A 72089-nucleotide genomic window follows, 5' to 3' on the forward strand; every position below is an offset into this window, starting at 1 on the left:
ACAATAAAAGCTTTATTCATATTGCTCGCAACTATGTTTTTCATGAGTGAACCAAGCATATTGAAACAAATTGTCATTTTACTTGTCATTATCTTCAAATTGGCATTATATTTTTAGTGTTTGTTCCTTTGACTCTACAAATTGCATATATGTTTACTAAGTCACACTCTGTTTTACAATTTTGTTTTTCATTTGACAAACTCCCAATGCATTTCCACTATTATTGTGAGTTTAAGGGGGATGTTAGCATAAGCCCATGTTTTAGATCCATTTACTTATGACTTCTAGGGTTAGCTTTGTGTGTATTATATAACATATCTCTTGTAACATATTCTAGACAATCAATAATACACAATCCTCTTCTTCATATACTTCTTTGATTTCTACAACTATTACCACTTAGAGTGTTTCTAAAGAGATAATTTGGCGCTCAAGCAACTTATACAAAACTAAAAAGGACAATGATACTTAACTCTTCACAAAGTCAATTTTTTTTTTTAATTTTTATAACTTTAAGGCTTAATTACTTAGATGGTCCCCACTTTGGTAGGAGTGCATCAAGTTGGTCCTTATTTTTAAAAAAGTTCCAATTGCATCCCAATTTTTGAAAAAATGTCTCGATTATGTCTCTTTCTGAAAAAATTACTAACGACGTTAACAACATGTCATATGCTAGTCTGTAGTTTTTTAAATTTTTTTTCAATTTTTAAAATTTTATTTTGCGACAAATTTTGTTGCCACGTGTCAGGTCCCTGGTGTGACATGTGACATTGTTAATGCCACTTGGTAGGACAATGTCACTACCAAGTGTTGATTTCAATTAGTCTCTAAATATGTCTCTTTGATTTAATTTAGTCCCTACTTATATCTCTTTGATTCAATTTTGTCCCAATTTTTTTTAATAATATTAATATGTTTCTTTAATCAATTTTTTTTTATAAGATTAAAAACTAATTAAGTATAAATATTTTACAAAATTAAGTATTGATATTTATATTAAAATTTAGTGGTAAAAGAAATTATTAACAAAATATGGGTTAATAGTATACAATAATGTAATATGTTAAAAAGTCATTTTTAATAAAAAAATATCATTATAATATTTATACAAATAATAAATTTGGTTTCAAATTCGATAGAGACACTATTGTTAAATTTTGAATAAAATTAATGATAAATAAAACACGAGTTAATAATATACAATAATGTAATATGTTAAAAAGTCATTTTTAATAAAAAAATGTTAGAATAATATTTATACAAATAATAAATTTGGTCTCAATTTGGAGAGAGACAATATTGCTCTATTTTGAAAACATACTTGGACAAAACTGAATCAAAGAGACATAAGTAGGGACTAAATTGAATCAAAGAGATATATATAGGTACTAAATTGAAATCAAGAAAATGACATTTGATAATGACACTAACACGTGACACTGACAGTGCCACGTGTCACACCAGAGAACTGACATGTGGTAACATAATTTTTTTTGTAAACAGATCAAAAATTTAAAAATTTTAAAAAAATAAAAATAATTAAAAAACCATAAATTGACATGTGGCTTGTCATTAGTAATTTTTTTCTGAATGTGACCTGATTGAGAAATTTTTTCAAAAGTTGAGACGCAATTGAAATTTTTTAAAAAACGGGGACGAATTTCTAAAATGGAAACCATCCAGATAATTAAACCTAACTTAACATCAGTTCCTCATTATTTTATCTTCTTAACTCAACCAAGATTGCTTAAAAACTAAATTACGTCAACATAATCATAATCTCATAATATTAATACTTCAGCTTCTTGCACATATACAATTTAATTTCTATAATATTTCATACCATTCTATACATGTGAATTGAACTTAAATAAGTAAATGTTGTTGGAAATATTTTAATATAATTTAAAAAATAAATAATTAAAATAAAAACAAACTTGTTGTTACTCATGTTTTTATAGAGCTTTAATTTATGGGTTAATGTTTTATATAGATAACAACTATATTCTTATTACAGTTTACTCCTTTGTCTCCTTTTGCTACCTATTAATACCACCTAGGTGCATGGGGAAAGACACAACAAGACAACAACAAAGAATAACAAACACTAGAATTTTCTCAAAAGTGTTCTTCTTGTCTTCTCTATATTATCTTTAAGATAGTAGTGTTCATAAGGTTCGGAGATCTTCGCTGCACTCGATCGATCTGACGGGTTGTTAGATCTTGGGAGAGAAACACATATGATTGTGTATTTGTTTAGCCCTGTGCAGTAGGGGCATTTTCTCTCTAAGGATAGCGTTATGCATGCCTCAACCCAAGCTATTTCTACTCCTTACCTTCTATCTTTTATCTATTCTTTATTATTTATTTATTTATTATTGTTATAAGAATTATTAAGTCTCTAATTAATATTCTTTGATTCATACACATGTCAGTATTATTATTGCTCTAATTATAATTATTATTATGTTATTTCATATTTTTATTATTATTACTATTATTTGAGTAATCATTTTTCTAACATTCTTAGAGAGAAAAATTATCTTGTTATTTCTATTTTTGATTACTCATGTGTATTCATTTCTAAAAGTAAAAACAATATAGAACTGAAGACTGAAAACACATCTTATGAACTAATGTGTTTCTTATGGTTATAATTAAATCAGTTTCAACTAAGCCTAAAAATTGATGTGTATAATTATTTCTATTTCTGTTGGTAACAATAAATGAAATTATGGATAAATGAAATTTCTGCTCATTGAATAATTTTTTGTGATGTTTAAAACTAATGTTTTTGTTGTTATATTAATTTATGCTTTAATATTGTCTACTCTTATCATTGATAAAGATGTTTCATATCATGAATATAATTTAATTGTTTTGTATGAAAACAATTATAAAATAATTTATCATACTAAAACTACTAGTGTGTTATGGAAAACACTTGAACTAAACTTTGCATTTGCAAAGAAAAAAAAATAGCTTGATATTTATATGAAAAAAAATATGACTAATAATAAATATAATCTTTATCAAATTTATGAATTTAAAATTATTTTTTATGACATAAAAATAAAATAAATTATTTTATTTGATATCATGTTTAAAGTCATGTAAATGCTAATAAAAGAAAAAAATCTTCATATAAAAAATTGAAGGGATGGTCAAGTAAAAATTAAACTTGTCTTCCAACAATTATTTCAAAAAAAAAAAAAGCTTTTCATGTTTCTGAATTTAGAAACTTCCTTGCTGCTCAACATAGTTATGAAGTGTTTCTTGAGTGCAATAAGATTATTATTTCTAGACATGTGTTTTGGTTGGTAAATGATATATTTGTGATGATTTGTTTGGTTTACATACCTTTATCTTGTAATAAAATATTTATAAGTTTTTTTTATTATTACAAAATGTTAAGTTGTGATTTATGACATGCTATTATTATAATTGTTCAAAATTTTGGTTAGAGACTATTCAAATTATAAAATTAATTAAAGAAGTGATGATACATGTCTTTATAAATGAGTGTTTTGTGTAAAATTCATGATATTATTCATTAAGTAACATCTTCATATAGTGTATGGTGTTAATATAATGGTGCAATGAAAAAAAAATGCTTTGATATGGTAAATGTTATTCTACAAGTTCTAGCTTGCCTAACATTATATTAGTGAAATTTTATATCCTGCTTACCATATTTACCTCATTGTTTTGCCATCTAGTGTAATATTATTTGTGTTTTTTCTAGTTATGGCAATATGTCCAATTTCTTGAGATAATTTAATGATATTTTAATGTAAATTGGATATTGATTCTGTTGGCACAATATCAACTATTGGTTATGGTTATGTTTTAACCTTGGATGAAGATGTCTTATCATGGAAGTATGTTAAAAAAGTTGCTGTCATGATCTACTATGCAAGCATAAATTATTTCTTTTTCCAATGCATCCTGACAATTAAATTGTTATATTTAAAGTTTTTAGTAAAAATGTCAATGAAGTTGACATATGAGAATGAGAGGAAAATATATTAGAAACTAAATTACTATTGGTATTGTCTCTCTTGACTTTGTCAGGTCGGAAAGAAATATTGTAGATCTAGTTATCAAAGGGTTGATGCATCAACAACAAGTATTTGAGTCGTCGAGGGGAATGAGATTATAGCCCATAAATTAGTTGCAATAATGGACACCCATCTCCACATGAATGACGATCCCATGGAATGGAGTTCAATGGGTAACAACGAAGTTGTTGTTGACTAAAGTACACCAAATAATTTGATTAAATTTTGTCTCATTCCTATAACGAGGTGTACTATAAATTGTGTTAATAATAAGGTTGAGGTATGTGCATTATTATGCTTATTTTATAAAATACCTCTTAATAAACCCAATGGTTGAGGTATGTGTATTATTTTATAAAATACCTCTTAATAAACCCAATGATAATTGTTGTAGGGGTGTGAGTCACAAACCACCCTTTGAGGGTTTACCTAGTGAGTGTGATGGTGGGGCCACCATTGTGAGACATGGGCAAGTCTCTAAGTGACACTCATGAAACAAGATACATGCACAAGGTCGTAACGTGCACCCACTGATTAGAACCTATAATGAACACCGATATTGTATGTGTTATTTACTAAAATCCGGTCATAAGGGATGTAGTTCAAGACAATCAAGTCTTTGCATTTTCTTGGGTGGAAGTTCATAAGCACTAGGTGTAAGGGTCAGACCTAGAAGGTTCCTTACACTGAACTACAATATTTTGTTTTAAAAGATAATATATTTTGTTTTATTTTAGTTTTTAAATTATGTGGGGATAGTTGGAAATATTTTAATATAATTTAAAAAATAAATAATTAAAATAAAAACAAACTTGTTGTTACTCATGTTTTTATAGAGCTTTAATTTATGGGTTAATGTTTTATATAGCTAACAACTATATTCTTATTACAGTTTACTCATTTGTCTCCTTTTACTACCTATTAATACCACCTAGGTGCATGGGAAAAGACACAATAAGACAACAACAAAGAATAACAAACACTAGAGTTTTCTCAAGATTGTTCTTCTTGTCTTTAAGATAGTAGTGTTCATAAGGTTCGGAGATCCTTTGCTGCATTCGGTCGATCTTACAGGTTGTTGTATCTTGGGAGAGAAACGCATATGATTTGAAACACATATGATTGTGTATTTGTTTAGCCCTGTGCAATAAAAATATTTTCTCTCTAAGAATAGCGTTATGTGTGCCTCAACCCAGGCTATTTTTACTTTTTACCTTTTATCTTTTATCTATTATTTATTATTTTTATAAGAATTATCAAGTCTCTAATTAATATTCTTTTATTCATACACATGTCAGTATTATTATTGCTCTAATTATAATTATTATTATGTTATTTCATATTTTTATTATTATTACTATTATTTAAGTAATATTTTTCTAACAAATATAATTAATTAACTCCCCTAAGTAGTATGACTTGTAAGAAAAGTAACTTCAATATTCATAAATTTCCAAAGTGAGGTGAAATTTTTTCCAAAACTTCAACCTATACTATCAATATTTCCATCAATTTAGATTAGTATAAATTCTTATTCCTTAGTTGATTTTAACGCATGGAGTATAAAATTCTCATATATTAAAAAAAATAGAGAAGATATATAATCAATTATAGAAGAAACAAAAACTTTAATAAAGATTTTGATTGTCCTATTTCAACTATCCACCATCACTATTTCAGTAGTATAACCTCATGGTAGAAAAGATAACTAATAATTAACTATAAATCATATAAAGAATATAAGGAGAGTTTAAATACATTAGATAAATGAAATCTTAGTTAAATGCTTTAGATGAATGAAATCTTGGGTAAAAAAATAATAAATTATTTTAGATCTATTTATAAACATTTCAAAAGGCTTTTTCATATTCTGTCTTTTTTTAAATTGTATCTTTGACATTAAAAAGTAATATTACAATAATTATTAATTAATTGGGTATATCATTATTTCTATAAGATAACGGTATTTTTTTATATAAAATAAGTGATACTAGAAAAAAGAGACATTTAAAAGTGTTAATTAAAACAATATTTTTAACACTGTAGGAAAGAGAAACAATTTATATAGGTTATTAAATAATGATGTAAAAAACTTTAAACAACCTCCAATATTCACAAATTTGGAAAGACTGGAGGTAGAAAAATGTTCAAATCTACATTGATCACATAAATCTAAATTACTAAAAAACACATATGAAATTAGAAATAAAATAAGACCCAACTCAATTTAGGTTGTAGTGGTAGAAAAGTAAAGTGGTTCGTGATTTTGACTGTTCCAAATAACGAACAAAAGAGCGAAAGAGTATACTTCAAGGAAAAAGAAATTATCTTTAATTATAACATTTTGTTCTTTGTTGTATTGTCCTAGACTCTTTTGATTAGTGACTTAAAAATGTTTATAACTTTTTTTTTAGATTTAAAATTTGAAGACAATATGTTTATAATTTATATATATTATTTATTTTATATTTATACAATTTATTAGTTCACAACTACACCGTTACTCTTTAAGGGGATGTTTTATAAATAATCATTTTTTATAATTTAATAGTTTTTAAAATGTAAATATTACCTTTAACAACAATAAATTTCATTTTTAATGTAAAGATAGGATAGTTTGTAACTAGATTTTCAATGGGAATAACAAAAAGAAAATATGATTTTAAAATAAATTTAAGGTTAAAAACCAAGTGCACCCACCAATGGCATTACCAATCATAAAAAACCAAGTGTCTCAACACTTTTTTTTTTCTCTCCCTTCACTCTTTCTTTTATGCCTTCCCTCTACCAAATTTAAGTGCAATCAAACCAAACATAATGTCCTGTTTTTGGAGCACAGTTAATTAAGTGCAATCAAACCAAACATGATTTAAGTAATAATAATAATAAATAAATATTTATTTTCTTTTTTGATAAAGACTGAATCACAATATTGTTCTTCTTTTACGAAATGCTGCACTTAATCACGTGCTGATGTCCAATTGGGCCACTCTTCCAGAGGCTACGCGCTTGCTTCTTGTCAATCTTGCTACCCACAACAGCTTCAAAACGCAAACATAAGATTATGTAATGATGAGTGATGAAAACATGATTATACAGGATTCAACAACGTTTAACTCCCAAAACGTAACATAACACACTTTTCTAACCTTAATCCTCTCCAAAAACCTTTTAAATTTAATTTCTTCCATCATTTCACTCTCCTTTCACAGTTATGAAATGGGACCAGCCATTGCATTATTATGCAACAAAATGAGGACATCCTGGTACAACACACGTCAAGGGAAAAAAAAAATTAAATCAGATAAGCCCAAAAATTAAAACGGATCACTGTAACGGGACTAGTTTAGTGTCACCATCAAAACCTAGCTCCATGCCGAAACAGTTAGCTTGTGGGCCTTCTAAATATGCATCCAATGTTCTCCTGATCGTATTATCCTTTGACGTCCCCAAAACGCACACAACAAAATTCCATGCCAAATTTTAAATTATATAATTTTCGTGCATTATCTATATTTGTGCCCCAAATCTATTCCAAGTACAACTCATATGCGTGGGAATGGTTTTTTTATACATATTAAACCCTTTCTAATTACTTTAAACGTCTTCTCTAATTAATTCAGTTACAGTTTCTAATACATACATTTTCAAACATCTTAATGCTTCTGGAGTTTTGTAAGTTTTACTTCCTATTCATTAATCAGTTTCGTTCGTAATAACGTGTGTGGTTTCCATATACAAAAGGGTTGAATATTCTTCTGATTCTGATTAAATTCTTAAAATATCCATAACCATCATTATTAGAAACTTTACCACAAATTGACCCCTCTCACTCTCACTCCATCTCGCTCACATCACATACTCACTCACTCCTATTATTTAAATCCAAACAATGATTAATTACTCCAAAACCTTTTCGTAACCCAACCGCACCTGTTACGAGTTTCAGATCCCGAATACATTAAAACCCTTACCACGTGGCAGAACTGGATTGGGTGGGGGAAATCAACGGTTGAGATCTTGGATAGGACGAGGCAGGGTAGTTTGATCGTACGGCAGGGAAGAGAGAACCGCTCAAACCTCAGTGGAAACGACTTCGTACGCTGCCACCGAGGTCTGTGTCCGTGGAACAGTGTGAGTGAAGAGAGAGATATAATATAAACCCACAGCGCGCACCATTCTCCACTGTCCAAGGAGATCAAGCACCAAAGCCAAGACCTTTCTCTCTCTCTCTCTCTCTCCCTCTCTCTCTCTCTCTTCGTCTTTCTCTTTCTCTCACTCTTTTTTTTGTTGCGGTTTGGTTATTCCGTTAGTGAATGTTAAACTGAGTTTGCGGTTCGGGTTTTCATTTATGGATCCGGGTGGGATGATGAACGAGGGTTCCTTTGCGAATAATGGGAGCGGCAATACGGCGCCGTATAGCTTGGCGGAGATCTGGCAGTTTCCGCAAGCGATTAATGGCGGCGGAGGATTGGGTCTCCGGAGCCCGCAGTTCGGACATGGGCCGGGGCAGTTTGGGGATTTTCCTCCCGGGCCCAACAATGGGCTTGGGACGAGTAACACCAGAAAGCGGCGAGACTCGGAGGATGATTCGGCTAAGGCCGTGTCCACCAGCAATGCCGTGGTACATAATCGCTCACTAGCGTTTGTTATTTTGTTTTGTTTACTTGAATTGATTGAGGATGTGGTTAAGGGTTGTTTGGATTGCGCAGAATGAGGGTGATGGAAAACGTGTTAAAGCAACAGCGAATGGTGATGGTAATGGTAAAGGTGAAGGAGAAGTCAGTTCAGGAAAGCCTGCGGAGCAAAGCGCAAAGCCTCCTTCGGAAGCTCCCAAGCAAGATTACATTCACGTCCGAGCCAGAAGGGGTCAAGCCACTGATAGTCACAGTCTTGCAGAACGAGTAAAATTTTGTTCTTTTGTTTCTTTTCTTAATGGGTTGTTCTGTTAAAAATGTAAAGTGAATATATGGAAGTATGGGTTTACCTTTTTTATGTTAATTTAAAGGGGAAATTGAGTTTAAGGTGTGTTTGGATGAAGGAAAGTTCTTGATTGTGATTTCTAATTGGGACTTTGGTGGATGCTGCACAGGCTCGAAGGGAAAAGATTAGTGAAAGGATGAAAATTCTTCAGGATTTGGTCCCTGGTTGTAATAAGGTATTGTTTTTGTACTGGTGTAGTTTTGTTTCTGCTCACGAATGTGTGCGCATAATTAAAAAAAAAAAAAAAGTTTATGGGTTGGAAAAGAACAACGTTATCTTTTGGATGTTTATATGTGCACGTCTCTGTCAAGATGGCCATATACATATTGATAACACAATGGAAAATTATTTGTGATTATTGGTATGGTTATGAATTTATAATTCATGGAAAGTGTGAATTGAGATGCTTTCTCTGATTTAGGTTATCGGGAAAGCGTTGGTCCTTGATGAAATAATAAATTATATCCAATCTCTTCAGCGCCAAGTTGAGGTAGATATCATTGCTTTTTTATTATTTTCTTATTTTTGCTCAATTAAAATCTTTCTTAAATTTATGTCTGTCCTGAATCTCTGTTATTGGATGGATGTCACAGTTTTTGTCAATGAAGCTTGAAGCAGTGAATTCGAGACTGAACTCCGGTATTGAAGCCTTTCCTCCTAAGGATGTAAGTCTTAAAACACTCTTGCTTTTTATATTGAATTTCTGAATATTAAATTCTTCTTTTTGACAATACATCTGTGCAATTCTACCTGTTGCTATGTTTCTAGGATTTCTGTTAGGGTTGAACTATCTCTTTTAGAGAGATACTGTGTGTGTCTTAAGAGTTTGTTTTATTTGCAAACTTGTTTATTGGGATGTTTGGAAATTTTTTGGGTGGAATGTTGAGTTGAATGTTGGTAGAGTATTGTTGAAAGATCATGAGTCTTAAAAGCCATGAATTTTGATTCCAGTTTGGTCAGCATGCGTTTGATCCCGCGGGCATGCCGTTCGGTTCACAAGCTCCAAGAGAGTATAGCAGAGGATCTTCACCTGAATGGTTACATATGCAGGTAGGAGGAGGTTTTGAAAGAACAACGTAGTGTATGAGATTCCATGGTAATAAATACAGAAACCAGAGGTATTTGGTCCTTCATTAGCTCCCAGAAAACATGAATGATAGACTCAAGAAGCAAGTCCAATGGGTACCTCATTCCCATTTTCTACACTAGGCATGGAGCTGTTACTGTTTTTCACAGGACTGCTTCAGTTTTTATTTAAGCATCTCCATATGTTTGGTGTGTTGGAAAATGAATTCATTTACTCAATATGTAGTATAGTGGACTTTTTAGGCTTTGTATTCTGTACTCAACATAGCCCTTAAAATGATCATTTTTCTTGTAAAAGAATGCTGCTTCATCTTAATACATGATGCTTACATATTGTGTAATAGTCTCAATAATGTTGGCAAAGCAATGTTGAATAAAGTAACCTAGTCACTTTTCTTTCTGACTTTTAGTGTGTTTAGTGCACAAGATCTTCAAAACTTAAAACACTTTAATCTAATCTAAGGTGAAGTTCAGGATAGGGACCTAATAGGGAAAATAATTGTTGAGTTGTTAGATTTAGTTTCGGTGTAGTCGCTACCACCGTAAGCGATAACTTTAGTGTTTGATGTTACAATTGCAACAGAAGTTGCACCATTGATGTCAGAGAAGATATGGCCAAAGAGAAATCGGGATAGTGAAAGATGAAAAAAAAATTAGGACACTTCATTTAGTAACTATTAAATCTAACAGTGCTACTTTTTTTTCTTCAATAAAACCCTAATCTAATAATAGATTCCTAGCAGGAGTTGATGTAGCAACTCTTTATTTTCAACACATTATTAAATGTTACAAAATCGCGAGTGAAATACACATAATTAAGAAACAAGTGTGACACATAAGATTTTGTACATGTGGAAGCTGTGCCCTTTTTTCTCCTCCTTTACTTAAAATTTGATGGCCAATAGCAAACATAGAAAGCATAACTACATGATGAAAAAAACAATTTTAAAACATAAAGAAACATCAAAAGAAAGTGGTATTTTTTTAAATTATGAGTAAAACTATGTTAAAAAAATTAATTAAAAGCATTGACTACAAAATGGGGTGTGCATGAATGAGAGAATATTTTGGTTTTGATCACGCCTCGTAGAGCTTTTTAAAAGAAGCTAGTGGATATAATGTATAGAGAGATTAAACTTTTCTATGGCATATGGTTATAGATTCTCTTGATGGAAAATCTCCAATTTTAAAAATTTAGAAGATTATATTTTGTTTAAGTATGCCAAGCATGTCATGTGAGAACCGATTTGTGAAGAAAATGTGGTCTTGTTAAGGTGGATTACGCTACAATTTTGCAAGTTACAAATGAATAGATTTGCAACATTATGTTTTTACTATTTTTCCACATTTTACATGATGCACAATAAGACATGAGATATTTGTTAAGCTTGGAAACCCATAACTTCATTTTTCTCTATGTGATTAAATGAAGTTTTCTCTCTAGTCATCTAGTGGTTGCTCCCATCAATCGACCCATTTAAGATGATTTTTTATGGTATTGTGACAAAGAAAGGCCAAAGAGAAGAGTTGCATCTGATTCATTTTTTGTTAAATATGTTTTTGTCCCTTAACTTTCAGTAAATTTTGAAATTAGTCCATTTTGAAATTTTAGACAAATTTAGTTATTCATCTATCAAAATACGTGGATTTAGTTCTTTTAATAAAATTTTGTTAAGTTTATTTGACATTTTAAGCGTGTTTCATAATAGTATTTGACTTAACATTAAAGCAAAGATGTGTCAAACAGAACAAAGAACTCAAATACAATCCTGAAATGCGTACGAGACATTAAATAAATCTAACAAAATTTGATTAAAAAGACTAAATTCACATATTTTGAAAGATGAATGACTAAATTAGTCCAAATTTTTGAAATGAACTAATTCTGACTGAAAATTATGGGACTACAAATATATTTAACCCTTCATTTCTTAGAGATCATTTCTTTACTTATGAAAAATGATTCATGAACACCAAAAAGGTACATTAACACCTAATATACACTTATAGAGAGAGAGAACAAAAAAGATAAATTTATTAGTTATATGATGTAATAAAAAGAGAGAAATAAAAAGAAAAAACAAGTGTATAATAAGTGTAGATAAAATTAAGGTGTACATGTAAGGCCTAGTTTTTCTGTTGCCTTAGTTTTCAAAGGTTATCCCACTTTAATGGGCTCGAGGGTTGGCCCAAAACGAAATCAGACCTAATGTGCCCTAACCCTAAACATTTGTTCACTTTCGTAAAAACAGATCCCCTTCTCTTAGAGCTGCTGCCGCCTCTGCTAGGGTTCCAAAGCATACCTTCAGTTCACGTTCCCTTTGACTCCGTTCTTGACTCACGTAAGTATTCCCAACCCATACTTCTAAATCTCTGGTCCTATTTCCGGGTAGTGTTAGAGCTTCAGTAGTAAACGCCCTCTGTTCACTGGTTCCAGCTCTGTGATCTTCTCCTAGGGTTGTGGTACTCCGCTGTTCGGTGTCGAGGCATTAAAACTAGCTCGTTCCAGGTACGGGAAGCTAGAACCTCTTTGTCTGGTGTGATTTTGACCTGTACCATTGTAATTTCATTGTCTTCTTGAGTTTGTGTGCCGCCATGAATGCCTGGACTGTCTGGAGTTTCTGTTTGGTATGTGTGTATGTGTTATGCAGGTGCGAGTAGTGGCGAACATTGATAATCTCGCCCAAGCGAGCTGGTCTCGCCTAGGTGAGATGAGCAGAGGCTCGCCTAGGGTTTTCTACGCGAGTTGCCGCTCAGGCGACCAAACCCTTGTTTTGAGCGAGCGAATGTCTCGCTTAGGCGGAGAGGGTCTCGCCTAAGCGAGATTGCGGAAGGGCTACTGTCCTCCTTGTTGAGCTCTCGCCTAGGCTGAGGGGAGCTCGCCTGAGCGAGAGTCCTTCTCGCTTGAGCAAGACCCTCCAGCCTGAGCGAAGAGCTGGGCGAGGATGCGTCCCGAGTTGTTTTTCCCTCTGTGCTTGGATGTTTAACTTCTGCTTATATGAGTTATTGTATGATGGTTTAATGGGAAGGAATATGCATGATTGGGAGAGGATTATATGTGGGGAATTGTGAGCCTGACATGATTTCTATATGAGTTGTACATGAGATGTTGGATACATATATATGTGTGTGTGGTCACGAATATGGCATGAGCAACAATGGACCTTGATGATTGGTAACCCAGTGACATGGTATTGGTATGAGAGGAAGCATTTTCACTCATGGTTGGAAATGACGAGTTGGTATTGATTTAACCTGTGATAAATGAGGGTTGGTTATGGATGTAGTATGAAGTTTCTATGCATGATGTATGTGTTTATTTCTTAGTTGTTTATATATGTTGGTGAGTGGTCAATACGTAATCCCTTGGAGTCTCTGGGTGAGGCTTCAGGGTCGTGCTTTAGTGGTCGGGACGTAATTCCATGGCCCATGTTAGTGGGTGTCTATGGTGGTGCCCCATCTGTATGGTCTGGTAAGGATTCAAGGTAAGGTTGCATCTTGACACTCTAAAGGGTCAGTTAGTCTCACTTAGAGCGGATTGACTTCTGTGGTGAGAGTAGCAGGAGGCCTGTAATTCATTAAGGGCTAACCTTGTGGTGAGGGAAATTGATTCATTGTAACACTTGTAACACATAGCTCAGGGGTGAGCAACTTGGGGGTGAGCAGAGGTATCCACCACAAGTGCAAGCATCCGCTGAATCCGACCAGATTATATGTATCCGGATGAGTCGAGTCGTGTCTTAGTGTATTGTTTGAGAAGTCATAACATGCTTGGTTGATATGTGTATATGGGATTGTGAAAATATATTTGATTGTATGGATGAAATCTTTTGTGCTCTAACTTACCCTACTTTTATTGTTATGTGTTCTGTTTGCTGTGTGGTACTCTCTTTTGCGATGATCATCAGCTTGTTGGTGTGAGTAGATGCGAGGAACACCCGTGGGCAACAGGGAGGTGATGGTTCCGCTGCATAGTCCATGTGGAATGGACTTTAATTTCTTTATGGGCTTTTCTTTAGGGCTATGGCCCATGTACTTGTTCCTCCTTGGATTTATATACTTTTTGTTAAACTTTTTATCCAGTTTTCTTTTGGGCATCGTGGTGTGCCTTGGGTTGTAAGGGTTGCGTTTTAAACTCTAGGACTGAGCTAGTATGTTATCTTTATGTGACGCTTACTTTAATTTCGCATATTAAATTAAAGGGTTAAGTATGTTTTTAGTCCCTGAACTTTGACTCAAAATTGGAATTTGTCCCTGGTCAAAACTTTGATAAATTTTGATCCCTAAACTTTAAAAATGAATGAATATAGTCCTTTTAATCCAATTTTGTTAACTTTCTTTTATGTTTCGAACGCATTTCTCAGTAAATATTAAGTCGAGAATGTGTCAAACGGCGTAAACAACTCCAGTATTTACTAAGAAATGCATTCAAAACTTAAAAAACAGTTAACAAAATTGGGTTAAAAGGACTATATTCATTCATTTTTAAAGTTTAAGGACCAAAATTTATCAAAGTTTCGACCAGGGATGAATTCCAATTTTAGACCAAAGTTCAGAGACTAAAAACATACTTAACCTTAAATTAAATGGGGTGTTACAGTACATATATCATTCCACTTTTATCTATATTTGTCTATACTGAACATTCTACATGACCTCTAAACAATTAGATAGAAATGGTTTTGTAATGTACATATTAGAATAAACATATATTTGTTATACAAATTTTCTATTAGGAATGACTAATAATCGTTTATTGTAATTCATTTGGGATGCAATTCAAGTTTGTCAAGAGAAGGATTAAAGAATTTTTAACATTAAAAAATATGATAGGTGATTTAGCTTTCGTTAATTTCTTTTTTGAGTTCTAATTGGTTTCTTAGTCTTCTATATTAGAAGACTAAAAATGTATTGTTGATTTTATTGTATCTCTTAAATTTTATTTATTGTTTATAACAACTTTGGAAATAAGAGAGTTTCAAGAGTCTTCTCAAATTAATATATATATATATATATATATATATATATATATATATATATATATATATATATATATATATATATATATATATATATATATATATATATATATATATATATTAAGTATTAAATCTAGAAACGTTTTTGGTAGAAAATAAACGAGAATAAAAATATTGGTTATATTTTCTTCCTATTGTGCATAATGAAAAAAATCTTTGTATCAAAGAAGGAATGTAGTTTTCAAGTGGTTCAAGAAATAATTAGGATAAATCCTTTGTATGGTCCCCCAATCTTTACCACTTACTTATTTTAATAAGATTAACTAAGGGTTGCCTTGTGAAAAAAAAGGAGTTATCATCTGTTTTATTTGAAAAAAAATGGTTCAAAACTACTGGCTGAACATAAATAATAAATTTAAAATCTCAAACAAGTATTCTATTTTAAACATTATTAGCTTTGATTTCAATGTCATCTTATATATTATATTTATGCATGTAATAAATATCATGCATTATTTATGATAAATTCTTTATTAAATTTAATCATATTTTCATATACGTTCTAAAGCATCATTTGAATAGTTGTGTCCATTTCAATATTATATTCTATTTACGCATATAATAAATTTTATGTAATTATCGAACTTTACTATTTTAACTACTTTATTACTATTATTCTTATCATTATCATTATTATTATTATTATTATTATTATTATTATTATTATTATTATTATTACTATTATTATTATTATTACTATTATTATTATTATTATTTATCTCTTATTTCTTTCCCTTACACATAGGAATAAATATATTTATTACAGTCAATTTTTTTTCACACATTACTTTATCGTAAAAAAATTATTATAGAAATTAAACTTCCTAAAAAGGTAAAAATTCCTTTTTACAATCAATTATTAAAATTAAATAATTTTAAAAAAAAATGCATACAGGTTTTCTTCTTAAAGCAACCAAAAAAATATAATACATATATTATTTAACAACCAAAATAAAATAGACATAAGAAAAAATATTATTTACCTTGACAAGCACACTAAATCAAGTTTCCAATTTAATAATGATTTTTCAATTTAAATGGTAAACTTATTGAACAAAATATTATTTACAAAGTTTTTTTAAAAAAAAATTTGAAGTACCAGAAAATATTATTTCGAATTTTACTATAGGATTTAGGAATTGAATAAAGTCCATTCGGTTTAACGATTTTTGGAAGTTAAATATTGAGTTTGAACACTAACATTGTGTTTGGATGAAACATTTCAACATTGCTGAGAAATTGAAATGTATTGTATTTGAATTGCTTACAATTAAATTCTCTTTAGTTTTTAAATAACTTGTTTGGATAAAAAAATTAAAATACCTTACATTTCAATTTCTTGTTTGGATAAAATAATTGAATTTCTTGTGAGATAAAATTTCATTTTATCAATATTTATTTTAGGTTTAATTATATTTTGAGTTCATGATAAATTTGGAAACGGGTCGGTCAGGCTTGTCGGGTCAACGAGTCGGTCGGATCGTTGGGCCTGTCCGACACCTCTAGGACGTTTGGCTCGCCAAACCCGTGTGGGTCATCGGACTCGCCTGTCTTGCTTGGGCCCATCCGTTTGGATCATCTGGCCAACCCAACCTAGGGATGTCAAAAATATTCGTACCCGCAGGTATCCGCAGATAAAACCCGCAATGGGTAGGAAACATATATTAAAAATGGATATTCGCTACCCGTGGGTACGGGTATTTTTGATACCCGCATGTTAACAGGGCGGGTACGGGTATCATAGTATCTGTACCTGTGGATACCCGTACCCGCTAAACTTTAATTCACAAAAATACCCTTATATATATATTTATTAGTAAAAAATATTCTTATGTAATTTTTTCTAAGCTGCACATCTTGTTTTGTCTTCTGTCTTCATTCTTCCAAGTATATCCCTCGACATTTTTCTCTTACCCTACTTTAAAATTGGACATATACATCAAACCCTATACAGACAGTGATGTTTATGGTGCTTGTTGTCAAATGATAGAATCAAAATAAAAATACTTGGCACACATATGTTTATTATTCAATTATTTTTCAGGAATCAATCGGAGAAAGTGGACTTATTGATCAAAGCACTAATTAAAGAATTTTCATTATGTTGAAGATCATTTTATATTTATTTTTATAATTATTTGAACTTGTATGAACTTGAGTTTGTTTGAACTTTATTTAAAATTTATGACAGTGATGTATTTTATTTTATTTTATTTGAATTTATGATTAAATATTTATTTTTAAAATAATTTTGTAAATACCTGCGGGTACCCGCATAACAGATACCCGACATATATGGGTACGGATACGGGGCAAATATTTATCTAGCGGGTAGGGTACGGGGGAGCTACTACTCGTACCCTACTCGCCTCGTTGACATTCCTAACCCAACCTGTCATGGTTGTTGAGTTTGTCAGGTCTATTTGGGGTTGAATCCAGAGTGAGGTTGAGTGAGAAAAATTTCAAATTTCACCTTTTTTTAGGGTATTTGAATTTCTTCTAATTTAGTTAATTGAAATACTTCAAAAAAATGCATGTATTTTAAATTCTTTTTAATTTCTTTATCCAAACAAAACATTTCATTGCAAAGAATTTTAAATTCTTCAAATAAATGAATCACCCTCTTAATTGCCTCATCATTCACACCATAAAGATTAACGCTTGAATGAATCAAAATTTACCTACTCAAACTATCTCACAAGAAATTATGATAACTCATTGCATGTACTATACTAAGTAACAACGTAAGAATCTTCATCGGTTTCTCCCTTTCATAAGATTTCATATTAATGAAGTATGTTTATCTCCACATTATATTATACCTGAATCAACTCAATTGCCATCTAGATAATTACGTTCACATAATCATGTAACATATCCCGTTTAAACATTTCATAACACTCGTTTTTTTCACTTCAAAAAGAAAATAAAATCGTACAATAAAATAATTATAAACATGTTTGTAATATCATAAATGAAAATTAAAAACTTACACTAATTATCCTTTTAAACTACAAGACAAAATTTTAAAGTAAATTTATTTTATACAAAATCTAATTTAGCGAATTCAAATTTGCTAGGTGAATTTTTACAGATTTCATTTTAGGAAGACTTGACGTATGAAATTGATTATACTGAACGATCTTTGTTTATCCAATTTTGTTGAGTAATTCACAAATTTGTTTGAGTGCAATCTTCTACATTAGTGAATGAAGTCATGTAATAGTTTAAAAAATGTTGACAAATATTTTTGTAAAACATTTATGGTGGCAACTAATTCTTCTTCATAAAATGAGAAGGTTACTAATCAAATAGATTATTACTATGTTTACTCCATCACTTCTAATTCACTAAAGTATACGAAATTACTCATAACTATCACTTTATTTCCACCTGAAATAAAGTACTAATACAATGTCATTTTTTACTAAGTACGTAATATTGTTCCTAAAAGTACAATGAAATATGTTTGAAGGTTTCAAATATGATAAATACCCATTTTAAGACTTAGTATTATATGGTGTTATTATGTTTAAGCAAGGACAAGAAAAATTCCCCATTGAACATTAAGATAACAATGTTATCTAAATGTAAAAATGTACTTCCAAGACTCAAAGAGTAGAAGATAAATTCAATTACTCAAGAACATAAAAACAAAAAACAAAACAGACGATGTCAAACTAAAAAAGACGTAAATGAGATTGCTATAAGTGTATCTTGTGATAGAGTTTTAGAAGTGATAAAATATTTTGTAGGGTTAAATATCTTGTTGTATATATTGTATTTTCTTCTTTTCTTAAGAAGATTTTGTAAAACTTTAAAATATAGTAGATTAGCCTAACCAAGGTGATTAAGATATGCAACTAAATCTAGTTCTTACAATATATAGTGAGCAATCTTGATGAAAACTATTTTGAGTTAAAAAGAGAAGAACAAAATATAATTTAATAATTATGAATTGAAACTCTAATTATAGTGTGAGATTTCTTTGGACCACTTCGTTTTCATTCATATGTTTGACAACAAAAATATATAATTCAAGGTCATGATTTTGATACACTATAAAGTTGCTCTTGTATTGAAAAGTAGTGAGTAGAAGGTAGAAATTATCGTTATGCTTATTTTTTCTATATTTTTGTGTATATAAACCTTTTGGATGAAACATTACATTTGTTTCATTAATATATTTTTTATTGCCGATAAAAAAAAGTTTAGTATTTCATAAATATTTTCACGTAAGACAAATTAACATATAATAACAAGAAATAAAAGAGAGAAAAAAGAAGAAGAAAACTTATAGCTTATAAGAAAACTTGACTTTCTTATAGTATAATTTAGGATTTATCTATAAGAGATAAATGATAGTTATTTCTTATCAGCTCTTAAAGCGTAACCTATGAAGAACATCATATAAGCTCTTAATGCAACACCAGTGACTCTGCAAGGGAAATTTTTTATTAGGGGTGCAGAACGAAAAAATAGAGGTGTAGGAAGAAGGAACCTTCTTTTTCTTGGATTGGGTTGAGCCCACTTGTTTATTGTGATTCCATTCTATAGATTTTGGCCCTTTCTTTTTGCACCCCCATAATTTTGGAAATTCTAATTTTACCCTTTCTGTGATAAATTTTAGGCATTGAATGTGTTTGAGCTTTTGTATTTGGTGGTAGTTGTAGGTGGCTGGTGGTGGTTGGCCTTGTAATGCATTTTCAATGAGTCTCTTTGGTTTTTGTTTTTCGGTTTCAGTTTTGAACTGTACAATCTAAAACATTAAATTTGATTTTTTATTCTAAAATTTACAATTTGAAATATATTATATCTTTTAAATTATTTAAAATGTAATTTACAATTTATAAATATATTTTAGCTTGTACAATTCAAAATATAGATAAATTTCAAAAATAAATTTCACAACATTATGTAATCTATAAAAAGTTTTGGAATACCGAATCTGAAACACACATACATATTAGCGAAAATGGAAAAGGTTTAAAAAACCAACCTTTTCAAGTTTTTTCTGCTGACCATAGATTAAACCTATATAGATAACTCTACTACCGTGACATAATTAAAAATAGGTTTTCTAAACCAAAATTATGCTCTGATTATTTAACAAATATCATTGAAGTGAATTTTTATCTTTTTCAATAAAGTTTTCTTTACCGTTGATAATATATTAAAAAAAAGAGACTCAATTTACATGGTGTAGCTAAAATAGCTTTATAAGACATCTTGGCTTAATTTGATTATGGGTTCGAATATGAAATCACAATTAAAGATGTCATCTTATTTAAAACTGGACCAACCATGACTATAGCAAAAACACATTTAAATATTAAATTATATATATTTTGGCGTGTATCGAAAGGATGACGAGAAAAAAGAAGGAAGCATCCTTTCTTCCTTCGTAAATGAGAGGTACTACTTGATCCAAATAAACCTAGCAAAATAGCGTTGGTTAAGTAAAATAATAATCAACCACCCTCCATGTTTGAATTTTTAAACCTTGAAGGAACGGGTCACGGAACCTTGGAAAAGCGTATGAAAACTACGTCTTTGACATATCGTGTCTTATGAAATTGTAAAGGGTATGAAGTTATTACTTAGTCTTCATAAATTTTAAAATGTCCCAAAACATTTAATTAAACCAAGTCAAATATTAGGAATACAATGATATATTTTGTTAAGGTGCGAAGGGGAATTTAGCAGGACCCGGGGAGAATTTAGCGCTAAAAGAAAAACAAAATAGAACAAAAGGGTAAAACCGTCAAAAGGGGAATTTGAGGGTTGAATCTCTTGGCTTCTGCGTCGTTTGGAAGAAGCACCAAGTAGCGTTTGCGCCCGAGAGAAATTTTCATTGGTTCGTTTATTCGTGTTTAAAAGCAATTGGTTCGCAGAGAAAGAGAGGAAGAGGAAGAGGAAGCGATCGCATGAAAAATTGAAGGATGAAGGGATGGGATGGGATTCAATCTTCTTTATCTTCTCGATCGAGTTCCACGTTGGGTCATCAAGCTTCCTCTCGATCTGTTCGACTCGGCCGAGTTCAGCCTCAGGCTCCGACTCACCGCACCATCTTCTGCAACGATCGCGAGGCCAATTTTCCTATCCGATTCAAGGTTCAACCGTTTCCCTCTCCGATTTCGTATTTATTGTTTCATTTCGTGTTTGTGTTTTTGTGGTTGGTTCATGCTTTTGCCTGATTGTGTAGTGGTTGAGGATGCTTGTTCAGTGTTTGTTTGAGTGAGTTTCTTGATTTCTGTTTGAGTGATAGGGTAATTGCTGTTTTGTTGATGTTTAGTTTAGTCAAATATCGAGGGTTGGTTCAGCTTGAGCTTGGGGGGAATTAGACTAGTGAGTCTTGTTTGATCTTTGAAATGGTTTTAAGAGTTTATCCGTGTAAGTACGTTTTGGACTTCGAAACTCTCAGATTAACTTATATGTTGTTTTTACGGGATCTATCCCACGAAAGAAGAGGGTCTAATAAAACCTTTAGGTTTGCTTGAGGATGCCTATTCAGTCAGTAATAGTCAGTGAAATGAAATACATCCACATTGGCGTTTGAACATTTCAAATTTCAATCAAATGGAATCACAGGAAACAGAAATGGGGACTACTTGGTCTTGGCATTTTACTTTTCTTTGAATGAGATGTTTAGTTGAATGTTTCGATTATGAGTTGATGTGAGATTCTAGTGGCTGCATCAATGTTCGAGAGAAATTTGTGGTAGCTCCTACTGTAAAATTGAGATGATGGTAGGACCTTGCCTTAGGTGGTTTGAGCATGTATAGAGAATACCTGTGGAAGCCCGGGTTAAGAAACAGATTAGGTGAAGGTTATCCATAATTCTAGAAGCTAAATATAAGTGAAACAATTAAGACAGATTCAGAGGTCAATATTCATTTATAGACATGATTTGCATCTGAACTCTTTGGTGTCTTTTGATTCACATACTATATTAGACACCCAATCAGGATCACAAAAGGCTATCAGTGACAAAGGTTGTGCAATTGACACATGCTGAAAATGTAGTCCTTGGAACAGAGTACCTTTGAGATACTGTAGTTTGTGTTTAACCAAAACCCATTGAGAGTCTAGTGGTTTGGACATAAATTGCCAGACGTTGTTAACAGCAAGCTGATTTCTTGTGTAGTAAGAGTGACATATTGCAAAGCACCTATCACTGAACGATAAAAAGTAGAATTTAAAAATAGTTCCGCCCCGAGCTTGTATAATTTGCAATTATAAACCTTAGGGGAAAAATTGGAATGAGCTTCTGCCATATGTGTTTTGTGAAGCAAGTCTCAAATATATTTGCTTTGAGTCTTAAGAACAGATTTATCAGTAAATATTTAATTTCAAGGTCAAGAAAATAATCTAGATGACCAAACTATTTAAGAGAAAACCTCTAGGAGATTTTGTTTGAAGACCAAAGTATTCATGAATCTTCCCTGAACCTCTAGGTGTGACTCGTGACAAACCAACATATAGGGAGTAGATTGAAACCAAACAAGTAATGTTTGGTCTTGAATTTCCCAGGCTTGATACTTCAGATTAATGCGATGAACTGTACAATCATCTCCAGTGAGATAGCATGGCTGAAACTACAGGATTCACGTCAAAAAATTGGCTCTAGATACCATGTCGAAAGAACTGCATGCAAGCAAATTTTATAATAAAACTGTATCCATTCCTTACTGCTGAAATTAAAAGCTTACAACAGACTCATAGGGAACCACTTGCAATAAAAGATATGTCCTATAAAACAGCAATAGCTAACAGCTCTAACAGAGTACATACAAAACAAGAGATATAGCTGCATAATAGGTAACAGCTCTCAGACAACATGTATAAATTTTTCATACACAATATAAGTATACCCTTTTATAGGAGGGGAGGTAAAGATGGGAAGTTGTAGAAGTTGTAAATCAAATAGTTCAACTTTACAAATTTCATAATTCATATTAATGATCCATATAAATGTCAAGTGATCTTTTATTGAGCCGACCTATAATGCTGTAAGAAACTTAACAATTTCAAAATTAGCACATACATTTCATTATAAGGCATAAAACATAAACGCCAAAATCTAATTTTGCCAATCTTAGAATGTATATGTCTAATCCAAAACATGTGCAAATTTGTGAAGATTGGTGTGTGACTGTCGGTTCAAACAAGAATGGTGAGTTGGCTTGGACTTCAAACAAGCAATAAAACAAAGCCAAAAAGTGAAAATACCCACCCCTTGTAAAGCAAATTGAGGTTCAGATAGAGGAAGAATGGAAGAAGACAGACCAAAGTTTTCAAATTGACACTCAAATCGTGAATCATCAAATTATTTTTGAGTCTTAAATTGTGATTTTGTATTGAATCATATGATTCAGGTACAATGAAAAATTACTTCAAATATACCATATAGAAGGTATATAATTCTCAATGCAAACAATTCAAAGTAGAAATAGATAGAATAGCTCAAGCATAAGCCTAAACAAAATTGTTAGTCATATCTAAGTTTACGAAGTCTTTATTTTAGAAGAATGAAAAGACAAAAACTAAATACTTAAGTAGAGTACATGCATGGAATAAGTAAGCAGTTAAATAGCTAAATAGAGTACATCCATTGAATAAGTGAGTGACAAATAATGGTGGAATAATCAAATAGGATAAGTTGACAAGTGTTTTTGGAATTTTCTTTTCATCTACAAATTTTTGCTTGACTTTATTATTTGTTGGGAATTGGTTACAAAGTAAAAACCTATTGTGAATCATATTGGGGATACGAATTTTCATAGATTCATTCATGTATAGTAAGCCAACATGTATTGTATCAAATATTCAAATTGTGAATCATATAATATTTTGATAACTATAAGACACATTAATTGATCTAGCATGGGTTTATACACCAATTGATTGTAATATTCCATTTTTCTTGACGTTTAACATTGAACTAGGGTGCGAATAGCGGCTGACAGCAGTTTAGAAAATTTTGTAGTGCTTTTTCTGAATAATAGGCATGATTTTTTTTTTTTTGACTATGGAAAAGAGTAATGTAATCTCATTTATAGGAAATAAAATGAAAAAAAATGTATGTTGAATCAAAAGGTGGTTAGGACTGGTAGTATAGTCATTGAATTGTATAATTAGATATGCAATATGGTGGTTATATTCATTTGAAATCTCTTTAATTGATATGAAAGAAGTCAAACTGTTTTGAAGCATAAAATAGGATATTGGTAAGTAGATTTTTATTTCTAAGGCTATATTGTTTCTACCAGTTTGGGACTTTCAGATTATCTGGGATGGAAGAATTCACATAAAAAGCTTGTGATGTATAAGATTGCCCATTATTATGGGCTAATAGTTCTATGAAATTTTCCTACTTTTTTCTAGTTTTCTTTAAGCATATATATCAATTGAAATTCAGTCAAGAAAGTCAGCGCAGTTTGCCTATTTAATTGATCAGTGTGAAATCAAATCGATTCTAGTTTCTGTTTCTTGTAATTTCAACTGTTTCTTGTTTGTATTATAATGTATATTTCACATACCCATTTTTAGTAATTTTGATTAGTTAATTTCCATTGTGACAGGGGAATTCTATATCAACCACCAAATATAACTTCTTCACCTTTTTGCCAAAAGGATTATTTGAGCAGGTAAGTTACTCCAAGCTTCTGATTTTAAGGAGCGTGTTAGACGCAATTGATTTCCAGTGTTCAAACAATGAAATTTTTCTTACGTACATGATGAGTTGTTAGTTACATTTTCTGGAAACTATATTCTTTAGTATTTTCTGAAAGTATATATTGTGACTCGTTTAGTTGGCACATTTTTGCAAATATGATTTATTATATTTATAGCATATAAATTTTTTACATCTTTTATACATTCGTTTTTTTTTAATAAACTATAGGTATCAAAAGATAACAAGACCAGTACTGATACTTCACTGTCAAAGATCTGATCTGTTTCAAAGAGATACGAAATCTGATAAAAAGAAAAATGCAGATGAAATTACAAAAGGAAAAATATAATACTGGACAAAGAGTGTCTAATCACTCTTGAAAATCCTTGCCCACCTTTTTCCTCCTTTTTCTGGCAGTTTCCCAAACATCTTCATAATCTGCTAGAACAACTTAGTCTGGTTGCAGAGGGGCTGACTTCTGCTCTGAAAAGTGCAGCTGCTTCACTAGTACCCCATTCCATCATTTGATAGAGCCTTCCATGCTGTGTTCCAAGAAGTGTGAGTTTTACAAGGGATGGATTATGACCTTCTCATCTCTTTCCATCCATTTTCAGATTGAGATTTATTTTAAATTTGCTTCTATATACTCCAGACTGGCCAGCCAATCCGTTCTTAAATCCACTTCTGTTCCTCCAAGATTGAATGAGAAGTTTTGCAGCATAGTAATTGGTTGTACTTCAAGTTTAATTTCTTTTATATGAATTTCTCTCATGAAAACATTGAGTTTTCATAAGAAATTAGCTTTAAGAAAGAAGAAAACAAAGCACAAACCCTTGGGGGACGCCACCTAACCCATGAAATCAAGCAAACGTAAACTATGGTAGCCTTTTATCAAATTAGAAAAATGAAAAAACTTTCCTTTTGATTTATTTGCTCATAAAGAAAAATGAGATGGTTCTTGTGCTCTACAATATGTGTGAAGGCAACTTTTGCTCAAATTAATATGCCATTATCATGTGTAATTTTGTATATCTTTGACTGATGTTAAATGACGCTTGTAAGTGTGTATGTATCCTTCGTCACATTATCAATATTTTTATGTTACATAGAAGATAACAATTCCTGTTTGTCCTGCAGTTCAGACGAGTGGCTAATCTCTACTTTCTTACAATCTCAATTTTGTCAACCACACCTATTAGGTATGTAATTGCTAGTCAACTTAATAGGTATGTAATTGCTAGTCAACTTAACAGTGAGGTAATGTTACAACTTCTGAGCATTATTGAGATAAGTGAGCTATCCGTACTCACTGGAGTAGCACAGTTCCATCTTAATTTTTCATGAAAATGTTTTCAGTTGTTCTATTTGTATGGTGAAGTTGGTAGTTGCTCCTAAATACTTCGGTACATTTTAGTATTTCATGAATAAGTTATCTTAATCTTCCTCATTGATCTTGATATGGGAATTTGTATTTTGTTTGGCATGTGTGGTTGATATGATTGGACATTTAGTATTTGTAAAATAAGATGAAAAAGGGTTTGGGATTTAATCTACCTTGTGTAAACCCTACACAAAGGATAGTTTATTTACAATTCAATGATTTTGTTAATTGACTTAAAGAAATGAGACTAAAGGGACAATAGGAATGAAAAAAACAAATTTATGTTTAAAGGAGATAAAGAAACTTGACCAATTCCTTGGAAAGTTACTTTAGATCCGTTGGCAAGGCTTGTGAAATGAGATGTTTTAGGAAAGGAGAGAGAAGAGACCAAAGAGATATTACCATAAATATGATCATATGTGCTTGAGTCAACAATTCATGGATGACTCTCCATAGATTGTGAAATGTATGTTGTTGACAAATTAGAAATGCAAATGATTGGGCTAGGCGTTTGGGTTTCAACCTTAAGTATTCTTGATATTCTCCGTTAGAACGTTGGCACAAATCCTTTCGATTTGGAAATATTGGTTGTCTCATCAAGAAAGTCATGTAATGAGTAACAGTTTTCTTGATTGTGGTCCTTTCATTTACATTATATGCATTGAGGACAACCTCTACCATCATGCCCTCCTCTAGTGTCATGACTTCCTTTTCCATGACAGAAGAATCAACAATATATTTCTATTCTTAAGGGATGGAACACGAAGAAGGTGTGCTATCAAGTTTTGCATAGAATGGAGTTCTTAACCAGTTAAAATTTGATCTCTAACATGATCAAATTCTGGATTCATTTCTCTAAGGATCATAACTACATAAAACTTATCCAACTTCCTTTTTATTTCTTCTGATGAGTTCCTCAACTGCTGATTGAGCTTCAGCTAAAAAAGTCATCATGTCATTGTAAGACAGCCTTAGAGAAGCCAATCGATTAGCTAAATCATAAAGGCATTGTCATTTGCAAATATATTATGGGCCTTTTTCCAAAAGGAATTACATGTTTTGAAAGACCTAAGTGTACTCAATATCTAGCTCTATTGATTGCCAAAGTTGAGTACAAAGCTAAAAATTAGTTTTCTTCTACTTTTGAATTTTGTGCAGTGGCACTTAACTCAAAGTTCCACTAAGGCAGATCAAGACAAATATATTTAATTTTTTAGAAGTTATAGAAGGAGCCCCATAAAAAGATGATATAGCCTCGATAGACATCATGAGTAGGATAGAAGCAAGGACTCAATCTAGAATGTAGCAAAGAAGATAAAACAAAAAACAACCAGGGGTTTAGGAGAGAGAAACCTGGAGTTTCAGGAGAGAGAAACCTAGAAGACCCACCAAATGACCTTGAAAGAAGGAACGGAGGGTGAAAATGGGCTCAAGATGCTTTGATGAGCCAAACTATGGTAGTCCGGAAAGTATTTGACCACTAAATGGGTAGCATGTGAGACTCGTGTGCCTAGGGCAATAACACCAATGAACCGCACATGGCAGTGCGTTAGAGGGAGTTTGGCGGCGCGACCACCGGGTTGAGTTGCGTTGCTTGAGGTTGGGTTAGAAGATGAATATCCTGCAGCGGAAGGCGTCAGACAATGACAAATAACAAGAATTTGACAATTACTTTTATAGAGATAGGTTGAGGGAATTTGAGAGTGTATCTTCCCCTTTCTTAGGGTTTCGTATTTATAGAAGCTTGGGATACATCAAATACATTGAATGTGAGGAAATAGAAGAGAATTCTAGAATATACTTCCAGGAACTAGGTCCAGGTCAAAGTACTCAACACCTAACAGTAAATCCTATTAAGGATTATTTATTCTAACACACATGAATAAAGTTGTGAAGAATACGTGTGAGAGTATGACATTAACATTTGAGGTTGGGGAAAATTAAGCTAGAAACAACTACTATTTTGGTCCTTTAGTTTTGTTCTTTCTCGTTAATGGAATATTCTCTGCTTTGCTTTGAGTATTTTGATTGATGAAGTAAATTATGTTGGAATTATTGAATTGCTCTCTAGAAGAGATATTTTATGTTTGAAATTTCTAACAAAGAAAGTAATTATATTTATTTTGTTGGGATGTAATTTTTCCATTCAATATTATTGTTCTAAGGATGTCATTATGGTTGCTATGCTATATCTATTTGTTACTTTATTCATACATCATAACAAAATAAATAACGGAAGATTGAAATCAATGGTATTTGGGGTGAGAAAGAAAATCTCGATTCAATGGGAACAGTAATAACAAACATAGACAACAAGGTTACAGTTTATATAGCCACTTTCAAGAAGCAAACCTTTAAGGGAAACCAACCAACTAGGTTTAGCTTGACTGACTTAATAACCTGGAATTCTATTAGTGCAGTCCCACTCTAAGTCTAACAAATTTTTATATGAATTGCTTGATATCATTTATTGTATTTTTCTTAGATTTTGCATTATATCGATACTTTCCTGCCTTGTATTAATCTATAACAACATATAATGGTGTTATCCCTGTTTTGGTCTCCAACTTTTAAGTGGACTCCTTTGCTCCTCAACTACGAAGCAAAATGTATTTTTGAAAGAACTCAGAATAATTTTAACCCCTCCCCCTGCTTATTATTTTGAAGATTGTTGTCAGTAGTATGTACTTCATTCATGCCGAACGCTTTTCATATATATTAATTTTATATTTCATTGAAAAGAAGTAAGACCAAGTCTAATTATGAATTTTCTGATGTTGTAGTCCGGTGTCTCCAATAACTAATGTGGTTCCTCTGTCTCTGGTGCTTCTTGTCTCTCTTATCAAGGAAGCTTTTGAGGATTGGGTACGAATATTTTTTTGCTGTCATTAATACATTGCTTTTTTAACACATTTTACTTAGGCTCTTTAGGTTTAGGGGGTTACCGTTTGGCCTTTCAGACATAAATTTTATGGAAAATTCTGGCAGGGGATGCTATCGAAAAATGTTGAATATATATTTTGTTGTAGAATGTAGAAATAAGCATTTCATCATATTATGTCCTTACAAGTTCGTGATTTACTATACATATTTTGTTTACCTCCTCGTTTTATCTTATTTTTATTTCTCTTTTTGGAATCCTTAGTTGGAAATTCTTCAGACTTTCTCACAAATTAGATTATGCAAATAGATTTGTGTATTCTACTTCCTAATTTCTTTTTCCACCTTTTAAATTTTGTATAACAGAAGCGTTTTCAAAATGACATGTCCATAAACAATAATGGTATAGAAGTTTTGCAAGATCAAAAGTGGCAGTCTATATCCTGGAAAAAGTTGCAGGTTGGAGACATTGTGAAGGTGAGTGTGCTATGCATTTCTGTTCTTGTTTATTTTGACATGTCTATATTTTGAACTAGTACTTCAAGGTATTGAAGTAAAAACAGATCAGTAAGCTCTCAATACCTTATTGAGGTAAAAACTGATAGATTAAAAGAAATAAGTACATTGATATATGTATGTAGAAACTTCTGTTTGCAGCCACGTATATATATATGTAGAAGCTCTGTTAAAAAACTGAAACCGTAATAAAAACCTATGAGACAACTGTCAGCAGCTATAGTACAGCTAATGACATGTAATAACCGCCAAAGTAAAAAATATAGTAAGAAAAGATTAAACTGTATTTGAGTTATACACTCGCCTAAGGGTGTCTACAATGGTAATTGACTTTTAAACCTCCGTAAGATGTTTGTTATTGTCAGAAAATTTGTTTATGATAATATTCATGAGAGATTGCTCTCAAATAGAATATAAAAAACTTAATAACACAAAATCATAATTATGGAATGTAATTAAATCGCCTAATCATGGAATTAAAACTGTACAAGGAAATATTGTTTGCATATAAATAAAGGCATTTTGACACTCCCCGATAAGTTGGTGAGTGAATGTCATCCTTTGCCAACTTGCCACTAATAGACTCAAATGTAGCACCACTTAGCACTTTTTTGTCAATAGATCTGCTAGTTGATTTCTAGAGGATACACATGGTGTACACATTATATTCTCCCATTATCAATTTTTTTCATTATGAAGTGTCTATCTACTTCAACATGCTTAGTTCTATTCTATCATGGTGACTGAATTATGCACACTATTTTTTGCTAACTTGTTATTACAATACAGTCTCATAGGCTTCTTCCAATTAATCTTCAAGTCTTCTAAAATCATCTTTAACTATATTATTTCACAAATCCTTAGGGCCATGACTTTAAAATCTACCTCTGCACTTCATCTTGGCACAACATTTTGTTTCTTGCTCCTCCAAGTGACTAAATTTCCTCTAAGACGAGTGCAATATCTGAGGTAGACCTTCTATTGTTGGTAGAACCTACATAGTTAGCGTCTAGGTAGGCTTCTAAGATCATCTCATTCCCCTTTGTAAATAGACGTTATGCATGAATTGACTTATAACCCTTAAAGTATAGGTATTGATGGGCCTAGTATGAGAAGTGAATCAATTTTTTTACCAGCTTTTGATAAGTTTGTTTATCCACAGTTATATCTTCAATTGATTCACTAAGTTTGTGATTTTGTTCAATAGGCGTCTCTGTTGGTTTGTATCCTATCCTAATTTACCAGTTTTAGCCAATAAATCCAGCACATATTTTTGATGGGAGAGGAAAATACCATGATCGGAATGAACCATTTCAGTGCCCACAAAATATTTCAATCTGCCTAACTTCTTAATTTCAAATTTTGTTATCAAACATTTTTAAGGCTTCCATTCCGGCCTGATCATTTCTAGTTACACCTATGTTATCTAGATAGACAATTAGTGCAGTATCTCCCCTTGAAGCTAAATGCTTAATAAACAATGTATGGTCACCTTGGCTTTGCTTGTACCCGATAGTCTTTGTTGGCCAAACCATGTTGTAGGGGACTGTTGCAATCCTTAGAGTGCCTTACTGAGTTTACATACCTTTCCTTACTGCAATTGGAAGATCCTAAGCTTTGATGGTTGGTATATTCTTTTCTTCATTAATGTTTGGTATTTCTGGTTTAGGTTCAGACTCATGGACTTCTAGTCATTGAATAACAACCCTTTTCCTTTGTGAGTGTACTTGCAATTGATGGGTAGCACTTTGAGTTTGTTCTGCAATTATCTTTAGGCTTGACACAAAAGGAGAATGAATAGGAGAAAGAACAGGACTAGAGTCGGTAGATGTTGGAGTATTAAGTGGACTTAATTTTGGGAGAATGAGATGGTTTTCTATTAAGAATGAAGTATCTTTATCACCAATGCATGAACTTTCCCCTTGAATGTATGGTTGAAAATATTGTGTATTTTCATTGAAGGTGACACAAGGAATCAAATTTTTTTTTGGAGGGTGGGAACATTGGTATCCCTTTTAAGTAGGTGAGTGACTGATAAATAGGCACTCAATAGTTTTCCCATATGATTAGAGTGAGCATGGACAAAGGATCACATCCGAAGAAGATTGACCCAATAGGTAGCAGTGAGGGCAACTTCTCCCCAATATTGTTTTGGGACTATTTTAAGAAGAAATCAAGGAAATATGTGATTAAATCTGTACAAGGACATATTATCAGCAGCAGAAATCAAGGGATTATTATGACAGTTATCATGTTGTGATTATGGTCAGCAATCTTGTATATGTTCTAAATGTTTTAAAATTCCATATTCAGTTACCTCTGGCCAATTAGTTGTGCAATCCTCTGCTTTCGATGTCTGTTTTGAGGTTGAGTGAGCCAAGCTCATTCTTAATTTTGATATGATATCATAGTCCATCTAGTTGTGTTATTGGGTCATCTATAGATGTTTAGTCCTAAAACCTTCAGTTCCAGATGTTCATTCTTGGGTGTGAAGGGTGTGTTGTGATCCCATATGGCTAAAGTACTCCTTGTATTGAGTTGGACAATCCTCTCCCCTTGAATATAACTTTTGACATTGAATTGGGCCTAGTTTACCCTATATTCTAATAGATGGAATTCCTTCTTTGCAATTTCTAGATAACAGCAGGTTTCCTACTTGGCAATTTACTACGTTAAGCTGTAATGATTTTTAATTTATTTTATTATATAGTACCCTGTCAATCTTATGTCTTTTCTAATAATTTTCTTTCTACCCTTCATTTATTTCTGTTTAGTTTCCAAATTTTGCAGCTAATTTATTTTTTTAGAATTTTGCTCAACTTCTTTCACTAAGTATCATTTTGGATCAAGTTTTTTGGTTTCCTAAGCATACACCTGGTTGATATGGTTATGTTCTTTCTCTGTTGTGTACTATTTTATGGTTTTTATATTTGTGAGCTGCTGAATTATAGTTTTAGAGTTTTCGATATTATTAGAAAGATGTGCAGGGAAATCACAAATTCTTGTTCCCGATCTATTTTCCTTTGCCATATGATTCTAATTGTTAACTGTAGAGCTGATTGTTTTGATGTCATTGTGGGTATTGTAATATATGTACTATACTTACTATGAGTTATGCTCTGTTGCAGGTTAATCAGGATGGATTCTTTCCTGCTGATCTGCTTTTCTTGGCAAGCACTAATGCAGATGGTGTCTGCTACATTGAGGTTTATTATTTATTTTTTCAATCTGGTAGGAGTGTTTTCTCAATGCTCTTTAAACAGTATTTGACGTTAATTAATATTGGGTTTGAGTGGCAGACTGCTAACTTGGATGGGGAAACCAATTTGAAGATTAGGAAAGCATTGGAAAAGACTTGGGATTATGTGACTCCAGAGAAGGCATCTGAGTTTAAAGGTTTTCATTTTACATTACTGCACTTGGTTGTTTAAGTTATAGGAAACATGATGACAACATCTCAGCCATTTTTTTTAAGCTTTAGAATATAATAAATTTTGTGCATTATGATAATTTTGGTTCAGCTATCTGCGTAATGAGAATAATGATTACCATTTACTCATTCCATTTTATTTTGGTATCATGAACTAGCTACATATGTTTGTTTCTTAAGATGTGATTCCTTATTTAATAAGTTAGATGATTACAGAAATGTAAATGATGTTTTCAATTGGCTTTATTTTCTGTATATGGGAGTTTAGTTGATGAACATCTTAAATATATATTGTAGTTACTTGAAAATGCCCTTACTGCAGATATCTTTTGTTTTTCTCCAATTTTCTTGTTTTTCTACGTTCCCTGAAAGTTGCTATAAATTTATTTTATAGTTCTCGGATGTTTATTCAGATAACATCCTTTATTTTCCAGCATTAGATCCGTTGATGATTCAGGCTGAATAAAAGTATTGTATAGTTGAGTAATTAATCATGTCATATATCCGGCTGTATAAATGCTCCAAATAAATGGAAGTGTTCAATTTGGGGATCTCAACAGGAGAAGTAGGAAGATACCGAGAGCATGTTACATTTCTGCTGTTTTAGTAAAATAATAATCTCTTTCTAAAATAAGCTTGTTATTTGGACTGTTTTTTTATGAATCTGAAAAAATGTAGTTTATGATTGTTTTTCAACAGTTTATGTTCTTTCAGCTTTATGCGTAGTCTTATATAAAAACACATTTCTTTTACGTCCAAATGAAATTATCTTAAAAACTATTTTTAGCAAGCATACCCGACAGAAAATCAGATGGTTATAATTGACCGTACATATAATTGATTATTGAAATAATCTAATTTATACAGCTGTCCCAAATACATCCTAAGAGAGCATTCTTGGGAAAGCTTTCTTTTTTTCCTTCAGTAAGTTGTTTTTTATGAAAAGTAAGCTGGATGTTTGCACATCAGATGGAATTTAGTAAACACATTTTTATTTTATTTTCCTGAAAATTATGCTGTTTTTATGAATATACTTGAAGAAATTAATATGAAAGAATTAATATCCAACTAATAACAAATATGAAATTTTGTAGCTTATGATTATTTTCATTTAGATTTCTCCCATTTCAGATTCGTACATACACTTTTTCTTATGTAAAAGCTGATATTTTTTGTTGCACTCAAACAAAATTATGTTAGAATCACTTTTCAGCAAACTTATCCAAACAAAATCTGATTGTTATTATAATCGAATATTGAAATAATCTAATTTTGGCAGTTGTCTCAACATTGCTCCAAACTTATATTCAGAGTATAGAGTTTTATTAGAATAATCTGATAAGTTGTATTTTATTTGGTAACTGTTCCTCAATTGGTCTTCATAGAACATTTTATGGCTCTTTGTAACGGTTGTTTTTAATTTCATTATTTTTAGGGAATATTATCCAAACAAAATCTTATTGTTATTATAATCGAATATTGAAATAATCTAATTTTGGCAGTTGTCTCAACATGCTCCAAACTTATATTCAGAGTATAGAGTTTTATTAAAATAATCTGATAAGTTGATGTATTTTATGTGGTAACTGTTCCTCAATTGGTCTTCATAGAACATTTTATGGCTCTTTGAAATGGTTGTCTTTAATTTCATTATTTTTAGGGAATATTATTCTAAAGTCTGTGCAAGACTTATTTATTACCAAGTTTATGAATGTCATATCCAATCAATATGCTAAATTTGATTTCTTCCTTATTTGTTTCAAGTTCTGACAAGTTTTCAAACTATTTGCAGGTGAAATTCAATGCGAACAACCAAACAATTCATTGTATACCTTTACTGGAAATCTTATCACCCAAAAGCAAACATTACCTCTCAGTCCAAATCAAGTTTTGTTGCGGGTATATTGCCTTTCCCCATCTGTTTTTATCTGCCGAACTGTGTTTATTCACGAACTAGAGTTCTTTTTTTGCTGTTTTGGTTGGTACTTGGATTTTGACAGAGAAGGGAAGTCGAAAAAATATTTTGTACTTCTGATAAGAGTCTATTGTACAGTAGAAGCTTCTGCTTACATTTATAAATTTATAAGGCAGAAGCTTTAGATCCTAACAGATACCTGCTGTGATAATTATAACAGTCTTACAACAGAATTACATATAGGAGAGCGCTGACAGAAACTAAAAATAACTAGTCTAAAACAACTATATGCTCTGTACCATGTGCTGATATTTTGTTTACTTAGTTTGTGAAACTTAAATTGACTTGGAGCATCTTGATTTTTCAGGGTTGCAGTCTCAGGAATACAGAGTATATTGTTGGGGTTGTTATATTTACAGGACATGAAACAAAGGTTTGCTGTATAAAATGACACCTAATGATAAACTGATAATACCTCTCAATGTTACGGCCCTTGGTCTTGCTTTTTTTTTTTCTAAAGACGTTTGATATCTAGTAATGAATTGATTGTTAAGATGTTGCTAGAGACAAAATGGTACTGTTTTTGCAGTTGTTATGTATTCATAATTATAATTATTCATTAGTATCTTGGATATTTAACTGATATAATTCCAAACAATTATCCTTGGGGTCTAGAGATATGGCAAAGAAGAAAATAAATGAAGATACGTTTTATTTTGATGACTATGAATTGATTTATTTTTTTTTTGGAAAATAACAACACACAGTAAATGAAAATGAAAATAAAAACAAACCAAACATGCTTTAAGAATGTAATATATCCTTGACGTATGGGTTTATTTCACTTTCTCTTCCATTCATTTTTGGAAGTATAAATTAAATTCATTTTATTGCTTGCCTTTGGATTTTCCTACTGTGACTGTTCATGGATAGTGTTTTACTGATTTTTGAAAAACATTGTAGGTGATGATGAATACAATGAATGTTCCTTCCAAAAGAAGTACATTGGAGAGAAAGCTTGACAAGCTCATACTAACTTTATTTGCAACTCTTTTCATGATGTGTTTCATTGGAGCCATAGGCAGGTGAGTTAAACAATTGCTAGACCCCTTGTAGTCTCTTGCTAACTTATACTGGGCTTTAATGTTCAAGTACACTGTTATATGAAAATTGGATTGATTTTATTTAAACTCGCATTAGGTTTAGTGTATTTATTACCGTTATCAATACTGGTGTGCTGATTGGCACCACGTGCCACACAAGCTTTAGATAATATTATATGTATATAGTTTTATTAAAATAGTGTAAATTCTGAGATAGTTCTATAAGAGCAAATAATCATTAATAACAAATTTGTTCCAGTAAGGGAAATTTAGGACTTTTATGTCTTTTTTAATTAAATCGCTACAGTATGTTGGAAAAATAAAACTGACGGGTATCCCTTATTGTCTAAAAGTTTGTTTCTAAATGACATTATTATATTTGTTTAAACTGCAGTGCTGTCTTCGTAAATAAAAAATATTTTTACTTACATCTTGATTCATCAGAAGAGGGCTCGGCACAGTTCAACCCCAGAAATAGATTTTTGGTACTGTTGGGTTCCTCCATTAAGATAAATATCCATCCTCTTTTTTTCTTTATTTCTCTGTTAAATTATTGTTGTTAATTCTTTTTTTTTGTGTTGTTAGGTTTTTATTCTGACTATGTTTACCCTAATCACACTATACTCAACAATCATTCCCATTTCACTTTATGTGTCCATAGAGGTTTGTGTCACTCGTTTATTCCCTATAAATGCCAATGTTTTGTTTCTAAACAGAGAATATAATTTATTTTTGTTATTGTACCAGATGATAAAATTTATTCAATCAACTCAATTTATCAACAAAGACTTGTCCATGTACCATGCTGAAACAAATACACCTGCATTAGCCAGAACTTCAAATTTGAATGAAGAACTTGGGCAGGTAAGTTGCGTCCTCACTTTTCCTTGAATGAACTAATAACTAATAGATTAGAAAGGAAGTGAAACAATATATAAACTATGCTCAAAATGGGAATGAAAAAAATTTAAGTAGAAGAAACAGAAGAAATTTAACTCTAACTTTTATTTTCTCATGAGTAGGTGGAATATATTTTCTCTGATAAAACTGGAACTCTAACAAGAAATTTAATGGAGTTCTTCAAGTGTTCGATTGGAGGAGAGGTCTATGGAAATGGTGTGACTGAAATTGAGAGAGGAGTAGCAGAGCGCAGTGGCATGAAGATTGAGGTAAATGATATTTGCATTGTTTAAAACCAATTTATCTATAAGAAGGGATTGCAGCTATATAGTATTTTCTCTACAGGAAAATATTTCTTCGAAAGCAGTGCAAGAGAGAGGTTTTAATTTTGATGATGATAGGCTTATGAGAGGAGCTTGGAGGAATGAGCCTAATCCTGATGTTTGCAAGGTAAACATGACTCTGCTGATGCACAGTATGTTCATTCTCGCAATTCAATTCTTGGTGTTTGCTTTACACAGAGAAACAAATATTTTATGTATAAGCTTGAGTTATCATTCCACCAAGCAAAAGGGATGTATTTCTATATTCCAGAGTATTACAAAGGTAGTTAATGCCATACAATGTATAACAGCACAATTAAGATACCATTACTTAATGATGCATTGATCTTGTCTATACCATGTATCTAGACAACATGGAAAAATAAGCATTGAAGAAGTTCTTAATTTCTAAAAATTCTATTTTCAGCAAAAAGTTTGATCCTTGCTGACTAAAAAGTTTATAATGTGTATTATATTTGATGCAAAATTTGTTGCTTGAAATGTGTCCTGGAAAGTAGTATTTGCAAGCTATATAAGAAATCTTAACCCTGACCATTTGTCATAAGTTTTGCGCAACATTTGTGTGATGCTTTTGGATTGCTAGAAGTCTGTTACTTCTTCGAAATGTATGTATTCCAATTTTATGTGTTCTACATATCATGTATCGTGGCCATCCTTCCTAGGTAGTAATCAGATCTTATATTAATGAACCTAATTTTCAAGTACATTTGTGTGGTTCTTCAATTTGGAAGAGAAGTATATTCAGATTTTTTAGCCTGTTTCTCTTCTAAATGTTGTTTATCAGTTAAGCGCTCGAGTTGCTTTCTTTACATTATGTAAGGCAAAGTAATATTACCTTATTTATTGCTATGTAGGAATTCTTCAGATGCCTTGCTATATGCCATACTGTACTGCCAGAGGGTGATGAATCCCCTGAAAAGATCAGATATCAAGCTGCATCACCTGATGAGGCTGCTTTGGTTATTGCTGCCAAAAACTTTGGTTTCTTTTTCTACAGGTTCGATGTTCAAACTTCTTGATCATGTTCTATTTATCTTCACAAGCATCCAGCCATCTGTCTAGGGGCTGGGCTGGAACAAGGTTAAGTATTGAACCTTCAACATTAACTAGGACCAACTTTTAAAGAATTAGAATTGTGTCAGTTGAACTACAACCTCATTGGTCGTACACCCCATCATTAGGATGAAGATCTTCTGTCCAGCTTTTCAGAAGAAATTACCCTATGACTAGGTCTGCATGTTGTTTTTGAGTTTCAAATTCTTGTACTTTTATACTTCAGATGAGACATTGTTTGCAATAAGATTTTATTGATACTATTGTAAATGATTGGCTTTTAAAATTGTAGAGTCCTTTTACTTATTCTTAACTGACCCAATAGGAGCAGAATCTGAGAGAGAAAATCAGATAAAGCTGCAAATGAGCCTTTGGAGTCATGCTGGTTGGCTTGATGTTCAGAAATATGTGGCATCACTAATTGCTCATTAATGCTAGGTTACAAACAAAATAAGGACTGTATGCATATGTAAGTGTATAGCAAACGTAGCTTGATGGGAACAGCGCATGAATGTTGATGCGTGCTCTCAGTGAAAATCTTTATATATCATCGTCTTTTGCTTAAGAAATTATAGAAGAAGACTTGTTACAGAGTGAGTACATTGAGCACCAATAGACAGTTTGGAGACCCGAATCTGCATCTCTTTAGTTGGGGAACGTCCTTTACATGATTTATCATATAATCTAACTTTCTCAATGTCCTGTTTATAATTTTAAGTTCATAAGCTTGGACCATATTAGGAGGACAGAATGTGTACTGATCTTAAAATGTAAATACTCAATGCAATAGTCGAGAGCAAGCTACTTTTAGATAGTTCAACAGCTAGGTGAATTTTTTCAGTAAGTAGTGCTGATAGATCAATCTAGAAGATATTAAAAGGTATAATTCACAGGAAGTAGACTAACTATATACTCTAATAGCACAGATTGGGTTGTATGTGAAAGGGAGGCGTGCTATTAATTGGTAGTGGGCATATATGAGAACATATAATTCGGAGTAGGTACAGGGCAGGCGTGCTCTAAGTATTGATACATAGTTTGGAATGTAAAAGAGAGGTTCTTGTTTACATCTGGTTTTCAGTTGAACTTTTGTATATCAGATTTTCTTGTGTACTGCTATTAATTGGTAATAGGCATATAGGATAACATATAATTCAGATTAGGTAGAGGGCATGCGTGCTATTAATTGATACTTAATTTGGAATATAAAAGAGAAGTTCTTGTGTACAACAGGTTTTCTGTTGAATTTTTGTACTATATATCTGGGAAATGTAGTTAGTTTGACCAATACTGCATTGTGGAACTCAAATTTTGTCAGTGTTACACCTTTCTGTTTAGTTATTTTTCTGTGAAACAAACACAATGATTCAATTTGCACAGTTGTTATCAACAATTATGCATGAAATGAATCTGAATAGGCTTGTTATTGAAGAAATGAAATGAACACTCCTTGATATTTTGCATTTTTCTGTTAGATTTGTTCTTTTATTAGAGTACATCTTAACTTCTTTCATCTCTCTGTAAGCCTCAATTTTTTTTAAATAATAAAATTTCTATTATTAAAGACAAGTGTGGGTATTTCCATCTCATACTCTAAAGTCTGGGACTCGGGTGAAGTGTTATCTGATAAGCAAAGTGGCAAAAGGAGTGCATGAATCCTTAACAAAACCAAATATGCCTTTCTTTTTGGAACTGTTAAATTTAAGATTATTTCAGTTTGAGTTGATGTGAATACTTTGGTTTTCTTTGTCAGACGGACACCTACAATGATATATGTTCGTGAATCTCATGTTGAGAAAATGGGCAAAATTCAAGACGTGTCTTATGAGATTTTAAATGTGCTTGAGTTTAATAGGTAACTGTCATCCCTATGGGTACAATTTTAATTTAACGTATTAAGTTTTAACATTTTTTTCTGAGCATACTTGTAATCTTTTTTCCATTAATAGTACAAGGAAGCGTCAGTCTGTTGTTTGCCGTTATCCTGATGGAAGGCTTGTGCTATACTGTAAGGTAATAGAAACTAGTCTGCTTCCCCACAATAGTATAATTTTGTTTGGATTTGGGTAAAATGACATCTTCCATGCATTTTGCTCTTCACAGGGTGCTGATAATGTAATCTATGAGAGACTGGCTGATATTAGTAATAGTATCAAGAAAGTCACTAGGGAGCATTTGGAACAATTTGGATCTGCCGGACTTCGCACATTATGCTTAGCTTACAAAGAATTGCATCCTGATGTTTATGAAAGCTGGAATGAGAAGTTTATCCAGGCCAAGTCTTCTCTAAATGATCGTGAAAAGAAATTGGATGAGGTTCAGTTTATCCCAGTATCATTGGAAGCTTTTATGTGCTTATTTAACATCAAGCAATTTATACTTTTAGATTAGATTACCTCAGTTCAGTTGAGATAAATAAAAGAGACTATACTTGAGGGAGCTTCATCACTGCTTTCAAATGTTCTCATACATTCTTATATTGATAGAATTCTGATGCAATAGGTATAGGGGAGAGAAAACATCAAAAGCCAAAACTAGAGTCCTATTAGTACGGAGATAGGTATAACTCATAGGTACAACATATAGCAATTTTCCTAAACAACTACTTACCTATATGTAATTTTCCTAAATAAATTTAATTTGAGGTCCCCTTAAGGACTTTGTTAACATGTGCAAGTTGATCATTGGCTTCAACAAACTCAGTACAAATTTCCTCGGACAACAACTTTTCTCGAATAAAATGATGGTTAATTTCTCTATATTTAGTCCTCTTATGGAATAATACTGTACTAGATTGGTAGCAATGTGGAGAGCAACTTGGTTATCACAACACATCTTTATTTGTTGAATCTAACTGAAGTTAAGCTCATGTAGGAATTGGTTCGCCCGTACAAGTTCACCAGGAAGAGAAATCATTACCATATATTTAACTTTAGCAGTTGATTAGACAACCACATGTTATTCTTACTTTTCCAAGAAACAATATTTCTTCCAAGGAACACATAATATTTTGTTGTAGAGTGTCCATCAGTAGGGGATCTTGCCTAGTCAATATCATGTCCTTTTTTAATCAGTCACCCCGTACCATGTTCTTGTATAACAAAGTAATTGGCATTAAAGATTGTTGAACAATCTTAAGACTTGGTTAATTGACTCGGAGAAATAAGATTGAAATGATATGAACAAAAAGAACAAATTTTAGATTTAAGACAGGAGAATAATAAACTCCACCGATTCCTTGGGAGGAAACTTTAGAACCATTAGCTAAGTTATGAAATGAGTTTTTCTTTTGGGGGGAGGGGGGAGGGGGGGGGGAGGGGGGAGGGGGGGGGGGGGGGGGGGGGGGGAAGGAAAGGGATGAGATCAAGGTATTACCATAAATATGGTCAAAAGCTCCCGGGTCAATTGTCCATGAGCTTTGACTTTCCACGGGCTGTAAGATGCAAGTTGTTGAGATTTGCGTATGATTGTGCTATTAGATTTCCACCTCAAATATTCTTAGTATTCATTAGAGAATTTGGGTTCAACAGTTTCAGCTTTAGAGATATTGGGTGTCTTATAAGGAAAGTTGTGCAAAAAAAGAAGCAATTCTCTTGAATGTGACCAATTCCTTTACAGTATGTGATGTCCTCTACCATCACGTTTTCCTCTAACATTTTGTCCTCTTCCACGTGTGGAAACCGTGACAAAAGATTCTGCACATTCTTGCTTTGAAGTGTTGGAGCTCGAAGGAGTCGTATTGTCAAGCTTTCTATGGATGAGACTTCATGATATGTTAAAAGTTGATCTCTAACATGTTCAAAGTCTCTAACGGTGGATAATTACTATATAGAATTTGTCCAGCTTCTTCTTGATCTTCTCAAATGACAGCCTCCAAGAACATCTTTAATTATTCAGCAATAGATTGGCTTCACATATAAAAGAGATGTTTATTTAAAATATGCAAAAGCCTATTGATAGTGTCGTAAAGGTGTTGAATAACATTTGCAAATATATTTCGAGTCTATTTACAAAAAGGGTTGCAGATTTTAAACGATCTAAGATTACCCAATAATTTGGATTCCACATATTGCCATATAAAGCACAAAGCTTAAAATCAATCCTCTTCCACTATTTAGCTTGATAAGATAGCACATTACTTCTGTCTTGTTCAAGGTGAATTTGGAAATCTTGGTCAAGGAACGAAAGTTCAAGTGAGACAGACTAAGAGGGATAATGTTTGCTATTCAGTTTTTCGGATGTAATGGTAGGAGTTCTAGAGATGGAGACAATAGGCTGAGAAGACATTTTTGTTGCCAGAGAAGAAAACAGCCAATAAGAAACAAAAGGAAAGGCCTGGATTTGACCTTCAACCACAGTGAAAATGAATAACCAGTGGTTAGAATAGAGAGGAGGAGGTTTGGTTAAGCCCCATGGAGGAGCAAGGCGTCACTTCGATGAGAGGAAGGCAACACGTTGATGTTATGCGCCTAGTAGCTGCAAACAAGAGAGTGTGTGTGTTGTGGTGCATGGATCAGATTTAACTTTCGGGGTTGGCTGTTGCCTGGAGAGACACTCCATATCCAGTGGTTACAGGAAAAAATGGCCATGGGGGATGGCGGATATTTCGCCAAAGACTGAAACCTTTAGGATCAACTTACTCTGATGCCTAAGTTGAGATAAATAAAGGAGACTATACTGATAGAGCTTGATCACTCCTCTCATATGTTCTCATTTGTATTGATAGAATTATGATATAATAAGTAGAGGGAGGAGGAAAGAAAGATCCACCGCCAAAACTAGAGTCCTAATAGTTACAATGTATAGCAATTTTCCAGTACAACTACTTGCTACCTATATTTTTAATACCTATTCTAACAACCTCAAAGGGTAGCAATGTTGTTACTGTATCTTATGTTGAGCAGCATAATGCACTTTTCTTATTGATTTTAGTTCAATACCTGTCCTTGCACAAAAACTTCATTGTAGCAAAAATATTAGAAAGAAACAACTAATTCTGTAGCATTACTCTTAAACTTGGACAATGAATACGTTTGATATTTTCCATCAGTTACATGAGCTAATTTTGGTTTGGTAAAGGGAAAATGGCCCTGTGGTACTTCAAGGCACTTCTTGAGCTAGTTTTTAACAACCAATAAATGTTGTACTTCCCATATGCAACCTGTTCAAAAACTACAAAACGCTAAACCACAACTGTCTGAATATTTAGGAACACATCTCTTCCATCTCAACTTCTCTTCAATTCCCTTAATTTTCTGAAGTGATAAATGATAATTTGATGCATATCATTGCTTGATAAGTTAATTTGATGCAATACGCTATTTTTATTATTCTTAGATCCACAATTTGCTACCATGTTTTCTTATTGCAACGAGTTTGTTTGAGGCTGCATGGAGCATGTTTGGATATGTTTTATTTTCAGGATTATATTCCGAATCATAGAAAATAAATGTTAGTGCAATTCAATGGTGTTTAGTAGTTTAAATTGCAGTCCTATATTATAATCTTAACAAAGAAAAAGGGGCTTTTATGATAAACAACATATTTTGAAAGTTTTTTATTTGAAAAGCTAGAATATTTTTCAGTGAACTTCTTTTCTTCCCTTTGATCCATGACAATTGATTAGTTTCTATACAAAATCAACTGCTACAAATAACTCCATAAACTTTTTGTATTTTATCTATAAAAATTCAATGAAAAAGATTGTCTTGAAAACTAGTTTTTACCTAACACAATTAATGTGGCAATGAATTATGATTTATAACAACTATTGATTATTTAAGTCTGCAAAAACGATCCAATAATTACATTGCTAGAAACGAGAACTAAAAGCTATTTACCAAATCCCTTACTCACCAAACTTGAGTGCAGAATGTTTGAATTTCATTTTGCAAAGATAGTAATGTGAATTATTATACTCTTATGCATCTTGAAATGATACAGGTGGCAGAACTTATCGAAAATGATCTCATTTTAATTGGTAGCACAGCCATAGAAGACAAGCTTCAAGAGGGTGTACCTGCTTGCATAGAGACTCTTCAAAGAGCTGGTATTAAAATTTGGGTTCTTACAGGGGACAAGATTGAAACAGCTATAAACATAGCCTATGGTGAGACTGTTTAGAAGTAGACCAGTATTTTTTTTCTTCTTGTTATGCTTTTGTTAATCTAAGTTATCATATTATATGATGCTTCCACCCTCATGCTGCAGCATGCAACTTGATAAACAATGAGATGAAGCAATTTGTGATTAGTTCAGAAACTGATGCAATTAGAGAAGTTGAAGAAAGGGTATTGCCCCTTCTTGCTACCATGTTTTGTTCATAGTTCTTAGTGTTTGTGGCTGTAATAGTTACATTATTTTGTAATTTTTTTAGGGTGACCAAGTGGAGATTGCACGGTTTATCAAAGAAGAAGTGAAAAAAGAGCTGAAGAAATGCCTTGAGGAAGCACAGAACTATTTTGACTCCCTATCTGGACCAAAATTAGCACTTGTAATTGATGGAAAATGTCTAATGTATGCATTGGATCCAAGTTTAAGAGTGATGCTGCTCAACATAAGTTTGAATTGTCATTCTGTTGTTTGCTGTCGAGTTTCTCCTTTACAAAAAGCACAGGTAAACTTATATTGTGTCAATAACTTAATTATTTACTTATTTCTGTAATTCATCTTGTTACGTAGAGAGTTTATATTGTCTGGGAAGCTAATCTTTTATTTATTTTTTGGCTTAGTGAGTAGAAGGGCTTAAAGTAACTGCCTAGTGGAATTTGAGAGTTGTTTAGCTTATGAAAAAATTTCCATTATTTGTTCGCTATACCTCCTTACAGGTCACAAGTATGGTTAAGAAAGGTGCTCACAAAATAACACTTAGTATTGGTGACGGAGCCAATGATGTTAGCATGATTCAAGCTGCTCATGTTGGTGTTGGCATAAGTGGGTTGGAGGGAATGCAAGCTGTGATGGCCAGCGATTTTGCCATTGCACAGTTTCGTTACCTTACAGACTTGCTTCTTGTTCATGGAAGATGGTCTTATTTGCGAGTTTGCAAGGTATTATGTTTTCTAAACTGCAATGTATACTGTCTTATACTGTCCTATATACTTGTTTTTCATGTTGTAACACTTGAAAATGTGCTATTGCAGGTTGTCTTATACTTCTTTTACAAGAATCTCACTTTCACTCTTACTCAGTTCTGGTTTACGTTTCAAACTGGATTTTCTGGTCAGAGATTCTATGATGATTGGTTTCAGTCATTATATAATGTTATCTTCACAGCCCTACCTGTAATCATTGTTGGATTATTTGACAAGGTGGAATATTCTTTCTGACAGTTGTCTTGTGAAGTTGTGCCTCACTTCTCATGTTTGCAGTTTTTCTTCAATGATGTCATGTTCTGATTAGCTACTTGTGCCTTTGCCAGGATGTCAGTTCATCTCTATCCAAGAAGTATCCTGAACTATACATGGAAGGAATAAGAAATGTTTTCTTTAAATGGAAAGTTGTGGCAATATGGGCATTCTTTTCTATTTACCAATCTCTAATATTCTTCTATTTTGTGAGTACAACAAATTTAAGTGCTAAAAACTCAGCAGGCAAGATCTTTGGATTATGGGATGTCAGTACAATGGCCTTCACTTGTGTTGTAATAACCGTCAACTTGCGACTGCTTATGATTTGTAATTCCATCACTAGATGGCACTATATTAGTGTTGGTGGAAGTATATTAGCCTGGTTTATTTTTATTTTTATATATTCAGGGATTAGCACTCCTTATGATCGTCAGGTGAATTCCCTTTCTACTCTGGGCGTGTGTCCAGACACTTAGGAAATTTCCTTATGACCCATGGTTAAGAACTCTGCTAACTTGAGTTCTGTTTCATTTTCTGCAGGAAAATATTTATTTTGTCATATACGTTTTGATGAGTACGTTTTACTTCTATGTCATGCTACTTCTAGTTCCTGTTGCTGCACTTTTCTGCGACTTTGTTTACCAAGGGTAAGGTTCAGATTTAAAGAAATTTTGCATTTTTTTCCGGGATTCTATAGTTTAGTTGCAGAACTTTAGGATCTTTAAACAGTGATAAATGAGAGTCAAGACATGCACTGGAGTTGTATTTGCTAATGCAGGAAAGGGGTCTGGGTTTCAAGAGATGATAATCCTTTATAATGTTCATTTGATAAAAGTGGCTGTCGCATCCATTCTCATTTTTGATTGATTTGTTTCAGGGTTCAAAGATGGTTCTCCCCCTATGATTATCAGATTGTTCAAGAAATGCATAGAGATGAGCTAGATAACACTGGAAGGGCACAGTTGTTGGAGATAGGGAACCAGCTTACACCAGCTGAGGCAAGGAGTTATGCAATATCTCAACTCCCACGTGAGCTATCAAAGCACACCGGGTTCGCTTTTGATTCACCTGGGTACGAATCCTTTTTTGCCGCACAGCTTGGTGTATATGCCCCACCTAAGGCATGGGATGTTGCTAGACGAGCCAGTATGAGAACCAAGCCCAAGATTGGGCACAAGAAGTAATTTGGAGTAGGATGCTTGCTTGTACATTACTTAGTTTCGGTTTTCCACCTTGAGAGCCAGCCTAGGAATTGTGTAAAATTAGAATGTGTCATATTAAATATAGTCATTTTCATTAGGATATATTCTGTTTCTTTTGGGTGCGGGATTAGAGCAGATTTTCAGGATTCCTCTTTTGTACATTCCAGGATATTCAGCAATTAGTCTACTCAATTTTGTCAAATTTAGAAATTCTGCCATTCTTTTAGTTGATTCCTGGAATTCAGCTCTTTTCTTTGTATTGGATTTATATTACTCGTTTTTGGATATCTCCAATGTCTTTTCTTAGTAATGTTTCTGATAGCCTTTCTTTCTGTGCTATAAAATGCATTCGTTAACACTGTACTAATTTAAAAGTAGGGATGTGATCTCGCGTTAGTGTTATCGGGCAAGCACATCAATTTGGACAAGAGCGAAGCCTATCGTTACACCAATTTAGCTCACGGCGGCAAGGAGAAAACTTCAAATACTTGGGTTAATCATAATAACAAATCTGGTAATAATGTTCAATCCAGTGCAATGTTAACGAAGTCTAATTCTCAAGGAATTGGAAATATTTCTTGGATTCTAAATTCTGATGCAAGTTTCTATATGATTGGTGAATCTCAAAATATGCAACAACTTAATTATATGATGGTCTTGAGTAAATATTTATAGGCAACAGTGCAAGTTTCTATATTTGGTGTTGGTTCATCTTTTCTGTGTCATCTCATGATTTACATATCATTTTTCAACAACAAAAATTTGTTATATGCTCCTTCTATTACTGAACTTTTGTGATAGTGAATTTGTTAATAATGGTTATGTTTTCTTTGAAATTCGTTCTGATAAGTGTCTTGTCGAATCTTAGGGGATGTTTCTTCTCATAGGGGATGACTAAAGTTCTTCTGTAAAGAATCGTCAGTGTTAATGGATTTTATTCCTTTCATAATTTCAGGTTTCAAGATCATTCCCCTCTATTGCACTCATCCTCTGAACACCTTAGTTGTTCAGCCACATATAGCTCTTTGTTTACCGGTATTAGAAAAAGCAAATATCGTCAATTTGTCTTATGTACATACATCATCTAGAATTGTTAATTTGTAGAATAGGCTTGGTCATCCGAACAATCATGTAATGCAATTGTAATGACTCATTGTGAAATATCTTCATCCAATAAAATTGATTCTTACTTTTCTTCATCTTTGTTTATTCTCCTTTAGAATTAATTTTCACTAGTATATGAAGACCTTCTCATCTTAACAAATGCAAGATGTAAATATTGTGTCCTTCATTGATGTCTATTGAGGGTGCACTGGACTTTTCTAATAAACTTTAAAGATTAAACATTGTTTGTTTTCCAAAATTTCAAATAAATAGCTATGTTGGTTATGGATGTCTATTTAGATATTTAGATATGATTCACTTGAATTTAAGTCTATTTTGGCTCGATTCTACCTTGGTCCTAACTAAAGCTGAACAAAAATAACTTAATTATACTAAATTATAGTTAACTAAACTATATCAAACTAAAAATAACTAAACTATTAATAATAAAAGTGGATTGTACTATTGATTAGTTAAAAGTTTTGAAAAACTGTACTTGAAATGGTTAATTATTTGTATTAATATTAACTATTGTACTATTTATGATTAAGTTTATTTTTCTTTAGTTAGTAATAAGGCTGGACAAAAATATCCTACCTATACTAAACTTAAGTTAATTCAACTGTTTTAAACTTAAAATAACTGAATTATTAATAGTAAAATTAAATTGTACTATATTTTAGTTAAGTTTTGAAAACCTAAACTGAATTGGCATTTAACATTCCCTTTTTCTTCTATCAATTCCATCACACACTCACTGATCCTACAATTACATATTTTTAATTTAATTTCTAAATTGTTTTCTATAAATTTAACTTAAGTAAAAATTTGTTTATAATAATAGTTTATTATGTGGATATTAATATTCATAAGAATGTAAACAAAAAAACAATATTATGTGGGTTACATTCAACAAACATTTATAAAGTAAATTATCGATTAATTTTCTAAAATTACAATTATCAGTCAAACTGTACTTCAAAATTAAGAAAATAATAAAAATAGTTCATAATGTATATATTATTGATTTTTTTTTAAATCGTAACCTAAGATGAAAATATTTTCTCTAATAAGCAACCACGCATGTATTTATTGAGTGAATTATATATTTATTTCTTAAAATTTCCAATTACAATCGAGTGATAAATAATTTATAAAATTAAATACTATTAATTATTTCGGTACCTAAAGTTAAAATTAACTATTATCTCTAAATAAAATGATGAATATTTTTTAAAATTATTTTTTTAGTACCTAAAGTTGAAATCAACTATTAAATTGATCTCTAAATATAAATAAAATGATGAATAATTCTTAAAATTATAAATTAACAAATAATATAGTTCCTAAAATTAAATAGAAAGTAACCACATTTTCACTTATTGACTTTTAAAAATTTATAATATAAACCTTCTTTATCAATAAATTTTACGTCATTTTAATCTTAATCTTAATTCTTAGTACTCTAAAGCTAATAATTTATGCAATTTAATGTGCAGATAATTTAGCAAACTAATGTATTCTTATATATTCTCAACCGAAATATATGGTTTTCTACTATTTTTCAGAAAGAAATATGTGATTAATAATCTTTCAAGATGAAATAGGAACTTCAACTGCTATTAATTTATATAATGGAAGATAAATTAATATTTTGATGTTGTTTATGGAAGAACTATGAGAGAATCTATGTATTAATATTTTAATTTTGGTGTATTGAAGTATTATGTTGATTTTGTTGAGAAATATATTACTTTCAAATGTATTATGTCTTCTGGTGTATTGAAGTATTATGCATTTTGTTTGTCTCCAATAAATACAAAACTTGATCATATTGTTTAGGATCTTCCTGAAATTCAAAATCAGTGTAACTTGGTTCAAAAATAGTATAGTTCGATTCAAAATTAGTGTAATTTGATTCAAAAGTAGTATCTTTCAATTCAAAAATAGTACAGTTCGGTTCGAAATTAATGCAATTTGGTTCAAAAATAGTATAGTTCAATTCAAAAATAATACAATTCGGTTCAAAATTAGTGCAGTTCAGTTCAAAATTAGTATAGTTCATTTCAAAATTAGTGTAGTTCAGTTCATAACAGTCCAATTCAGTTTATACTGCAATGCAGTTCAGTAAAATACTGTTCAGTTTTTTCGAACAGAAAATAATTCAGTTCAGTTTGTCTGAACTGTTTTTTCAGTTAAGTTCAAATGAACTAGTTTTGTATCATTGGAGTTTTTAACGGTGCAGTGCAGTTCAATAAATTATGTCCAGTGTAAGACCCGTAGAATTTAATTAATTAAATAAATAATTAATTAATAAATACGGGAGGGGTAATAATTATGACATTAAATTATGGTTGGTATGACGTGGAAAAGTGCTAGCTCATATGGTTGAGAGCACTTTGATTGTGTGAGAGGACTTGGGTTCGAGTCCTATGCATGATACTTTTTGTGTTATTATTATTATTTCAATCTATGAAAGCATGTTCTGTTATGATATGATGCTTGAATTGTGATGGTTAGCATTTAACATGATTGGTTGAAATGGTTATGCACTTGAGTGGTAACAAAGGGGTCATGGGTTCAAACCTTGGAAATGCTAAATGGAAATTATGCTTGTTTTTATTTTGCTAATGGTGACTTTAGAGGGAAATGGGAAAGGTTAACAGAGGCCATGGGAAGTACGGCCAAGGGGGGGGGGGGGGGGGGGGGGGGGGCTGCATTCTCATTCATGATGAGAGATGGAGGGTTATTAAAAGGTAAATGAAATTAAATTCGTTTTAATATTTTAAGTAACCTAAAGTACTAGTTTAAAAGGAAAAAGTTGGAGTTTAGGCAAGGTTTTGGAAGGCTGAACTTAGACTTAGAAAAACAGAGGCAAGAGTGAGTGAGAGGGGCTGACGTGAGGGAGTTGAAGGCAGAATTGAGGGAAACCAAGGTTGGCCATTGGTGATCAAGGGAGAGCTTCATCAATTGTGCAAATTTAAGCTAAGGAACCAGGTTAGGGGAGCTGAACCCGCTTCTTTGCATGTTATAATTTATTCTGTGTGCAAGCATGAACTATTGGATGTGTATTTTGGTAAATTCAATGAGTTTTCACGTTTCTGGAAAATTTCCAGAAACCGCCTGGCGGGCTGCTCATAACCGTCAGGCGGCACATGTCCTTTTACTACCTTTTCTAGGTTCCATGAGGAACCGCCTGGCGGTGAATCTCTGTACCGCCAGGCGCTACAAACCTGTAATCTAGTTTCTGGGTTCTAAGATACACTGCCTGGCGGTCATGCACACCCGCCAGGCGACGCGAGTAGAATTGGCTCAATTTTGAGGTTTAGTGTGATCTGGAGTGATTTTGATCGGATGTAAATCAAGGGTTAGTGATTTAGAGATGAAATAAAGTCATAATCGATTGAAAACCAGTACGAGTGATAGGTGAAATTCAATGGAACAGTGATCAAGTATTTAGGGTTGAACTATTGGGGTTCTGATGTCGTGAGTGTGCTGGTGATTGAAATGCTTGGAAAAATTCCTAGGGAATGTGTGTGGACTGCGAGGAATATAATATATAGGTGAGATTGCGCGAGTAGGGATGGAGATTACTCTGGAATGAGAAACAGGGAAAAGTTGGGGCTGCGCAGGTGTGGAGATTCTGGAAAATTACCAAAAGTCTGATGCACCGCCTGGCGGCACGAGACTAGCCGCCCAGCGCCAGTACAGTGACGTGGACGCTTGTGATTATTCTGGTCTAGAAGGGTATTGATAGGATAATTGATGTTTGGTCTCTTGGTAAATTGGAGTGCAGAGATTTTATCACGGTAATGATAATTTCCCTCTTACTATACAAGCGAACTTGAGGAGTTTATAAATTGGTTGAGATAGTGGTAATAGGAAGCTTGGGGAGTATGTTAGGTCACGGGATATTCTAGTACTGTTAGAGTTTTAATAACCTGCGTGTCAGTATGGAATTGGGGAAAATAAGAATGACACCTAATTATGGGTGAGTTTCTTGGCTTGTAATTATGTTAAAGAGAGTTGTAGTAGAGCGGGAGAGTGGTACAGTTTCGTCTAAGTGAACAATACCATGCACTGAGTTAGGAGTATAATGGATTAAGGATGGGTATGAGGGCAAGATGCGAAGGGTAATTGACCAAAACCAGTACTGCATAAGTACTGATACGGCGCCTGGCGACAGAATTAGGTCCGCCAGGCGGTAGAGAGGCAACAGTGGGGTTCTGGAGCAGGAGACGCCTGGCGGCAAGGGGGTTCCGCCAGGCGATGGCGAAGAAATTCGTGGTCTCTGGAACAGCGTCTGCCTGGCGATGGAAACGGTTCCGCTAGGCGGTAGTTGCAGAATTTGTGATTTATGGGGCGCTTGGCGCCTGGCGGTACGTGTCCCCCGCCAGGCGGTCTGGAAGTTGTGGCGCCTAGCGGTACGTGTCCCCCGCTAGGCGATTTAGCTGCTGTAAGCCCTAGTTGTTGGACTTCGCAGGGTGTTCTACAAGGCTTTTGGTAGTGCTTTAGAGGTGAGGTTGCTGGAGTTCCTTGAGTTGTGGCTCGGAACGTATCCCTTGAGTTGTGGCTCGGGATAGGGGTTAAGCACGTGGTATTCCTTGAGTTGTGGCTCGGAATAGCATCTCTTGAGTTGTGGCTCGGGATGGCGGATGAACACGAGAAACCCTTGAGTTGTGGCTCGGGTTGGCGAGTGTTGCCGGTATGAGTGTGCTGGTTGTGGCCAGTACGGATGGGTCCAGATAGATTGCCCTTCTCAGTTGTTGGCTGACGAGTTTGGTAGTCTTGGGACGATACGGGCTTTGTTCGTATATGGGAACTCTACCTGGCATTGCGGTGTATGATCCGTAGCATGTTTTCCCGCACGTGCTCTATCGGTTGTGGCCGATAGGTATGGCAGCAAGTCACCTTGAAGTAATCAGCAGACGAAGTAGAACACGAATAAACGTATTGGAGATCGAATTGAGGGAATAAAAATATAGGGCAATGTGGAAAGTTAATTTAAGTGATGTTATGTGTATGTATACTGCTTTATATATATATGTTTATAGCTTTGTATATATATGTGTTTTATCTGCTAAGCTCACCCTATCTGCGTGTGTGTGGCGATGATCGTGTACGCGGTACACGGGAGCAGATGTTGGTGATGCAGGTGGCTTTGGTGCAGCTTAGTCGCGGAGAGGGGATTGATTTGGGGGAACTTTTACTTGTATTACCTTGTTTTGGAAACATTTGTAAACCCGGATGGGTGACTTAATAACATTGTGGTTTTAATTATGTAATGGACGTTCTAAATTTTATCCGCTCAATTAATAAAGCTTTAAATTTTCCCGCGTTTTGGGAAAATGAGGTATTATTAAATGTGCTGTCTTATTTATTCCATTTATTTATTTATAAATTAGTAATATCCTGACGGGATGTTACATCTAGCCCTAGTCCTAACTGACACGACAAGATATAGGTCACAACCAACTCAACTTGACCTTGGTTCTAAGATGTCTCGACTCGACCATCGACTTGGAATGACTCAACTTTACCCTTCAAATTGAGTCAAGTTGCCTCAACTTTCGACTTTGGCCCAACTCGATCTTTAGCTCGGGTCAACTCAGTTCGATCTTCAGCCCGAACGTAGTTGAACCAATTCTTCGGCCCGAGCAAATTCGTCTTGACCTTCATCCAAGGCTAACTTCAATCGATTGACTTGGGTCGATTCAACACAACCTTCGATTTAGGCCAACTTGACTTGACCTTCAACCTGAGATGACTTAGTTTACCATTCAACTTAGGTTGAAACGACTCAACCTTTCGTCGATCTGACTCGTCTCGATTCTTCAGCCATGACCAACTCATCTTGACTTACAACTCAGGTTAGAATGTCAAAGTGAGTCAACTTGGCTCATATTGGTTGGCTTACCACGGATTGAGCTAAAAAAGGGTTAGCTCATCCCGACATAATTTTTTGTGAGCTAGAAATTTTTTAACCTAGCTCGACCCACCACAGGTCAGTGGGTTGGCTCGTTTATGATGTTTTGTTTTTCAAATGTATTTATATAATTATTGTAGTACAATAAAAGTGAATTAACTCAATTCATTTTTTTAGTAGTGGTAGAATCAAATTGTATATCTGATTCTTCAAATATTATTATAAAGAGAGTAGTTGAAAATTAAAGAATCAACATATATAACTTGACAAACAAATAAATTAAACATCTAAACTATTTAAATATTATTGAGTAATATTCTAGTGCTTGAAAAGATCAAATTTTTAACCTACATAATTAGTAGTAAATAATTTTAATAAAAAATGATAAAAATACTAATAAAGTGTTGTTGGTGGTGGTTACAGGTCATCCCACCTTCAACTCAGTTTAAACTCGTTTAACCTGTGGTTTAAGTGAGTAGGGCTCATTTCACTCCACATTAAAAAAAAACTAAAATTTTCCCAACCTAACCCTGTTTGAACCTGTGGTAAGTTGAGTTGGCTCACGGGTTAGAATCAATTTTGACATCTTTAACTCGAGTCAACTAATCTTCACCTTTGATTTGAGCCGACTCAGCTCAATCTTTGATCCAAACTGACTTAGCTCGACCTCTGCCCTAGCAGAAACATCTCAACCTTCAGTCCAAACCAACTTGTCTCGACCTAAGATGTGCCCAACAATTCGACTTGATTCTATGTAGGTCTGACTCGACCTTTTGTGAGCTTGATTCGACGTGGTCAAAAATATAGGCTCGATTCAACTATATCCAATGTGAACTCAATTCAACTTGGCACTATGTGAACTATATCAACTTTGGCTTAATATGGACGTAGTCTAACCTGGATCCAATCCATATGACCTACTTGACATGGGTCCAACCCAATCTTATCTATATTAACTTGGGACTGAGTCACACGGACTAAACCATGGATTGTTAACCCTAACCCATATGAAGCAAAGCCAAGTCTTGTTGATTAGGCCAAATTGACGCATCTATTTATACATTCTTGCATTGTAAAAGGGAAGATGTCTTCTAATGTATAAAAAAAAATATAAGGATTAAATATGTTTTTTGTCCTTCAACTTTGAGTGAAATTTGGAATTAGTCCCCGCTACAAACTTTGAACCAATTTAGTTTCTCAACTTTGTAAATGTGTGGATTTAGACATGTCAAAGTGAGCCAACCCGGCTCACACGGGTTGGCTCACCACGAGTCGGGTTCAAAATGAATGAACCCAACCCGGCTCACTTTTTGGTGAGCCAGAAATTTTGTAACCCGGCTCAACCCACCACGGGTTGGTGGGTTAAGTGGGTTGGCTCACCAACCCACCTAAAAAATTTTTTTTTTTTAGTATTCAAATATTTAAATAATTTTTTAAGTAACCCATGAGATGACAATCATAGTAAAATTAAGAACCAATGTTTTGATCATGCTCACCACTAATATATGAAGAATTATTTTCAAGAAAGTATCCATTAGTCTAAAAAAGCATGGCTAATATTACAAATTTTCTGTCATGCTATTCAACAAAATATAAATAAAAAACTATACATTTTCTTCATGCTAATTTAAAAAAAAATGTTTATAAGATGTTTACTTGAGTAATTTACTATAAAGATTATAGTTAAACATTAAAGTATCAACATATATATAACTTGACAATCAAATTAATTAAACATTCAAACTATTCAAATATAATTAAGCAACATTCTAGCGTTTAAAAATATGAAATTGTGAACAAATATAATAGGAGTAGTAAATAATTATTAAAAAAAATTAAAAATTAAAAGAAAATTTAAAAAAAATAAAAAAAATTATAAAAAAATGTTGGTGGGTTAAGTGGGTCAACCCACCTTCAACCCGGCTCGAACCCGTTTAACCCGCGGGTTAAGTGAGCCGGGTTGAATTCAACCCACTTTTGAAAAGGTTGAATTTTTCTCAATCCAACCCGGCTCGAACCCGTGGTGAGCCGGGTTGGCTCACGGGTTGAAACCCATTTTGACATCTTTACGTGGATTTAATCATTTTAATGAAATTTTACTAAGTTTATTTGACGTTTCAAACACATTGCATTATAATATTTTAGTTTGTTTACATCGTTAGATACATGTTCGCTTCATTATTAACTAAGAAACGCGTTTGAAACGTCAAATAAACTTTAAAAAAAAATGTTTCAAAGGACTAAATCCGCACATTTCTAAAGATGAGAGACTAAATTAGTTTGAGGTTTTAAAGAGGGACTAATTCCAAAATTTCACCAGAAGTTGAAGGACAAAAAACGTATTTAACCCAAACTATAATAGCCTTTCAATAGAGAGTAGTAAACAATAAAATTCAAATGGAAAGACAAGAACTCACAAGTAAACATCACGCATTGAATAAAATAAAAGAAATGAAAAAGAAATATACGTTTATTTTAAGGGTTAAATATGTTTTTAGTCTCTAAATTTGAACGTGAAATTTGAAATAATCCCTATTGCAAATTTTGATATATTTTTGTTCTCGAACTTTAAAAGTGAATGAATAAAATTCTTTTAACATGATGATGTTAACTTTTTTATTTATTTTTTAAAAAGTATTACAAGTTGACATTTGAATGGTAACATCTCAAAATGGTATAAACAACTCAAATGTCATCTTAAAATATATTTGACATGTCAACAAAATTTAACACAATTTAACCATTATTTTAAAAATTTCCTTTAAAATTGATTAAAGATTAATTTTATTTTTTTAGATATTTTTATTAAATAAACATGACAATTATTATAAAACTAAAATATACATTTATCTCAATTATCAAAAGAATTCAAACAAAATTACTTATCATTTTAAAGTAGTTTTTCTTTTATTATCCTAAAAATGAAATGTATTAACATTTATTATGCTAAATCAACTTCATCTCAAATATTTTATTGAAAAATCAACTCTCAACTGATTAGATAACATATTTCTAAATTTGAAGTGAAAAATATTTATACTCTAGTTGGCGTGTAAAACCCATTATGATTTTTCGTCATTCTCTTTTTATATGTTATTATACCAATTTTACCCTCTGGAACCTATTTTTCACATAGAATAGAATCTAACAATTTTTTAATCTCAAACTAATCTCAGTCTTTAATCGATAAAGCTTAACTTCCTGAATCCACTGTTATACAGGAAAGTTAAACTTATACACAAAAAACTTTTATCAATTATTTGAATAAATATTTATGATCTTAGACTAATGAAGATTCATCTTTACTCAAAAAACAACACATACAAGCCCTATCCCTAGCCCTAGGCATGTAACCATTTCCTTAAAACCAATTCAATAGAAAAATGCAACATAAACTTACTCAAAAACGATTTCTGATCTCCAATAGTATCTATAAGGTGGACTTTGATTTAAGAAAAGATAATTTAGAATTTTAAAGAGAAAACAGAGGAAAAGTGTTTTTAGTGAGATGGGAATTTTTATGAAATAAAATATAATTAATTAACTATTTGTATGTATAATTTTTTTAATTTAAATAACAAAATATTCATACTTTATCTTCTTTAATCCACTTCCACTCTTAAAGACATAAATTGAGTCATTACAGTTACATCCATCAAATGCCTCTATGGTGTGTTTGGATGAGAAGGTTTTGAACAATAAATACTTTGTATAAAGAATTTAAAATACTTTATATATATATATATATAATATTTCATTTTGACATTTAAGAGGAGTAATGCTCGAAAATAATTGAAATTTTAAAAGGGCAATTTCTATTTTATCAAACACTGACATACCCATGAAGAGAGATTACATGCCTGGCTTGATTGATGTTCAAGCAAATGTACAAACAAAAACAATTCTTCCACTAAAAGACGGTCATAATCACATCCGAACTATGTATCAATCTTTTCTTACCAACCCCAACTCATATCACAAAGAAAAGAATAGACCAATCAGAAGAATGAAGTTGAGTTTACGTGTAGTAAGAAAATAACCTTGTTCATGTTCCAGCATGTCCAATTCCAATTCCATTGACACTCACCTCATCTTCAGAAGTGCTGAAAAAATTGGCCAATTTTTCTGAAACAGATTGTAGGCCTTTGTCCAATGATTCTTCCCCTCCATCATAATCATCATCTCCTTCAAAGATTAAATAAACCCCACATTTTCTTAACTCCAACCCCTTATCAAAAGGTGGATTTCTCTTGCTCACACAAAATGTGTCAGCATCTTTTAAAAAGGCTACCAACTGATGATAATCATGGAACTTACACAAGTGCATGTGTTCTTCATCTGTCCTAGGCACCCCACAGATGTTTAACACAGTACTAAACAGAGTTCTGTCCCCTTTGAGAATATTTGCTTGAACATCAATCAAGCCTAGCATATCATCTCTCTTCATGTTGGGTATGTCAATGCTATGGTTGATTGAAACAATAACACCAACAAGTACACTCTTTAGCTCAAGATTTTTACGCTTGGAAAAGCTCACTGTTTGTCCAGAAAACCATTCAGGTAATTTGCTTCCTGGCATGCTTAAGTTCTGTAAATTCCTCAGTGCAACCTGTCACATAAATACTCGTTGTTTAGAAGCTATAAGAAGCAACAGGAAATTAATTAGTCCTGATTTTCTCAATTTAATCATATTTTTATCCATTGGTCCAAGGTTGATGAATAGGAAAGGGATGAACAACCTTCGAAAGTCTCTTGCGTATTTGTGAGGAGCATGCAATGCAACCACTTAGGTACAACCTTCTCAAGGACTTCAAGCTTTCAAGACCAGGAATATCCCCCACTTTTACACAGTTTGTGAGATTCAACTCCTGCAGGCTCTCTAAATTTGACATGTCATGGATAGTTTCTATTGAAGAACAGTTTTGAACATTCAGATTAATCAGGCTTGAAGGAAGTGAGGGGAGAGAGTTCAGCTGAGTGCAGTTTGACAGTGAAAGGACCTTGAGGATAGAAAGGCCCTTCAAACTGGAAGGCAGGGTGTGAAAATCATTCCTGTCTAATTTCAAAGTCTCCAATAGTGACAACTTCTCAAATTCATCAGGAATTTTCCCAGATATTTTCCATGCACGGGCATCAAGCTCAGTTAGCAAGGTCAGATTGCAGAAGGAAGATGATAGTATAAAAGGGCCATGGTTCTCTTCAGGTTCTGCAAGAAAGCTACTTTCATCCGTATCTAAATCAGGCCTCTTTGCCATTTTCAATGTTCTCAAGCTTGACAGCATCCCAAAGCTTTCAGGTAAGCTTGACACAGCTGTTTCCTCCATGAAAAAATGATATAGAGATTTCAAATCTCCTATAGAAGCTGGAAGCTTTCTGAGCATTTTGCATTTGTTCAATCTTAAGTTGACAAGATTTTCTAGCCGTCCAGTGGATTCTGGCAATTCCTTGATATTTCCATTGACCGTGTTCAATGTAGTAAGAGATGCTAGGTGGCCAATAGATTCTGGTAAGTATTCAAGATTTTTACAATTCATCAACTTGAGTATCCTCAGTAGCTTCATCTCTCCAATCTCATCTGGCAAATTTGTGATGGCTGTTCCATCTAACTGAAGTTCAACAACTGAGGCCAACCTTTTAACTGAATTTGGCAATTGAGTAAGAAGTTTACAGTTTCCAACTGATAATTCCCTCAGGTAAGATAAAGAACCAACAGTTGTAGGGAGTTCTTTAATTGCAGTTCTATCAACCAGAAGTTCTGTCAATGACATGAGATTCCCTATAGAATCAGGAATTACAGTGAGAGATTCACATCCCATCAAATTGAATGTCTCAAGGTTATCTAACGATCCAACAGACTCAGGTAATTCTTCTAACCCAGAGTGATATAGAGATAATTCTTGCAAAGAACATAGGTGTCCTAGAGAATTAGGTAGCCTTCTCAAATATCGGCAACCTTCTAAAACAAGCTGCTCAAGCTTCGTGAGGCGAAAAATGGACTGGGGCAACTCTGCTATAGCAGTGTCATTAGCTTGAAGTGCTTTCAAGGAATTCAGGATTCCAATGTTTTCTGGCAATGCTTTTAACTTGGAGCAGCCAGAAAGATAAAGACTCTCTAGTTGTTTTAGCCCCGAGACATCAATTGGAAGGTTGACAAGGCTTGAACAACGTGTTAAATTTAAACTACGCAAGGTGCTCAAACTGCCAATTGATTCATGAATCTTAGTTAGATTAATGCAGTTCTCCAAATCAATCTTCTCTAGACATTGACACCCAGATAAATCAGGTATAGCAGTGAGTTGGTTGCAGTAGGAGAGGTTCAAGACCATTAACTTCTGTGGCACCTGCTAAGCATTGTCATGTTAGACCATGTTTATATATATGTATAGTGAAGCAAAAGAAAGGGAAACACATCCTAGAAGAGTTTTGAAAGAATTTTTTTATGTATGTATAATAATAACCAAATTAGATAAATACTACATGAACACTTCAATTTTAGGCAAGTGCTTTTGTAATAAGAATCTTTAAAATAGATTTTTGAAAGAAATGCTTCATTAAGTGGTTTGACATGTCTCAACTCTCTTCTTATCATAAAGGTTTATAAGAATTGCGTAAAGAAAATAAGTGTCAAGAACCTAATCATTATATCAAATTATACCATGTTTATGGTATTCATACTACACAAGATAGCTAAAGCACACCTTGTTGTAACCATTCCATCCCCACAAGGTTTCCATTTTCTTGCTGTTTTTGAGATCAAGGACAGCCAGTTCTCGTGGCCAAGATTTCAAAGGCATGCGTTCTAAAGGACACCCTTGCCATTGTAGCCACTTTAATTCAGATGGAAGAAACTTGCCCTGTAATTTCAGATTGTTGATCTGAAGCTGTCTCAAATTAACCATTGGTTCAAAGGATTTCGCGTGTAGTACAAACTCTTTGTTTTCCTCTGCTTGAGGTTCAAGATGATTCTTAAGGCATTGTTTGATGTAGCAGGATATATTTCTTAAACACGATCTCCATTGAAGCTTCTTCGGAAAAACTGATCCAACCTTTCCCTTATAAAACCTTTCTTCCTCAAAATCAAGCACAATACCTTGAACGCATCTAGTTCCCTGCAATAAAATATAGCAGATTGAAAGATCAGACCTTTAATCAAATTTACGTATTGAAATATTCCAATCTACAAATAACATGCACATCAAACATCATTCATATATTAGTCAAACAAGGACGCGGAGGTATTACACAAAATACACCAAAGGATGCAAATCCCAGTTCCGTAACCCCAAACATCAAATTGACACATTAATAGACAATGTTTTTCGTTTTGGTAGGCCATGAATAGACAATGTGTGTTATATGTATCTCTCACTTTATTATGCTACATGCATCTTTAAAAAATATTCTACAAATTCAAAAGAAACAAATCGTAAAAGTGTTGAACAAAAGATCATATTTTTGAATAATCAAGCAGCATCTCATTACTGAAAAGGCCACTTTGTCTATTTGTATTCATATTTATTTGTCTTGCCCCTTCTCCAGCCACCTTTTGAATAAAGAATGAAAATGATTTTGGACTCTTCTAGTTTAAAGCTTTCTATATTTATGCAAATATTTTAGTACTGTGCCACTTCACGTCATACAAATAGAATATAGTTTATACTCATTAATCAAACAAAGTGGTGTGAGACAAGGTGTAATGCAATACAATAATCATTACCTTGTGACCCTTCAACACAGTCATGATTTGAGCTCGATCCCACAGTCTACTTCGCGCACCAGGATCCACAAAGCTTTCATCCATAACAATTTGCCTTCCCATGTCTCTAATTTGATCATGCATCCACACAGTATTCTCCGGAGTGATTTTCATCAAGCATTTCTGCACCAGTACCGTGATAGCAATCTCACCCCTAAAACCACAACCTCTTAACACATCAATCACACCATCACGCTTCATTTCCATTTGTACAAACAAACAAGCAATATCAAGGAATATACACTTCTCTTCTTCATCTAAAGCATCGTAACTTATCTTCAACACATCCTGAAGATGGTGAGGGCGAATTAGCCTTAGCTTCTTCACAGCATCCTCCCATTCCTCCTCCCTTCTCTTGCCAAACAAAAACGAACCAAACACTTCCAGAGCCAAAGGCATTCTTCCCGTCAGGGATATTATCTCCTCTGACAGACTGAGAAGATTTTCTGGTGGTTCACTTCTTCTCAGTGCATGGTAACTGAATAACTCTCGAGCTTCAGAAGCATACAACTCTCTAACTTCATACGACACATTCACATGATCCTGTGTCAGAACTTTAGTATCCCGTGTTGTGATTATCACACAGCTTCCATCATAAAACCACTCCCTCTTACCAATCAAAGCATCAAGCTGCTTCACTTCATCAACATCATCCAAGACTAGCAAAACTCGATTCTCACCAACTCTCCCTTTGATAGCAGAAACACCAACATTGACATCAGCGATGGAGGGAGACCCTGCTCCAGGAGAAAGGTCTTTAATGATTTTGCCTTGAAGGGAAACCAAACCATCGTGTTTTGATGAAACTTGTCTCACGTTGGAAATGAAGCAACGGTGCTCAAAACGACTAACAAGGGCATTGAAAAGTGCCTTGGCCAGGGTTGTCTTACCAACCCCACCCATCCCATACAACCCCAAAACCTTGACACCGTTGGATTGAACTTGCAAAACCTCCATCACCTTCTCAACACGTTCATCAAGCCCCACTGCAAACTCAGGCACACCCATAGGAGTGTTACTCAACTCTTTCAACACCCTTCGCACCAAACGCCGAATCAGATCATCTTCCTCACTGTCACAAAGAAGTAAATACAGAGCATTCACATGACAAGAAGGAATAAAAAATTAAAAAATAAAAAACACGTTTAAGAATTACATTTTCCTCAAAACTTTTGCGTAATAGCATTTAAAAAGAAAGGGCAAGGCAAGTAAATTGAAAAAGAGAGGAATGCAGACACCTGTGATTAAAAACCCAACCAGCAATTCCACCGACTTTCTTCAAAGCTTCCTTCCACTTTGAAACCGTATTTTTCTCAAACCTTTTTTCATGCGATTCGAAACCCGCTCGGAAGGGACCCGACACGTGCCGGACCTGCGACGGGTCGACCCGGTAGAAAACGGGCAAGAGGAGCCTACCGGTGCCGCAAATCTTGGTGAGTTCCTCAAGACACCAGTGTGAAGAAGCGTAGTTTTGAGATATGATGACAATGAACGCTGCAGAGTCATCAATTCCCTCCATCAGCCCCTTCGCTACCGCTTCCCCACGCTCCAACCCCTCGTCGTCCAGGAACACGCGAACCCCACGCGCCTGCAGACTCTCGTACAGACCTTTCGTGATAGTGCCGCGCGTGTCGGTGCCTCTGAAGCTCAGGAACACGTCCCACCGCAGCCGGAACGCTCCCGGCGTCGCCGATATCATGTCTCTTTCCGGCGACATGTGTGGTATGTTGGTTCCAATCTTACACTTCCTTACTCTGCCCACAATTATCCATGTTTTGGCGTTGGAACTGCATGTCTCTGGTTTCTTCACTCATAAGGAGATAATGCATATTTTTTCGCTGGCTGTAAGAAAATTATTTATATTTAACAAAACTTATGAAAATATAATTTTTCTTCTACGTACAATAATTGATTTTGTTGGATATACGTAGTTTTAGTGGGGTTGTGAAGTTGAAAAGAAGTTTGTGAAAAGACAGCACTTAGAATTAACTTGTAAGCGGCGTTTGTTTGCTTGTTTTGCTGTTGTAAGCGGTGCAACTTTTTTTCTTCTACTTTAACGCGCGTTCACTGTCAGATGACCCAAATTCAAACGAAGTTAAGTTCGAGTCTTTTAAGGTGTTATTATAAATTAATTACGGATTGACTTTGTAGTTGCATAATCGTTTTTACATGTTTCTAAGCATTAAATGTGAGTGTTGTGAAGTTTAAGAATGTGGTCCTTCATTGTTGATTGTTATCCAAATAAAGAATGAAATGCGGTGAGAGAGTGAGAGAGATAATGAAGATAAGCATCAAAAACCAAAACCCGTTTAGAAGGAAATGGTCTTTATTGTGGTTCATGATCACCCAAGCTCACTCAAGGAATGTTTCCGACAAGAAAAATGATGGTGAGTGGTGTAGAGTAATCTTAAAAATCATGAGTTTGGTTTAGACTGAATTTAAAGAAGAGTAAATGATAATTTTTTTTCTTCAAAATTGGAATTTCAATTTTTTGTTTTTTCATCCGTGAAATCAACATATAATTATAAATTAATGGATTGCTTATGAATTTATTTTAAAATGTCAAGAATTAACTTCAAAATGTTCAATCTTATAAAATCCATTTATAATATGAATTTTATGTAACAAGATTTCATAAATCCTATAAATCATAATTTTTATTGGGATAAAATTTAATTCATATTCAATCTTATAAAATTAATTTGTAAATTGAAATTTATAATAAATATATATATATATATATATATATATTAATAGAAATAAGATATTTTATTTAATATTATTGTAAAAATAGTTTAAATAAATTTATCACACGACAAAGAATAACTAACTAAATAGTTAATAAAGGAAAATCAAGGAAAAGATATAGTTCAATTAAAATTTAACGAACTTTAATTGACAACAAAATGACCATAAAATAGAGCTCGTTATTCAAAGTTTATTCTAGTGAACTCTTTTCTCAATTACTAGTTTTATACAATTAAACTCATAACTCTTAGTTGAATAAAACTATTAATATAATGTCTTTTATATAAAATTAATTATTATAACTAACTTCAACAAATTTCACATAAACTAGCAGAGAAGCCACATAAATAATACTTTCACAATTGAGCTTAAATGATCAAATACATAGACTCTCTAAATGATGGGCAAAAGAAGTTATAATTTTATGTAGAGTAAACTGTTTGATACCATTAGATGCTTTGAAAATATATGTATCGATAAAGACAAACAAACTAGTCAAGATAGATTTTGTATCATTAGACAATCTTAAACTATCAAACGGTTTAAGAACCTTAGCACAAGATTTTTACTAAGTGAATCTGTACATATATCTTATACATTAAAAACAATTAGAATATTTGGAAAAGTGGCAACAGAAAAATATAAACATGTACAAGAGATGCAAAAGAGTCTTGATGAACACATGTAAAGAGATGTATGTTATTTCTTTTTAGAAGTGTATCAAATTAATCTAAATAAATAAGGAAAGTAAGAGTTGTTTGAACATAGATATTTGGCAAATCCCAATTTTAATCCCAAGTTCAAAACTTATGAAATATATTACCACACTTAGTATTGACGAAAAATAATGTTGTGCCTCCAACAATTGGGCTGATGACGAGGTTTAAGTTTCACCCAAAGTCCACGAAAATGAGAAAAGGTAGTTGATTCTATGCCTAAGAGAGTGACTAAAAGGTCCAACGATCGGAGACTCTATGTCCATTAGAATGAAAGTCTGACATTTGTTTTGTTAGAAATAGTCTTTTGTCCTTTAGTTAAAGGGGTTTGGGTGCTTATTTTCTCTTGAGGGTTTGTTATATATACGTTTTGGTTGAATGAATGAAGGATATCAGAATATCTATTTCAATTTCTTTCTCTTAATATTTCTTAGGAGGTTGGTTCTGCCTTTAACAGAGTCTTTATCTTGCTTTCCCAACAAATAATATATCCATATGGCAAAATCCCATGCAAATATCTCCCTTGGTAGTAGATCTCTACACCAACAATATAGTGTAATTCTAGGTAGGCTTTTCTCCACTGCTCCTAAAGAAAAAATATATGCAATGCTATTATATCTTTTCCACACACTCAACTGAACCCTTATGAATGAGTGCAGATTTTTTTGATATTTTTGAGCATTAAAAATATATTATTTTAGTACTTTAAAGTTTTTTTTTATATATTTTAAAATTTTATAATTAATGACTATTAATATATTTTAAAAACAACGGATAAAAACCAAAAAAGAGAATCAAAATTCCTTATTGTAAGGAGCTTGAACCCATTTAATGATTTATATTTTTAAGTATAGTCTCACACTAAAACCGGTAATACATACGATACAATGATGATAATCGTAACACATCTTCTGATAAAGTATGATTATTAATTTAGTTATAATTTAAGAAGTAATTATTTTATACCAAATTTAAAAAAAAAATACAATATAAAGGTCTATATATGTGTAACTTACAATTTTTACATAATATATTGTTTTATTTTTCTACTTCATATGCTTAATATTTAATAGAAATGAAGAGTTTTATTTAGAATTTTTTTTTTGTACTAATACCTCCTTTACATAGGTGTTGGAAATTAATGGGTTGATATGAATGAGAGGCATATAAAAATTAATCACTATTGATCCTTCTAGGATGACTGGGGCTTTCATGTCAGAAACAAAACAAAAGTTAAATATTTGTATTCCATCTAATTCCTAGAAAAATCACACACGTAAATTATCTTTACAATTTCATTTATAAGTTTTATTTTATATTTGATTGCAAAATAAACTACAGTATATAAAATTAATTTGTTTGTTTTTTAGATAATATTCATTAAACGAAATTAACATTCACTCAGTGAGAAATGTATAAAATGAAAATTTTGTAGACTTTAAGATAAACATCTAAGAATCCCATTTTTCAATTATACTTACTTTAACAAATTTTACAACCTTATTACACTGTATAATTAGTGTATAATTGAAATAAAAATCATAGTCATGCAATCAAAATATAGCATGTTAACACAATCGTGAGAACCACTTTTATTTCATGAGTTGGATCCAATTCAAGGGAAGAGGCCCAAGTTAGTAATTAGCTTTTTGGCATTTTCAGAATAACTCTTTAGCTTTCCTCACTACAATTTTCACTAAGTTTTCCTTCATTCACCAAAAACAGCTCTCATTTTTGCTCTCCTTGAAACAAAAGTTGAACTAGGTCTTTTGCGAGATCCTACTTCGAACAAACCAAACGCTCCTCCTCCAAGTAAGTTGAACACTAAAACTCCGTGTTTTCCTTCTTTCCTATTTCAGTTGCTTTGGTTCTGTCTCGGGTTCGTCTCTAAAGCCTTATTCTTGTTATTATGGGCATACTTTTCAGCTCTTTAATATGTTTCTATAGTTGTGGTATTGTTCTTGTTAGAGCTCTCTTCCCACAAGTTTGTTTTCTAGTTTCGAGGTAAGGGAAGCTAGGATTTTGCATGTTTTTCAAATATTGCTTGTTTTGGTTTTGTTGCGCGTTCTTAATGCTTGGATGACGCTTGTGATTGTGTGAAAATATATTGTTTGTGTGGATAGCTAGATTTCTATTGTTGCATGTAGGAGTAGGAGAGAAAATGCTATTCTCGCCCAAGCGAGAATCCTCTAGCCTAAGCGAGAGTAGCAGAGAACTCTCCCTTGCCTCTGCGCGAGTTGTCGCTCAAGCGTCACCCAAGCGAGAGCAGTCTCGCTTAAGCGAGAAGGTCTAGCTTAAGCGAGAACTCGCAGTGACGCACAGTACCCTCTGTTTGAGCTCTCGCCTAGGCGAGGAGAGTCTAGCTTAAGCAAGGGGACCCTGTCGCTTGAGCGAGACCTCTTAGTTGGAGCGAGAATGAGGTAGATTTGTTTTAAACTCTATGATTTCACTTGTGGTTGATTGAATTACTCTTAGAAGCATGAACTTGTGATAATGCATGTATAATAAGATATGTTGGATTGAAATTTGTTGTGATTGATATGAAATGATAATGGTTGTGTGAGAATATGTATATGGTATGAGCTTGACGTTATTCCATGAGTCTCTTGGAGAGACTTTATGTGGTGTTTGTAGTGTATGTAATGGAATAAAGATTCAAGCAAGACTGCATCTTGACACTCTAATGGATCAGTCAAACTCACATAGAGTAGACTGATTCAAGTGGTGAGAGTAGCAGGAGGTCCTAGTCTCTGGTAGGATAATAGCCTTAGATGATCATGGACTAATCTTGTGCGTGGTAGGGTAAAATCTATTGGCATTGGCTCTGTAGAGCAGTAGAGGCCACCAGAAGTGCAAACAACCAGTGAATCTGATCTCATTACATGTATCCGGATAATTGAGTTAGAGAGTCTTTTAATGTATGTTATTACATGTTTTTTGTGTGTACTCAAAGATGTGCCTGCATAGAATCTGCTTGCATGTATCTGTATATTAAAATTGATTTTTTCACTAGCTTACACTTTCTTTCTGTGACTGTGTTCTGTTTGGTTTTCCTTTTTGCAATGATCACCAATGTCAGTGTGAACAGATGTGGAGACCCCTGGTGACCGTCGTGATGATGGAGATGTTGCGGTGTAGTTTAGTTGTCTTGGATCTTGCTAATTGTGAGCCTTTTTTGAAGAAGAAACTTTACTCTTAATTCCTTGCTATGAGCAATCCTTTGGTGCAAACTGTTTCTGGTTTGAATTTTGTTTATGGCCTTGTTTAGTGTCTTAGTATTCCTTTCTAATATAATTTGGGATAAGTGTAATGACCAATCCTTTACACTTCACGTCTCGTGCTCTACTTTATATTATAATATGTGATGTCTTATTTACTATAATTTATCTATTAAATGGATGTATCAACAACCATTTATCAAATACTTACATCTACATTTAAACAAATACTTTCAAAATAAATCCATCCATTTCTAATACAAATAAGCTAAACTATCAATTATCTAACTTCAAAGCCAATTTTACTTAATTAATCAACTTACTTGAAAGTAATTGGTTTTGCAAGCCAAAGAAAATTTGTCTTATGTAAGGCTGACTTTTCTGCCCTTAATGTTTAAAGGCCTATTATTTGTTGGGCCTAAGGTCAACCTATAGGGTGCCCCAAGACCCCCTTACAACCACTTGTTCCTTTCATTCTGTTTACTTTCGCAAAACAGTTCCCTTCCCTCACTCTCTTTTTTCCAACAGAGCTCTGCTAGGGTTTGAACCCTATTCTTCGTCAAGCTAGTTAAACTCCATTTTTATTCCACGTAAGTTAGTCCTTAACCCATACCTTATCTTCTCTGGCTTTATTTTCGTGGTTCTAACTATGGTTCATCTTGGTAACCTCGTTTTTGATCTGGTGTCAGTATTTCTAGCACACGAATATGCTCATAGAGTTGTTGTGTTCATCTGTTGGGTTCCTGTGTCTTTTGCTAGCCTCTGTTCAGGTAAGGGAAGCTAGGAGTTGTCATGCTTTTATAAATAATGTGCATGTTTGGTTCTGTTTGGTGCTTTTGATGATTTGATGTGCTTTGATGGTGTGAAAATAATTTGTGTACTGTTTCTGGATGGATTTCTAGTCTTGCATGCGTAAGAGCAGGTGGGTCTCGCTGAACTCGCTCATGCGAGCTAAGTGGTCGCTCAAAACAAAAAGCTCTCGCTTAAGCGAGGAGTTCTCGCCTGAGCGAGAACAACAGCAACCCATTCCCCCTTTATGTTTTGAGGGATCGCCTAAGTGAAGGCCTCTCGCCTGAGCGAGACCTCGACGTCTGTGTGCAATCTCGCCTAAGCGAGGGCTAGTAGCTTGAGAGAGGGACTCCTTTCGCCTGAGCGAGAGCTTCTTAGCTGAGATTGACAGAGTTGGTTGATTATGTGTATGTTTCTACTAATTGCTTGGATTATTGCATTAAAAGTTTAAGTATGATGCCTTGTATGTTTTATATGATATAATAGGACTGTAATTGATAAGCTTGGTGTGAATAAATTCATGAATCATGGTTGGTTGGTTGGTTGGATATTAACATGAGATTGTTATGTTTGATAAATTGTGGTTGGTTGGGAGACATGGTTGTGGTATGAGTTTGACGTAATTCCATGAAACTCTTGGTGAGATTTCATGGTGGTGTTGGATGTGATGGACGTAATTCCATGAATCTCGTGGTGAGATTTCATGGTGGTGTCGCAATGTATATAATTAGATAAGGATTCAAGTAAGGATTGGATCCTGAAACTCTAAAGAGTTAGTTAGTCTCACGTAGAGCGGACTGACTTAAGTGGTGAGAATAGCAGGAGGCCTTAGTCTTTGGCAGGATAATGACCTTAGATGTTTGAAGGTTGAAGGCTAACCTTGTGCATGGTAGGGTGAAACTCATTGGCAATGGCTCTGCAAAGTAGTAGAGGTCACCACAAGTGCAAGCATCTGGTGAATCCGACTAATTATATGTATCCGAATACATTGAGTCTTAGAGTCTTGCTTGTTTGCTATCACATGCTTGGATGATTGATGTGTACTTGATTTTAAATTGCATGCTTAATTGTATGATAATGATCTTTTTACTCTTGTTTACCCTCTTGCTTGTGTCTGTGTTCTTGTGTGGTTTTTTCTTTTTGCAATGATCACCAATTCATTGGTGTAAGAAAATATGGGAACCCTTGGTGATCGCAGTGACGATGGGAATGCTGCAGCGTAGTGGTCATGCGTTGGTGTTGAGCTCACCATTAAGCTCACGTTTGAAGGACTTTTGTAGTTTTGAAATGCCTTGCTTATGAGCAAGTTCTTTTGGATAACAGTTGATTTTTTAATTCTGATCTAGCATTGTGTAGTGCATTTGTTCTCCTTTTGGTATATTTGGATGATTGTAAAATTCTTTATACTATAAGTCTCGTGCTCTTTAGGTATTATAAAGTATGCGATGTTTTATTTAATTGGATTTATCTATTAAATGGGATGTTATATCTTAAGATATGAGAGGTTTTGAAATTACTAAAAAGACATCCAAAACATTGGAAAAAATAAATAAATCAAGTTATCCTAATGAAAATTCACTTTTTAAACTATATTTGAGAAACCAAAATATCTAGAGCTGTCAAAATGGGTTGGAACCCATGAGCCAACTCGACCCACCACGGGTTCGGGCCGAGTTGGGTTGAAATTTTTTTATAAATTTCAATACGAGTTGATTTTTGACCCGGATCACTTAGAACCCAGCTCATCTGGGTTAAACCCGTGATGAGTCGGGTTGGCTCACCAACCCGTAAATAAAGGGTCACGCAAGTGTTTTTTGTTAAGTTGGACTTTGCATTTGGGTCATGCTAGGTTGTTTTTTTAACCAACAAATAGATAATTTGGTATTTTTTTTATTTTAGTTTGCATTTGGATTGTATTGAAGTTTATTTAGATTTTAATTATAATTATAATTTTGTTTTGACTGAAAAAAAAATAAAAAAGTTTGTAGTTTTTTAATTAAGTGAGTCTGTGAGCCAACCTGTTTAACCCACCAACCCATGGTGAGCCGAGTTGGGTTCAATTTTTTTTACTTGTTAATAAATAAGTCGGGTTGGGTTGGCTCACTAAGTGATCAACCTATGATGGATCAAGTCGGACCGGACTGGGTTATCCATTTTCACACCTATAAAAATATCTATAAAACCTATAAAATACTAAAAAAGAGTAGACATGTCAAAGTGAGCCAACCTGGCTCACACGGGTTGGCTCACCACGAGCTGGGTTGAAAATGAGTGAACCCAACCCGGCTCACTTTATGGTGAGCCAGAAATTTTGTAACCCGGCTCAACCCACCACGGGTTGGTGGGTTAAGTGGGTTGACTCACCAACCCACCTAAAAAAATTATTTATTTATTTATTTTTTAGTATTCAAATATTTAAATAATTTTTTAAATAACCCATGAGATGACAATCATAGTAAAATCAAGAACCAATGTTTTAATCATGTTCACCACCAATATATGAAAAATTATTTCCAAGAAAGTATTCATATAGTCTAAGAAAGCTCGACTAATATTAAAAATTTTCTGTCATGCTATTTAACAAAATATAAATTAAAAAAATTATACATTTTTTTCATGCTAATTTAGAAAAAATTGTTTATAAGACGGTTACTTGAGTAATTTACTATAAAGATTATAGTTAAAGATTAAACTATCAACATATATAACTTGACAATCAAATTAATTAAACATTCAAACTATTCAAATATAATTAAGCAACATTCTAGCATTTAAAAATATGAAATTATAAACAAATATAATAGGAGTAGTAAATAATTATTAAAAAAATTTAAAAAAATAAAAAAAAATTTAAAAAAAAAATTGTTAGAAAGTGTTGGTGGGTTAAGTGGGCCAACCCACCTTCAACCCG

At 33.1% G+C, this 72089-nt stretch overlaps 3 protein-coding genes across 3 annotated transcripts; 2 read left to right on the forward strand and 1 right to left on the reverse strand.

The window, feature by feature from the left end:
- The first annotated feature begins 8228 nt into the window (after positions 1–8228).
- LOC114176620 (transcription factor BHLH089) lies at positions 8229–10539 on the forward strand. Its single transcript, XM_028061714.2, has 6 exons — positions 8229–8685; positions 8774–8965; positions 9154–9219; positions 9466–9534; positions 9638–9709; positions 9996–10539. Exons 1-6 carry the CDS (start codon positions 8413–8415, stop codon positions 10122–10124), a joined length of 801 nt encoding a protein of 266 aa, XP_027917515.1. The 5' UTR covers positions 8229–8412; the 3' UTR covers positions 10125–10539.
- Positions 10540–20893: 10354 nt separating this feature from the next.
- ALA3 (aminophospholipid ATPase 3) lies at positions 20894–47208 on the forward strand. Its single transcript, XM_028065268.2, has 27 exons — positions 20894–21282; positions 24754–24819; positions 25986–26047; positions 29013–29094; positions 29476–29586; positions 32754–32831; positions 32925–33021; positions 34848–34954; positions 35338–35403; positions 35934–36055; positions 36468–36558; positions 36659–36736; positions 36821–36937; positions 37096–37242; positions 37319–37423; positions 38172–38314; positions 40124–40225; positions 40320–40383; positions 40474–40686; positions 44314–44479; positions 44581–44660; positions 44747–44986; positions 45198–45419; positions 45513–45680; positions 45791–46153; positions 46260–46366; positions 46597–47208. The coding sequence occupies exons 1-27, from the start codon at positions 21112–21114 to the stop codon at positions 46901–46903; spliced, it is 3675 nt and encodes a 1224-aa protein (XP_027921069.1). The 5' UTR covers positions 20894–21111; the 3' UTR covers positions 46904–47208.
- A 10535-nt stretch (positions 47209–57743) lies between these two features.
- On the reverse strand, positions 57744–63579 carry LOC114178492 (uncharacterized). The gene is made up of 5 exons (XM_028064428.2): positions 62946–63579; positions 61669–62779; positions 60650–61060; positions 58691–60292; positions 57744–58560 (listed from the first exon to the last, which is right to left on the reverse strand). The coding sequence occupies exons 1-5, from the start codon at positions 63422–63424 to the stop codon at positions 57997–57999; spliced, it is 4167 nt and encodes a 1388-aa protein (XP_027920229.2). The 5' UTR covers positions 63425–63579; the 3' UTR covers positions 57744–57996.
- Between the last annotated feature and the right edge of the window lie 8510 nt (positions 63580–72089).

This window comes from Vigna unguiculata, chromosome 3 (genome assembly GCF_037176805.1).
Source record: "Vigna unguiculata cultivar grain cowpea cultivar isolate G323 ecotype 2 chromosome 3, ASM3717680v1, whole genome shotgun sequence".
Taxonomy (NCBI): domain Eukaryota; kingdom Viridiplantae; phylum Streptophyta; class Magnoliopsida; order Fabales; family Fabaceae; genus Vigna; species Vigna unguiculata.

What these genes read in the sequence shown, in the direction of transcription:
- LOC114176620 (XM_028061714.2), top strand. Translation starts at nt 8,413, where the DNA reads ATGGATCCGGGTGGGATGATGAACGAGGGTTCCTTTGCGAATAATGGG. An exon ending in GTCACAGTCTTGCAGAACGA is followed by an intron (nt 8,966 to 9,153) that starts GTAAAATTTTGT and finishes GATGCTGCACAG; the next exon opens with GCTCGAAGGGAAAAGATTAG. An exon ending in AAGCCTTTCCTCCTAAGGAT is followed by an intron (nt 9,710 to 9,995) that starts GTAAGTCTTAAA and finishes TTTTGATTCCAG; the next exon opens with TTTGGTCAGCATGCGTTTGA.
- ALA3 (XM_028065268.2), top strand. Translation starts at nt 21,112, where the DNA reads ATGAAGGGATGGGATGGGATTCAATCTTCTTTATCTTCTCGATCGAGT. An exon ending in CAAAAGGATTATTTGAGCAG is followed by an intron (nt 24,820 to 25,985) that starts GTAAGTTACTCC and finishes TTTGTCCTGCAG; the next exon opens with TTCAGACGAGTGGCTAATCT. An exon ending in TTCATTGGAGCCATAGGCAG is followed by an intron (nt 36,056 to 36,467) that starts GTGAGTTAAACA and finishes TTTAAACTGCAG; the next exon opens with TGCTGTCTTCGTAAATAAAA.
- LOC114178492 (XM_028064428.2), bottom strand. Translation starts at nt 63,424, where the DNA reads ATGTCGCCGGAAAGAGACATGATATCGGCGACGCCGGGAGCGTTCCGG. An exon ending in CTGTGTTGAAGGGTCACAAG is followed by an intron (nt 61,061 to 61,668) that starts GTAATGATTATT and finishes ATTTTATTGCAG; the next exon opens with GGAACTAGATGCGTTCAAGG. An exon ending in GATGGAATGGTTACAACAAG is followed by an intron (nt 60,293 to 60,649) that starts GTGTGCTTTAGC and finishes AATGCTTAGCAG; the next exon opens with GTGCCACAGAAGTTAATGGT.